The sequence below is a fragment of the Amblyomma americanum genome, chromosome 9, assembly GCF_052857255.1.
Source record: "Amblyomma americanum isolate KBUSLIRL-KWMA chromosome 9, ASM5285725v1, whole genome shotgun sequence".
In the NCBI taxonomy this organism is placed as follows: Eukaryota; Metazoa; Arthropoda; class Arachnida; order Ixodida; family Ixodidae; genus Amblyomma; species Amblyomma americanum.
The window spans coordinates 43408446-43480534 of NC_135505.1; the positions used below are offsets into that span (position 1 = coordinate 43408446).

Sequence of the window (72089 nt, forward strand, 5' to 3'; positions counted from 1 at the left end):
GGTGGCAATGTTTTTTCTTAATTTATTTTTCTAACTTCTAGCGCCAAACTGTATATTCCTGTGCTTTTTGCTCGTCAATTTCGCTCTTTTCTGTAACAGCCTTTCACGAGGCTAACAGTGTGATCTAAATAAAATAAGCGATTCACCATGAGCGAATTGCCGGAATTTTTGCTTCTCACAGTTGTCTGCTTTTTTTCTGTCCAGATCGGTGTGACGCAGTTGCGCGTATCCGATGTATAAGCTTCACTATAAGAAAATGAGGAAAATATACATTACTCGAAACAGAAGAACCAGAAGAGAATGTTTTTTATTTATTTTTATTGTGACAGTGTGCCTGCGGGCATAAAGTAATATTTACGAATAATACTTTCTCGGAGGCAGCCCTCGAAGGACTCTCGAAGGGAGCCCATTAACGTCCAGTAACAGTACTTATCTTCTTTCTTTTTGCAAAAGTGGTCCTGTTTTGCAGCCGGTCACCTCTTGCAACAGGTCACCTCAAGTTCATACGTACAGCACTGCGAGACTGTTACCGTAGCTGTATACTAAGTCCTCAACGTTTCACTGATCGCTGGAAACGCATAGTTGCCCGCGGACATAAAAGATACTCGATTTCTTCCGACAATATGCACGGAAATATTTAGAGAAACTGAAAATCATTTGCGTCAAGCCTCTGGGCAAAAAGAATCGTAATAGTGAAAGTTTGAAATACAAATTAAGTAATGAGAATTAGTTAACCAGCCTTCTTGTAAGCACGTCTCAGCTGCATTGTGATGCACAGCACCGCGGACAATGTCGTGCAAAGAAGAAAGCCAAGCGCTGTTGTCACTCAGAAAGCCTTCTTTTTGCCAAAGTGTTGTTAGTCTTGGGTGAAAAACCCTGCACGAATTCAGAAAGGCGCCTGCGAATTGCATCTGCCGCTGCTGACTTGTGATACTCTAACTAAATGCATCGCAGAGCTTTTTCAGGATGAACTTTTTCAAGAGCTTTTTCGAGTCAGGATATACTTTTTGCTTAATACACACGGTGATTTCTGTGTATATTAGCGCGCCATGGCGTAAAGTTCTTGCCCAGAGTCTCTGTATACTTAGCGGTACGGCGAATTCGATGAGGTAGCAAGTAAAACTTGCACTTCAGGTGGTTCTGGAGATGCCATTGTGCGTGAGTCTTGCAAGTGTCACTGCATTTTGAAATAACAGCTTTCCGAGACTGCATGCCAGAAACCACATCGGTCAGAATCTTGTGCGCGTGTTCAAAAGGGACTTATCGGAACAATGCAATATTAATCTTCGTCACGTGGCTCACACAGCCGGGCTTAAGAGACTCGTACCCTTTATAGAAAGCTATCGCCAACCGAGTGGCACGCAGCGAGAAGCTCGTGAAGAACTTCAGACAAGAAAACACGGCCGCGGTGACTGAGAAGTTCGCGAGGAGCGCCGTGACGCAGGACAAAGTGATGAAGAAGGAAGAAGGCTACATCGCGAGCAGTAGCCGCAGGTAGGGCAGCGGTCGCAGCATACCGAGTGAGGTGGTCCACGGCGACTATGATCCAGCGATTCTAAGCGGTCGCGAAGGGAAGTGGCCCATATAGGTCGATGCCCACACGATCAAAAGGGCGAGCCGGACACGGTATTGGCTGTAACGGGGCAGTCGAAGGGCCAGGTGTCGACTTCCGCTGCTGACAGGCCGTGCAGGAGCGAACGTAGCAACGAACGAAGTTGTACATGCCCCGCCAATAGTACCTCTGGCGTAGTCGCTCGTACGTTTTCAGCGAGCCAGCGTGAGCGCTCTGAGGATCGGCATGGTGGTGTTCACAAATCTCAGTGCGGAGATGTCGGGGAATCACGAGAAGCCACTTGCGGCCATCTGGACGATAGTTGCGCCGGTACAGAAGATCGTCGCGAAGGGCAAAATGGGAAGCCTGGCGACGAAGTGCTCGAGGGAAGGAGGCCGTAGAGGGTGCACGAAGTACGTCGAGCAAAGATGAAATCCATGGATCTTGGCGTTGTTGATGGGGCATGTCCATGGTAGTGAGCGCTGCGAGTAGGGATGCAGATATTGGCGAAGAGGGCGCAGGAGAGGGCAGTGGGGAGCGGGACAAGGCGTCGGCGTCGGAGTGCTTGCGGCCCGATCGGTAAACTACGGTGATATCAAATTCCTGAAGACGGAGGGCCCAGCGGCCTAGGCGCGCTGAGGGATCTTTGAGTGAAGCCAACCAGCAGAAAGCGTGATGGTCGGTGACGACGGTAAACGGGCGGCGATATAAGTATGGGCGGAATTTTGTTAGACCCCACACTACGGCGATACACTCCTTTTCCGTCACGGTGTAGTTCGACTCAGCCTTGGTGAGGGCACGGCTGGCGTACGCAACGACGTATTCAGGAAATTCGGGCTTGCGCTGGGCAAGGACAGCCCCGAGGCCGATTCCGCTTGCGTCGGTGTGCACTTCAGTAGGGGCACTGGGGTCGTAGTGTCGAAGGATAGGTGGTGAGGTGAGAAAACGACGGAGCGCAGCAAAAGCGTCGTCGCAGGCCGAGTCCCACGTAGACAGGTCGGCGGGACCATTAAGAAGTTTCGTCAGGGGCGCGACGATGGAGGCGAAATTGGGTACAAATCGCCGAAAATAGGAGCAGAGACCAACAAATCGGCGCACTTGTTTTGTAGAAGTCGGTTTAGGGAAGTCAGCGACAGCACGGAGTTTGTCAGGATCGGGCAGGACGCAGTCTTTGGAGACTAGGTGGCCGAGTATTGTCAGCTGCCGGGCACCAGTGACATTTTTTCAGATTAAGTTGAAGGCCAGCATTGGTGAGGCAGCTCATTATTTGGCGCAAGCGCTGGAGATGCGTCGGAAAATCGGGCGAAAACACGACAACATCATCTAAATAGCAGAGACAAACAGTCCACTTCAGGCCGCGCAAGATGTCCATCATTCGTTCAAACGTTGCGGGAGCGTTACAGAGGCCGAATGGCATCACGTTGAACTCATAGAGTCCGTCAGGGGTGACGAACGCCGTTTTAGGACGGTCGCACTCAGTCATCGGGACTTGCCAATAGCCGGACCGGAGATCCAGGGAGGAGAAGAACTCGGCGCCTTGCAAGCAGTCAAGGGCGTCGTCAATACGTGGTAGCGGGTAGTCGTCTTTGCGCGTAATTTTGTTGAGCCGGCGATAGTCCACGCAAAATCGTATCGAGCCATCCTTCTTTTTAACCGGGACGACTGGGGACGATCAAGGGCTGGCGGAAGGTTGAATAATGCCGCGTTGTAGCATGTCGTCAACTGGCTCAGTTATGACGTGGCGCTCTGGAGGCGACACACGGTAGGGGTGCTGACGGAGAGGAGCATGGGTTCCGGTGTCAATGTGGTGCTCGACAGTGGTCGCACGGCCCAAAGAAGTCGACTGGTGGTCAAACGATGAGCGAAACTAGTTGAGCAGAGCAAGAAGCTGCTCGCAGTGAGCAGTGTCGAGAGCGCGGTCAATGCAGCGGTCGAAAATGTCCGATGACAAAGCTAGGGTAGCACCACGTAAGGTGAGGACAGTGACTTCGGCACTGGAGGAGGTTACATCAGTGTCGAAGGAAGAGATCAAAGCAGCGGTTTCAAAATGGCCGAGGCACTCGCCACTGAGCAGGGAGAGCGGGAGAATGAGGTGTTAGAGACGAGGACGGCGGCAGCACCGTGGTGAATGTCGATGACGGCGAAGGGAAGACATAGGTGTCGGCGAGAGGCAAGTACAGGGGAAGGCATGAAGAGAACAGTGGCGTCAAAAACAGAGGCGGCGCAAACAGGGACAAGCACGGCACTGTCAGGGGTAATGTCAATGTCCTCGGCGACAACAAGCTTAGCAGCACAACGAATCGAGGCTCGTCGAGGAGCGCATCGCAGAGTGGAGAGAAGACGACGTGCGCACGGGCACAGTCAATGACGGCACTGTGCAGGGAGAGAAAATCCCATCCAAGGATGACGTCATGGGAGCTGGCACGGAGGACTAAAAATTCGACAACATACAAAACATCGGCGATGACGACGCGTGCTGTGCAAGCGGCAGAGGGATGAACGGTATCGGCGCTGGCGGTACGCAGTGAGAGTCCAGAAGATGGGGTTGTAACTTTGCGAAGCGAGCGGCAGAAGTTTTCGTGAATAACAGAAACGGTGGCCCCAGTGTCCACAAGCGCAAGTGTCTTGACTCCGTCGACAAAAACGTCCAGAAGGTTCGGCGGGGAAAGGCGAGGACTTAAGCAGGGCGATGGGTGCGCAGTTCGTGCCCCCGGAACTGCGGCTGCTAGTTTTCCGAATCGGCGCGGACGTTGCGACGCCTCATGGGCGACAATGAGCGGCGGCGAGGCGAAGGCGAGCGGTGGGAAACGTAGGGCTGGCGACCGTGCTCGCGGTCAGGAGAGGTCTCCTGAGGTTGTGGTCCGAAACGTGGGCGAAAGGTACGGTCTGCATCAGGGTAGTCTGGCAGAGGGTGGACAGGCGCATGCAGAGTACGTCGACAGAGGCGCGCAACGTGGCCCGGAAGACCGCAGGCGTAGCATATCGGTCGATTGTCAGCCGTGCGCCAAGGGTTGTAGGTAGGGGGCGTGAAGCGGGTCCGTGGAGCAGCAGGCGCAGGCACCACTTGAGGAACGTACGTATAAGCCTGCGGTCGCGGTGGACGCGCGACAGCCTCGGCGGCATACGTGAGAGGCACGGGAGTGGGGGCAGGCGGCACTTCAACTGGAGGACCGTAGCTCAACGGAGCAGCAACAGGCGGTGGCGGGGTTGGGGGAAGGCCGACCTGGGGATCCAAGGGGGCTGGTTGTGGAAGAGGAGGGAGGGCGTCAGCGACCGCTTGCGTGATGGCGTGCCGGATCTCAGCGCTGAGGGGGGTCGGTGTCTGATGTTGGCGAGATAGGAGCGAGAGCTGCCGGCCGACCTCGTCCCGCACAAAGTCTTTGATGGTAGCAAGTAGATCTGGATTTATGGCCAGGCCGGAGGTGGAGTCAGCATTCGGAGGAGGCCGACGAGCGCAAAGACGTTGCTTGCGCAACTCGTCTAAACTCTGGCAAAGGGTATACACCGAGGTAACGGTGGTGGGACTCTTCGCTAACAACAGCTGAAAAGCATCGTCATCGATACCCTTCATGATGTGTTTGATCTTGTCAGCCTCGGACATAGCCGGATCAACACGCTTGCAGAGGTCTACTACGTCTTCAATGTAGCTGGTGAAAGTCTCATCCGTGTACTGAGCTCGGACGCGCAGGAATTGCTCAGCGCGCAGTTTCCGCACTGCAGGACGGCCGAAAACCTCCGCAAGGGTGCTCTTTAGAACGGCCCAAGTAGGAATGTCGGGCTCATGGTTGCGGAACCAGAGGTTCGCGACATCGCTGAGGTAGAAGATGACGTTGGTAAGCTTGACGCGGTCGTCCCAGTTGTTGTGGGGGCTCACCCGTTCGTATGATTCCAGCCAATCTTCCACGTCCTGGTCGCTATGGCCGCTGAAGACAGCGGGGTCGCGCTGCCGGACGGCACCGGAGCAGAGGACTGGCTGCGACGTGGCGGCGGGCTGTTGACTGGCCTTGGTAGTGGACATCGGGATGGTGCGGCTGCGAAGGTCCACGGTGATGGTGAAAAGGAGAACACAGCAACCTCCACCAAATGTAGAGCGGTTTATTGGCACGATGGAAGCGCCGGCTACGAAGACCTTGGCACAGGCAATCTACGAGGCAGAGAGCCGAGAGACCAGACACAAGCGGCAGTGTGCCATCCAGCACGAGCATCCAACAGTTGTTGTTGTTGTTAGCCTATCAAAAGATGGCACATACCCACACTGGGGGATCGGCCAAGGCGGCGCGAGCGCTTCGTCGTCGTTGGCTTCGGGGCTGGCTCATCTTCTTCATTCCAATATATATATATATATATATATATATATATATATATATATATATATATATATATATATATATATATATGTTACGAACGTAGGTTGCGTTGGCTCCGCAGAATAAAGATTGAAGAGAAGTGGGCACTTCTACAAAGACACTTTTATTTATCAACGTTTCGACCGCGGTGCTCGACCACGATTGCATGAAAATAGGTCCACGGCATCGCTCGGAGTGCCTCTTTCGAGTGCAATTGGCGGCTACGTTCTCCAGTTGTATCTGAGTACAGTGGCTTTTGGTTAATTTGGACCGCAACACTTTCTACGAAAATTCCCAAATAATTGGTTTAAAATTGTGAAAATATTTTTAGTAATCCATAGCCTTGCAACGAATGCAAATTACAAAATTATTTTGAAATCCACATGGCATGTATTCGACATAGAAGAAACTTACACTTTCAGTCATGTTTTCCGCGCCTGGCAGCCGCTGGCCTAAAACCTTTTTTTCTGAATAAACTCACTCATATATAAGGATTTATTTCACGCGCAATAACATCGCAAAATTCTCGTACCCTTTGAAAAAATTCATTAAGTTGTCTGACGTTGGGGCGTCCTCCACTTTAGACACGCCATCCGATCATAGTTTACACGTTTATGAATTAGGTTTTCTTGCAGAATCTGAAATGTTTTAAGGCACGAATTTGCAGAAATATTAAAACTTGGCATTACGTATGTATCTATTCACAGGATAAATTTGAGCTCCAAGCGTAATTTTGTTTCTGAGAAACTCCTGCTTCTCTTCGTCTTAATGTGTGCCTGATAATTTTTTACGGTGTTTTGTAAAGAGCCAGACAGAAAAACAAACAAACAAAAACGCTGAGCAGGAAAACCGTGCAGGCATGTATTCTTGCAGAAACAGGTAACAACGGTCGAAGATATATCTCGCGTCTCCAACATCGCTGTCGTTCTTTCTGGTTTCTTCTGTAAGTCAGCATCACCAAAGAGTACACCTTCGTGCCCGGTTCATCTTGGAATTGGCCGAGCAGTTGAATACGGTGCTGAAAGCTTGCATGTTAGACATTGGCACGTTGACTCTAGAGTAAAAAAAAATACATTCCTTTCAGAGCGGCCAGATACCATCACGAGCACTGGGATATATGGATACTTAGTGTTTAGCCTATTTACTATGTTGGTGACCGTTGCTTTGTGGCTGAGAAAGTGTCTCTTGACATGGCTTATTGATAATGGCTACCGCTTTCTTCCCGCTCTGTCTTAACTACTGTCTAGCTTTTCTTTATCAATCCTTTTCTGTTTGCCTATTTCTAATTTCTGGGAACATTCTTCTTTCACTCTCACCTTCCTCCCTTCCCTTAGGACGCGGTTCCGGTGCCCACCAATATATGTGAGATACTGTGCTATTTCCTTAGTAGAAGTAGTGGCAGTAGCAGTAGTAGTAGTCGTAGTAGTATTAGTAGTAGTAGTAGTAGTAGTAGTAGTAGTAGCAGGAATATTAGCATGAGCAGCAGCAGCAGCAGTAGCAGTAGTAGAAGAAGTAGCAGTAGTAGTAGTAGTAGTAGTATTAGTAGTAGTAGTAGTAGTAGTAGTAGTAGTAGTATTAGTAGTAGTTGTAGTAGTAGCAGCAGCAGCAGTAGCAGTAGTAGTCAGCGTAAGTAACCATTCAGAGGGTGCTTGCGATAGAAAGAGGAGGGTATCGTGGGAGCAAACAATTAAATTATCGGTGCGTTGTTGCTACCCGTGGTTACCGTGGAACGAGGATGATATTTGAGAGTGGGCTCTACTCTAAAAAGTATTCTTGCATGTGTAATCACACAGTTATGCTATTCAGGGCGTAGTTATCCGCTCGTTGTATTTTTATTTTTTTAGTGCTCAGGAATTCTTGGCGAGTGTTTCGACGTGATTGTGCCCCATGTACGTCACAGCTACAGTAGAAAGGATCCGACTGGCTGTAGTAACTCGTGTTTGTGTGCTTATCAGCGATTGCGATGCTCAAGTCGCGAATGGTTACACGGTTGTAATGAGGCTAATTCTGATGTAGGATGAACAGTCCATGTTGATTAACACACAACCACCGCCTCACAACCACCGCTTCGCGGGAAACTGCAGCACTGCGCGGCTAACTAGAATGCCATTCGTTTACGTGATTGTCACCTTGCACCAACACAAGTAAAAATGGCTGATGAAAGCCCATTGGTTCTGCCATGTAATTGCCATGCATAACGAGCAGCAGCCTGAACCTCCGACATATGTAAAGATTTGGTATGTCACAGACTTATTAGGAAACATGCGAGGCACGAAAAAAAAACAGTGATGACTTTTCACAAATTTGAAAAATTCGCGCAACTGTTAATATGTTGGTATGCCTTACACATAACAATAAGAGTTTTGACAACGTCGAACGTTGAAAATCGTCTGGGTGATTGTACGCGGCCAGTGTTAGCAATTCCTTTCCCCCCTCCTATTAGAAGCTGCAAAAGTTCCAAGCAGCGATATTCGCACGTTTGCTCACCGGCTGCGGCGAAGGGAAAGAAGACGTTTGCGACTACGTTTAACGGGGATCCTCGCTTGCATACAGAAATATGCACGCAAGTGTGGAGTACTCACGAGATAGGTGCCGTTACTCCGCATATAGCCAGAATAACTGTGCATGTAGGCAGAGTAACGGTTAACTTTCAAACCCCGCTCCCCGAACAAATAGTTTCTATCCTCACTAAAGTCAGCTCCAGGATATGACATATATCTCACACTGTAAAACATCTTAAGAGTTATTTCACAACGCCCAGACGGGAGTAAAGCTCGTCGCAGATTTTCCATCTGCTGCCCCCAACCCATTTTCGATGGAAATAAAAACAATTGATGACGATACTGACGGACATTTAATAACCCGGCGTGAGCTGCTACTCTAACCAACAAAACGTATGACAGCATTTTCTGCCGTTTTCTGTCGCGTGACACACCACTGTGTCGTGGGAGAAGAGATCTTGTCGTGCGTTGCGTAGTGCGACAGAGCCTCGTGTCGTGTATTCTTCAACAGGGTGAGTTGTTGGGCTAGTTGGTGTTCGGATTTTACAGGCATATTTTTAGCGCAAAGGACGGGCTCATCTTGTCTGTATCTCGTCCCGTCCTTTGCGCTAAAAATATGCCTGTAAAATCGTGTATTCTGTCGCACGACAAAGGTGGCAGTAGTGGGTATGCTGATTGATATGGAAATTAAAAAAACTTTCGTTTCTCATGCGCAATAATACTTTGAAGTGGCGCAGTCAGTTCTTACCTGTACTGGGCAGGGCTGTGTTCGTCGTACTGGATCAGCTGTCTGAGATACCCTGGCCGGATGTTACTGCACCATACCTGCGCGGATAGCGACGCCCATCGTCCATATGCATCCTCTATACATCAGAGAGAGAGGATTCAATCATGCGAAAGGGCACTGATCTTAAAGGCGACAGCCCGGGAATGCATATACCATTGCGTTTGAGAGGAAGAACAGCTTTTTTCCCGACAGGTGTTCCAGACCAGGTAAGCGAGTGTCAATGTTTCCACATTCGTCTTTTAGCAGTCTGTTGTACGCCTGAAAAATTAGGCAATTGTTTATATATTCCATCGCCTTGTACATGTCCAGCTGACTTCACTCACTGGCTAGTGAACGCACACTCGCACGCCGACACTCCCCCCCCCCCCCCACACACACACAGAAAGCACACACGATATCTCTGCGATGCGATGCGGGTTGTAGGTTTGAATTTAAAACATTAGTTCTGGAGATATGAAGCCAGCAGTCCCCGAAATGAAAGAAAACATAAGGAAATGCTTCTCTTCTTTCAATTTGCGGCGTTAATATATGGCCAAATAATTGCGCAATTATTTAATGACTGAAAGATAATTGATTCCAAAGAAGAAGAAAACGACCTTATGCTGTTGGTGGGATCCTGACCCTCGACCTCTTCTCGTACTGTTCTCTATAGTGTGCAAACGAGTTCTACCCTCAGTCTTTCCAGACCATTGACAGAAATATACAAATTATTGCGATTATTTGTGCTTCAACCATCACTAAGGTTAAAGGAAGAAGAGTTATGGCATAATGAACAGAAAGTAAAAACGAGTGTCAGCATCGTATATTGTTTGTTTTTTTTTCTAAATAAATTTACGCAATACGACGCGGGTGGACTCAGTGAAACTTACCTTGAAGGCCATTCGAAGACCGCCGTTGTCGGCAATATTTTCGCCCAATGTGTTTTTGCCATTAAGCTGCATGAAGTGAGAGAAAATGCATCGTTGACTTCGGGTGGGCATTGACTGGAAGAATTAACCTAGGTGCGCAAAGAGAACTGTGGCAGAAGCCCCTACTCCCTAGCGTCCTACTTAGAAGTTGTTCCTACGTTGTTCGGTGCACACCATATAAGAAAGTCTATAGAATCTGCCTCCTGTAATAATTCCACGTAGGCCAGAAAATGCAGTTTATATATCCTGTCTAATCTTGAACTACAAGATATTGTAGGACTCAACGTGTTTACGTAAAAACAATTTATATAGTTATATGATTGGGTCAATGCGAAAAGACAAACATAACTAAGCCTTAGAGAAGACGCACGCGTGCCATGTTTACTCGTCTATACACATCACTAAATTTCCAGACACCACAAGAACGGTTGAGGTGTTCTATGTAGTATTTCTAGAATGCATTTTTTCTTTACCTAAGGCTTCTGCATCGCGAAAACAAAGCATGAGGAACAGGCCCATCCATTCACACGGAAGCAGTTTCCACAGAATGCACGTGCAGTGTATAGGTCATGAACGTGTAGGGACAGCAAACGTTGCGAACCCTCACCGTCATGTTGGTTGCTTGATCGGTGATGTTTCCGTACTGGTATTCGAAGCATTTAGCCTTCTTCTCAAAATGAGTGCGGGTAGAGTTTGTCCACCACTCTTGAAGTGCACCCTCAGCGTCGAACTGGCTCCCTGCAAGGGCGGGTGTCAGATAAGTGACGTTAACGAAGCTCAAATGATCATAACTGATTTTACTCGAATACATAAGGGATAACTTTGCTCTGTTCGTCAAATGGTTAGGGTAACCTCCAAAGATAGAGTGTATTTGTAACAAGAGAGTAATTATTCATTGGCACCCACGCAAGCTCAGCCATTTGGCTAGAAAGGAAAACTATACAGCTTTCTCAGATCCTTCGCAGTTAAACAAAAATTGTCCTGGTCCGGCGTTCGAACCCAGGGCCACCGCTTCACAGGAGCAGCCGCACTACCAACTGAGCTAACGGGGACGGTTTGATGTGTGTTTTGCTTATAATCACATGCCATGTTTTGGTCGAACCCTTCGTTAAACACCTTTAGCCTACCGTGTACCATGTTACCGTTACCGAATTGCCGACAGCCCGCCAGCCGCTGCAGAGCACGCGCCGATTGGTTCCGATCCTGCAAGCGCGCGAGAGGAGCCTTCCAGCTGCCGGGTTCCTGGCGCCATCTGGCGCCGTCAAGGCAATTTACGCGTGCGCGAGGCTCCGGTACCGGTAAGGGTAACACGCTACGCGGTATGCTAAAGGTGTCTATTAACAGCACTGAATCCGCGTAGACACAGCATGGCATGGTTGCAGCAAAACTAATTGTAAAAAAGTTTCTCAGGTTTTCATATTAAACGTCATAATACGCCTTGATGATGAAATTAGAGCAAAGGGATAACTGCACTTAACATACCCTATTGATAATGGATTCCCTAGAGCAGTTTTTTTTTTATCTTCGAGTTCCAGTGGACAAGCGATTGGTGTGACGTACTCGGCGGTGGATTTTCATCAAATAAGAGAAGCACCTAAGAAATCTCTCATTGGACTTTTTCATACCACTCACCCGAGTCGTCGAAGCCATGTGTCATTTCGTGGCCAACCACCATTCCAATGGCTCCAAAGTTGAGTGAGCTGTGGGCGAAATAAAGGCAGTGCTCACATAAGCGTTACTATTTACTGACGTCTATCCTCGGGACGCGCTGTCCATGATTTTAAAAGTGTTTTATTGAGAAAGCACTACATGGCTTATCGGAAACCAACGTCGGCGCTGAACAGCAGCAGTAGTACCAAAAATCTTAAAACACGTCACTGCACTCTAAACAAAAATGAGTATATAAGGTGGAAGCTCTCCCTAGCGCACATCCTTTTATAAAGAGGAGTAGGGTTGAGGACAGCGTACTCTTTTTTCACTCCCTTTTAACTCTCTTTCCCTCTCTTGTGCTTAGAGTGCGCGATGTTCTACCGCAGTGTCTGTGCTCGGTGCGCGATGCCACAAACGTGAACAAATGCGGGAGGACCCTCAAAGCATTTAATACGAGCGCTAGCTAAAGTCTCTGGAGAAAAACTGTTTTTCTTCTTGCAGTTTTGCACTTTCCCAGCGAACTACTGCGCTGAAATGTACGATTGCCAACTCCAAATGAGAAAATTTTGTCGTTGCCGCAGTCACTGTGCTGTTGAGGGGGATCAACTAAGTCTCTAGATTTCTGTAGGACAACGCTTCTTTTTGTTATAGAGCGAAAGCTGAATCTAAAGGTTATTGAGACTTGAAAGAATCCCGTGGCTTACCGCGGCAGTCCGTGCTGGTAGAAGACGCCTTGAAGGATTCCTGCCGGGTACACTGCAAGGTGCACGATGCGAATGTCTTATTTCTCCAGTTAATTGTGCGCCGCGTGTGGGCCTTGCCTTCCACAGTTACTAGCAGCTAGTTTCGGCTCTTATATGAAGACTAAAAAACACAGGGACACATTAGTTCTATTATGTGTTGACACTGCGACGGTATTCGAAGCTGTTGGTGACTTTGACGCGAGTGATTAGTGGGGCAGTTAAGAGGCCAAGGTTGCTCTTGCCGAGGTCTTAACGTACACCACATGCCACCTGCGGCGTTTGGAAGGTGGAGTCTACGCGCAGACAAACCTGGTCTGGTGACGTCACTTCCAGTCAAATGCCGTCACTTACCTCCAGCTAGCAGCCATTCTCCGATCTGGCGAGATTACTTCCTAGCAGGTGACGTAACGTCCCTCCAGTCAATGGGAATTCAAAGTAAATGTCAAAGTATTTATTCAGACAACGCATGGTACATTCGCCTAGGGCGTAGACCAAAAGGCTAATGGATGACTGACAAAGAGTCTGCGCCCTTCTTGCTTGCATTCCAGAGCACAAGACATTCAGCGCATAAAATAAACTGAAAACGAGATGGAAATACAGAGTGGTTTGTTAACATTCTCCCTACTTCGTTTCTCCGTTCTGCTTGGTGACGTCATTGATAACGCGACTGCCGGCGAGCCAATCAGTAATTTTCTGGATAGCCCTATCGTGCTTCGCCTCTCTCTCGCATCTGGCGGCATCGACATAATCAGCTCACACGTCAGACATCTACACGCTAGCGCATTTCACCTACCCATGCTGTCGAATATTGAACAGATAAACCGTAGTCGGACAGCTGTACAGCCAAAACGGCAACATATTGTGATCGGTACTGTTGCCGTGTTTGGCAACCGCGTTTGCCGTGTGGTTTTTAATTAGTGCATTTGTCGTATTTAATGTGCGACAATTCTAGTACTCTCTATCACGGTGCTCTCTATTATGGCTACCGACAACTAGAATTCAATGCCCGATGTACTCTGTGTGTATGTTTCGATTTCTAATTAGTGGCTTGTCTATACACTCATTTTATGTACGAATATGTGTACCTCTATAGCGGCTATTTAGTTCTTCTAGCATCCTTACTATGTGTTTAGGTCATCTATTTTATACATTCTCGATCGAGATCAGTAAAAGCTCTTTCGTGCCCGTCAGCCACTGAAAACTGGCCCCCTACACTCGGCGCCTCGGCGAAGGTGGTAAAACAGGTACGAAGTACTGAGAGGCATTTGGAAAGGAATAATGGTGCCGGAGCTTACTTTTGGGAATGCGCTTTAATGCTTATGGGGACCAGTTCAGTCGGGACTGGAAATAAATTAGCGAGCTGCTGACAGATTAAGATCAGGTGGTTTCGGCAAAAACCACAAACGAGGAATTACAGGGGAATATGGGCTGGACATCGTTCGAAGCACGGGAAGCTCAGAGTGAAGTATTCTGTGAGGAATACCTTAACAAATTAGACGATAACAGGTGGGCACCTGAGGTATTTAAATACTTGCGTAGAAAAAGCGTTCATTCAGAGTGGCGGAAAAGAACTAAGAAACTCAGCAGAAAGTATGAAGAGAACCAGGATGGAGATATAGAGAGCTTTAAACGACAGGGATAAAACGCAGATGTTCAGAAATGGATGAACCCAATGGAAAAAAAAGCAGGCTCTAAACCCTCATAGAAAACGGAAAAGGCAAATTAGAAGGGGATCGTTCAATGACAACTCAGTAGGCAGCGCCCTACCCTTTCAAGCGAGATGAGGGTGTCTTAGAACATGAAGCTAGAAAAATAAATTTAACCAAGAAGACACATATGCTGGGAGCGGTACATTCTTAGAAATAATTGAACACATGCATTTTACTAGAATGTGGCAATATCCATCCAGACATCGATACAGGCACAGTCACCCTCCCTGAGACCCTAGGCCTTAGAGTCAATGTATGTAATCTGACGGAATCTGTAGCAGACGTTCGCATAAAAGCGATTGGAAGATTGTTGTCCGAAAAAGCAGGCAGGTGAAGTAGGGATGCATGTTCAGTATTAAAAACTGGTCAAACGTGAAGATAATAAATTTTTCATGTAACAAAAAATGGCGAATTTATAGGTAATGCCGTTAAACCTGACAGGTTGGTGACAAAAATATAAAGAAAAAGAAATACCGAGCATGGTGGCACCACTAGCCCCCCCACCCCCCCGTTTCAAAGGGGGCATTCCTAATCGCAATTCATCGAAGCGCTAACAGCTATCTAGCAGGTATTGCTGCAAAACGTTACGTGTTTACCCATTTCGTTGTTGGTTGGGTTGTAAAAGGCGTTCACGACAGCAGGACCGACAATCCAACTGCAATGAGAAAAAAAGTAAAGCTTTCTGGGATGCATTGTAAAAAAAAGTGGAGCCGTTAGGCATAACTTTCCAAGTGTTATTTATCACCACCAGCCTGATTACGCCCACTGCTGGGCAAAGGCCTCTTCCATGTCTTCCCAATTAACCCTGTCATTTGCCAGCTGCACCCACCTTACTTCTGCAAACTTCTTAATAGGACCCATCCACATAATTTTCTGCCGCCCCATGCTACGCTTGCTTCACTTGGAATCCACTCCGTTACCCTAATGGACCAGCGGTTATCTTGGCTTCGCATTACATGCCCTGCCCAAGCCCATTTCTTCCTCTCGAATTCGAGTAGGATGTTATTAACACACGTTTGTTCCCTCACCCACTCTGTCCGCTTCCGATCTCTTAACGTTCACTTATCAGTTTTCCTTCTATGGCACGCTGCGTTGTCCTTAGCTTAAGCTGAACCCTTTTCGCTAGCCTGCACGTACGTTTCTGCCCCGTAGGTGAGTGTTGGTTAGATATTGCTGTTGTATACTTTTCTATTGGGGGATATTGGCAAACTGCCACTCATGATCTGAGAGCACCTGCTATATGCGCTCCGCCCCATTTTTATTCTAGATGTTAAAGCCGCCAGATCCAATGGGGCCCTGGCATAGGGGCTCCACCTGCTGAAGAGAGCGAAGATATCGCAAGATAAAGACGACCTCTGAACACTGAAGTGTATAGAAACTACAGCAATAAAGTTTTTCCTATCCTATCCTATCTAGTCATTCACTGTGCTGTGTCTATTGATGTGTTCCTCAGCGTCATCTGGTGGCTCTGTACTCTGTTATCAAAGCTGCACGTGGCGTGCTTCTCTTTGCGTCTCCGAATTCTTTACGCGAAGCAATACTTCGGCAGCTCACGGCGGTACGCTGCTCGTTGTCATGATCTCCGCTTGTGGCGCTGTTATCGCTATCGACCTCGGACACACGCTGAAGCCGCATTGCCATCGCTCAGATTATCAATGCGTGATAGTTTACGAATGGCACCTCTTTGTTTCGCTGAAAAAAACTGTTTACAGTAGCGAAATTCAAAGGAAGAACTGTTCCTTGTCTGATTAGAAGTTCTCGGCGACGTTTTATAAAATAGCGGCTCACTTCTTGAGAGACAATAGTTTTTCCCCATACAAAAAATCCTATGGGCGTCTATGGAAAAAGCTGTCCGTCTATGGCCTTTTATGAACGTCTATAAGCACCCATAGAGGTGCTTATTGCCAGCTATTGAAAAATCTATGGCACTAAAGCTATAGCTTTGGAACCATTCAATTGTCTTAAGCTCTCCATAGAAAAATATATCAGCCTGTGTAGACAGCTATAGACAGAAATAGGAAAGGTCTATAGCTATTTGGGCCAAAATTCTATAGCCGGCCATAGGAGATTTTTTGTATGGGTCTACTCGTCCTGTGGGTCGCATTGTGCTCCAGGGGCAAGGAAATCAGAAAAGAGGCTGCCAGACGAGCAGGCGCACGAAATGGAAATGCTATACAAAATTGTTATCGCAGAATACCGGGCCACCATGCGGAGCCCGGATGCTGTTTACTTGTCTCTTGCGTGTTCCGGATACTTCTCTCTCCGACAGTATTTGAGTTAGGGCTATCCTTATTACCTGCCCGTTAACCCGTCTTTCATTCTACTCTGCGCCGATTAATGATTAGATATGTAGTCATTTTTATAGAAAAGGCGTCACATTAAGCAAAAAGGCTTGATTATTCTTTTGATTTGCTGTTTTTGAGTGAACCGGTAGTGTTTTCACTGTGGGCAGCCCAAAAAATCTTGCGCCAGGAGAGCAACCACTTACGCGGCTTTGTCGTACGGCTGTCGCAGCTTGAGCATTTCCCGCGTCCATTGGTTATTCTGTATCCAAAGCAATATTTGCGCGAAGGAACAATTTTGACATAGCTGAGGTACCTGCAGAAAAAAGAAGTGTATAGGTCTTGAACAGCTAGGCCATTACGTAATCGTTCTATACGGGATGTTTCGCCTAATTAAGACTTTACACAATTTTTAAAAATTGGCTTTTTGAGTTGGAAGAGCGCTTTTTTGGCATAGCATTGTCAGCTGTGTAGCGCGTCAGAATACAGCAAAGATGGGCGGACTAGCAGGCTGGTAAATAATACTGAATAGTTAATTTTTTAACTATTATTGGTAGCCTCTCTTTTTATTGAGAGGCGTATAGCCCACCATACGTAATATCCACATCAGTTATCAAGATTTCAAAAACGCGGTCACCCTCGGCGCTGTGGCCCAATAAATTTCGGCTATTTCGAAGAGTTACGTGCACTAGAGAGGTTTCGTTTCCTGCAAGCTTCTCAAAAGCGCATGCATTTCGACTCCGGGATCTGGCGCCGACATGGCAGCCAGACGCTTACATCTTGTTCTTCTTCACGTGCTGCAAATGATGGCGATTTTCGATGCTGCCGCGATGTCGACGTGCCTGCCAATGAACGGAGCCGCTTCTACCGAGCAAGTCTGTTCTGCTGACCTGGCTTTTTTGGGTGACGCTTCGCCGTTGGACTTCACAGCGCTACCGGCGCTCGAACGCTTCATCGACTGGCAACCCTGGAACCTTCCGCACAAGCATGACCTACATAAGCAGCTGTTGTACCCAGCCACTCCGGGATCTGGCGCCGACATGGCAGCCAGACGCTTACATCTTGTTCTTCTTCAGGTTTGTTACTCTTACCTTTCTGTTAATGGCAAACCGTTTAGGAAGTCGACGCCAGACCCCAACTTTGCTGTGTGCATGTTTTTACGCCTTCTGTACGACGTGTGCGCGAGCTGTTCAGGATACATAGGTTTGGTTCAAAGAAAGCTTTTGCTTGCGGGAGACGTAGAGCAAAACCCTGGGCCTCTGTCTGCTGAGCAGGAAAAGCAGATGTTCGATACTATCATGACAATACCTGTGATACAGCAGCAACAGACCGAAATATTGGACGAACTACGTTCCATTCGGCTTGAGCAAAAGAATCTCGAAGAAAAACTAACAAAACTCGCAGAAAAAGTCAAGAGCGTTGAAGATAATGTGTCACTGGTGCTCCCGCTAAAGCCTGAAGTAGAAAGATTATCTCAAAATTCCCAGAAACTTGCTGTCGCGTGCACGGCCCTCGAGTCATCGCATGATGACCTGGAGAACCAATCACGAAGAAACAACTTAATATTCTACGGCATCCATGACAAAGAAACCGAATCGTGGGAACAGTCTGAGACTAAAATTATCTCTTTTTGCGCTGAAAAGTTAAAACTTTCCGTTGACGCCGCTGCCATTGAAAGAGCGCACAGACTAGGAAGATATGCGCCCGACAAGCACAGACCCCTGATCGTTAAATTTTTGTCCTTTAAAGAAAAGAATCGTGTTCTTTCAAATGCTGCCAAACTAAAAGATACTGACTGGGCGATAAGCGAGGACTATTCGGCCAAAGTACGGCAACAAAGAAAAAAGCTCATGCAGTTTGGTAAGGCACGCGGCGGAAAGTTGAAACTCCGGTTTAATAAGCTAAACCTGGACAACAAAACCTATATGTACAACATTGAAACAGACGATATCACTTGTGTAAACCAATAGCCATCACCGAGGCTTTTAGCTAGCCCACAAACTGCTATTAAAAATGAACTTGTCTGTATTGTTGTTAATTGCCGCAGTCTAAAAAACAAAACTGACCAATTCCTCTCACTCTTACAAATGACGAGCGCACATGTGGTAATTGGAACCGAGTCATGGCTGGACAGCAACATAAGTGATGGTGAAATATTTCCTCCATCCTATACCACGTATAGGAAGGATCGCAATGTGCGCGGTGGTGGTGTGTTCATCCTCGTTCATAGCAGTTTGAGAAGCGTGCCTGTTAACTTAGACAACGATTCCTCTGAAGCTGTCTGGTGCAGGGTACGGCTGGGCGATGGTACTTCTTTGGCAATTGGCTCTTTTTATAGGACGCCCGGTTCAACCTGCGCACAGCCATTTTTAGAACTTAGCAACACATTATTAGCCTTAGACGCAACACATATTATCCTTGCCGGTGATTTTAATATGCCCAGCGTAGAATGGTCTTGTTTTAAACCAGTAATTCGCACTGCATCCCTCTTGTATACCGCTTTCCGTGAAGTAATTGATGCTCACTCATTATTTCAGTTTGTTCAAACCCCTACCAGACTCGGCCTTACCAGTGCTAATGTGCTAGACTTGTTTTTCTGCAATGACCCTAGCCTAGTCTCGTCTGTCATAACGCTGCCAGGCATAAGCGACCATGATGTAGTTTTAGCAAAAGTATCCTGTAATGCTATGAAGACCCACCACACCCAACCACGCAAAGTGTCTTTTTATGAAAAGGGGATTATGCTTCGCTATCACAGGAACTCGACGCATTTTTTCCTGAGTTTCTTTCACATCAGCCATCCCTGAATATTGATTCCTTCTGGAACTTGTTTAAAACTAAAATTTTGTCACTGACGCAGACTTTCATCCCATCCCGCTTGATTTCAGCCAAGCGTCGTGACGATATGCATTGGATGAATAGACAGTTGCGGGCAATGATCAACCGGCGGAAACGGCTCTTTCGCAGATATTGTGATACGCCGGCACTAACTTTGTACTCCGAGATGAAAAAGCAAACTAAGAACTTATCGAAAGAAATCCGTAAAGCGAAAAGAGCATACTTCAGCACACTAGGCCAACAACTAAATACAAACCCAAAGGCAGTCTGGAAATATGTTAAAAATAAGAGAAACAGCAGGGTCTCTGCGCCTGATATACTAGACGCAACTGATTTTGGAAGGGATTCAAAAGGTAAAGCGAGAAGTTTCAATCTTTATTTCCAATCGGTGTTTTCCGATCCCATTAATACACATACTGACTTTCAATCTTCCAGCACCCTGACCAGAATGAATGACGTAGAAATTTCTGAACGGGGGATCATGCTTTTATTACAGAAAATTAAAGTTACATCAGCACCAGGGCCTGACAACATTTCCAATTACGTTTTGAAAAATTGTGCAGCTTCAGTTGCCCCGTATCTCGTTGCATTATTTCAGAAATCGTTAGAGAATTCTTCTTTGCCCCTTGACTGGAGAAGTGCCAATGTCGTTCCGATTCATAAGAGTGGTGATAAAACTAAAACATGTAACTATAGGCCCATATCGCGGACGAGCGTGTCGTGCAAAACACTGGAACATGTCATTTATACTCAGTTAATTAGCCATCTACAAAACAATAGTTTTTTCTGTTCGACACAACATGGATTTAGGTCCGGCTTCTCATGTGAAACACAGCTCGTGGAATTCACACATGACATTTCTGTTTCCTTAAACTCCGCCGGTCAGGTAGATTGTATATTTTTAGATTTTCGAAAAGCGTTCGATTTAGTTGCTCACAACCTATTGTTACAGAAGCTTTCAAAATTAAATATTCCTACCTCACTCTTATCCTGGATTTAGGCGTATCTTGCGGAAAAGAGACAGTGCGTGGTTATCGACGGTGTCAGCTCGGAAAGTGTGGGTGTAACTTCAGGTGTTCCGCAGGGGTCGGTTTTGGGCCCTCTTCTATTTCTCATTTTTATAAATGACCTCACTAGTAACATTTCAAGTATAATCAGACTTTATGCTGATGACTGTTGTATCTACCGCAATATTTCTTCTGAAGCAGATGCAATTTCACTACAGCATGACCTCAACTCTGTATTCTCTTGGTGCAACAACTGGAATATGGCGCTAAACATCTCCAAATGTAATCTGGTCCGGTTTACAAAAAAGAAACAATTCCTCCAAACAGACTATTTCCTTGGTAGCACTGAATTATCCGCCGTTTCAACTTATAAGTACTTGGGAGTCTTTTTTTCTACTGACCTATCATGGAATACACACGTAAATTACATATCTGCTAAAGCCAGTCGCACATTAAACTTTCTCAGACGTAACTTTAAGGACGCTCCCCTTACGCTGAAGGAGACATTATACATGTCTACTGTACGTCCGATACTTGAGTATGCTTCCGCGGTTTGGGACCCGCATACAAAACTGAATATTGAGGAGCTGGAGCGCGTCCAGAAACGGGCTGCTAGGTTTGTGTCCGCCGATTACAATTTCCAAAAAAGTTCTTCTGGTTTGCGCGAGAAGTTGGGATGGCCGTTACTTGAAAACAGGCGCAAATATTTGAGACTCTCTTTCTTTTATAATGTGCTTAATAATAAAACTGGAATTCCAAAAGAGAAATACATTAGTGAACCCAGCTACATTTCCGCCCGCACTGACCACCCACTCAAGGTGTGCGAGTACAATTGCCGTATAAACGTATTTAAATATAGTTTTTTCCCACGAACAGTGCATGATTGGAACTGTCTCCCTTCGCGGGTCGCTACCGCTCCTCCTACATCGTTTCTGACAGATTTGCAAAGCCACCTGTCAATATAAGTGCAATAATTCTTGTCCGAGTGTATTATGTTTTAAGCAGTGCTGTATTTTAAAATGTATCTTTTTTTGTGTGTGTATGTGTGTGTTTAGGGTATGTTTGCCTTTCTACAATGGTTTTTATTTTGTTTGTTTGTTTGTTTTTGCTTCCGTGTGCATGGGTTTATTGTATTTTCTGTGTAGACCGCATCATTTGCCTATTATGTACTAGATGTTTGTTCTTATTTATGATGTTTCCCCCCTACAATAATGCCCCAATGAGGGCGCTGTAGGTACTGTGTATAAATAAATAAAATAAATAGATGTAGCTAAATTTTGTTCGTACACAGCTGCGATGGTAACCGCGTTCTCGGAATTCTAAAAACTGGTGTCGATATTAGGGTGGGCTACACGCCTCAGTAATTAGCCGGTAGCCTAACAGTAATCACTTTTATAGCGAAAGCTCCAATTCACGACCAAAGCTGCAAAAACCGGGCCATCGCTGAACCCTTTGACCTTGATTTTGAATAAATAAATAGATATTACCGCTCCTAGAATTCGAACCCGCGTCGGCGAGAACAGACCGGCTTCGCTGGCCCCTCATTGCACGAGAGCACTACGCCATGGCCGCAGCCGACCACACCTGGTGTTAAGCTGAAACACTCTACCGCGCTGTGCATTGCACATCGTCGTCTTCATCAGCTCCCATCTGCGGCGCGAACAGATCAGCTCAGCTTAACCTGGGTCTAATGTCATCGCCAGATATGCCGACGACCCAGCAAAGAAAACCGTGAGCCAGTCAGGCTAAACACGCGCTTTCCCATGTCTACTCTGTTTAACAACGTTCAAACCGTAACATATTTATTCTTTATTTTAATATTCTTTCTTCCCCTCTGACACTGTCTAACCCCCGTATTCACAAACTGGCCTTACTTTTACCTTACTTTATCTCGAAGGGCAACTTTCAGAAAGGTTACTGAAAGTGAAAGGTAAGGGAAAGGCCACGCTGTGTTTCAGAAATCCACCTTTCGGCAGCCTTAAGAAAGCGCCCTTACCCACAAAAGTAAGAGGTATGGTAACGAGGCTAAAGAAGTATTATTTCTTGCCGCATCAGTGGATGTACTGATAACTTGTTTTGTGTACTATAGAGAGCAGTTAAACATGTACTGTAGCTTTCATAATCATTCAGTAGACGAAATTAACTAGCCTGACTCAAATTTTTACGCATGTTTCCTCTTTGTCTAGCAACAATGTTAAGCAGCCGTCACTACAGAATATTTTGTTGAGTCGCCGTCAGTTTTTGTTTATTTTCGTGCGCCTCGATCGAGGTGTGCTGTGCTTGTTCGCGTTTTTTTTTTTTTGCGCTGAGCGTGAGAAATGGCCTTTTCTGAGGGTTGTAGGCCAATACGGAGATGCAGGTGGAAGTGAAAGCTTCGATAGAAGGAAATTTTATCCCGTAACCGCTTTGCTGCTGCTGCTGCTCCCTTGTGCTCCTCGCTCTCTGCAAGATCCACTGCTGAAGGCGTCGCGGAAATCCGGCATATCTTTATTTTATTATGGCACGGGTTTACAGTGAAGGGGTTGTGAGAGTAGTATTGTTAATATAGCGCTGGCATGTTCCGAAGCGCCCTCAGCTGCGGCATCAATGCGAAACTAGCTAGGCTTAGCGACGAGCAGGGCAGCTAGGAACCAGTGTAGTCCGTCGCCCGGAGCGCCCGTAGGCGGCGTCACTGCTGGAAGATGGGCTCTTCCGTAGGCATGCTGTCATTACTCGAATATTGCAGAGAGATTTTCCGATAGCATGGCGGTTTTGTTTTTCTGGTGCGAACGAGAAGTGCACCCAGCCGGCTGGCCGGCTGGCTAGCTGAATCCCGTGCGCCGGCGTCAAAAATTGAGCTGAAGGTTGTTCTTGACGTAAGTAATAAAACATGGGAGAGAAAAATGTCAACAATATATCATTTTTGTGAAGTACTAGCCAATACTGAGTTGCCGGTAAAAGTGACAACTGTGATACGAGCAAATTTCTTGCAAAAACTGCCTCGAAGCCTCCGCTGGCCCGCCGTTGCGGTCCGGCTCGCTTGCCGTCCGCCAGCTCGGGTGCCGAAGGCGTAGAGCAAATCGACCATATTTTTAGTTTATTTTGAAATGATGCTGCTGGCAGCACAGTAATATCAATAGTGCGCCATTATTACAGCGCAGGCAGTTTCCGAAGCGCTTTGCGCTGCTGCATCGATGCGAAACATGCTATAGGCCTAACGACGACCAGGCCAGCCGGGCGCAGTTCGTAGCGCGGCGTGCCCGCGGGTGGTGGTGTAGCCGAAAGCTCGCTACTTGCTCAGGCATGCTTTGTCACTGCTCGACGATAGTAGGCAGTGTTTTTGATAACATAGCTGTTTCGCCTTTTCTGGTGCGAACTTCAAAGCGTGACACCGGCCGTGGCCAGCGCTTGAGCCGAGCCGCGCATCGATGGTTGCCGATTGGAGTTTCCCTGCTTGCAGTGGGGCGGCAGTTCGCAAGCGGCGACTAGCGCGGCGCACTGAAAGTTTTCAAACATCTCTCTCCTTCTTTAGTTCTTGCATATCTTCGGTTTAGGGAAACTTGACAAGTGCCGGAAACAATGTTGCTACGATTACGGCGGATACAGCCGATACCACCGACAAGGATACATCGACAGGGTAGCCGGCGACAACTTGGAAGGGTCCCGCACCGTAAAAGCGAAGGGCGGTGTTGCAAATGGGTTGCAAGCCCCAAGGGTAGCGTTGGCCTGGCGGCCTGGGGCACAGCTGGAAACATCCGAAGGTCCCGGCAAAGGATGAGTCGACTGGCAACAGAACAACTTGTTTATTCTGGCATCGCAAAAGAGCAGCCGGTCAGGGCGACCACGTTACTCGAAGGAAGAAATCGAAGTCTCTCTTTGGCGTCCGGGGCAGCTGCTTTTATACCCACGGAGTCGAGGGCAAGAAGGAACGGCTCGGGATGAGTCGCACTAGACGGCGACGCACGGACATGTTGAGACGTGAAGTGACGCGTCCGCCGGGCCGGCGCCGGTCAGACCTCCTCGCCTCCCAGTTGGGGAGCTCCTCTCCCCTGCTGCCGCGCTTTGACAAGCGTGGGCACCAACATGCACACACACACACACGCACACACGACGACACGTGGCATTGAAACCTGCCTGGACGCGCTTGGCGGGAGGCGTTGCGGCAGCGATGAACGGGTCCAAATGACCGCCACTTTGAACGAAGCCCCGGCGTCCGTTGCATCCGCGCCGGCTATACCGCGCGTCGTGGGCGAAACGTAACAGACCGCCCCGCCGGGAGAAGGAGATCCCGATGGTCAGGGGACTGCATCCGCTGTCCGGAGGGATGTCGCTCGATGATGCTCGTAATCGAAACCGGTCGTCCCTCGACGTTGCTTGAGCGCAGCGCACAGAGAAGGCCTCGTTCTCAGGTTCAGGATCACACAGGACACTGCAAAGTGACTTCGGGAGAGTTGCCATTTTTGTGCTCGTTCCCAGCAAGCGTTAGAACTACGCCGAAACGCAACCGCTCAGTCAGCAAGCACGAGACAACCCTCACTAAGCTCTGCCAGGCTCTTTCCCCTTTTTTACTACTGCCTAGTTCCTTACAGTAGTCAAGCAGCACTCAGAACGCGTCCACAAATCGGAAAATTGCACTAGAAAGCACATAATCACTTTGAAACACTAAACAAAAGCAATATGTTAAAAATCCTGCCTCAGGAAGAAAACATCAGTAACAAACAACTTTGAGGCGGATTCCTACGTTAGGGGCTTCGACTTAAGCCATCGGCGTTACCGTTGAGACTCCCCTTTTTGTAACGCACCTCAAAGGAATATTGTTGCAAAGCGAGGCTCCAGCGCAGGAGGCAGCCATTTTTGGGAGAGATGGTCTGCAGCCATTGGAGAGGGCAGTGATCCGTCTCAATGATAAACCTCGAGCCGGCTAGGTAGCATGACAATTTCTGAACGGCCCACACGAGACACGCACACTCTTCCTCGGTGGCGCTGTACGCCTGCTCACGACAGGTCAGCTTACGACTAGCATAAAGGACGGGGTGTTCCACTTCTCCATTTTCCCGTTGGCACAGTACAACGCCCATGCCTCGCTCACTAGCATCGCACTGAACAACGAACCCTTTTGTGTAGTCTGGCGATCGTAGCACAGGCTGGCTTGTTAGGGCGCTCTTTTGGGCGCTAAAAGCTCTTTCCTTTGTCTCGCCCCAGACGACTGTTTGGGGCTCTGTTTTTCTTAGAGCATCCGTCAGGGGAGCCGCGATATCGGAGTACCTGGGGATGTACCTCTGATAGTAGCCGGCGACACCTAAGAACGACCGAATATCGGTCTTCGTGCGCGGTTGCGGGAAGTCTCGCACAGCGGCCACCTTTATTTCAGAGGGGCGGCGACGACCCTGTCCAATCACGTGACCGAGGTAGACAACCTCGGCCTGTGCTAATTGGCACTTGGGAGCCTTGACTGTCAAGCCCGCTTTGCGCAGGAGGGTTAGCACTGCCCGCAAGTGTGCCATATGCTCAGACCAGGATGCGGAGAATATCGCTACGTCGTCTAAATACGGTAAAGCGAATTGTTCCTGTCCCCGCAACACTTTGTCCATGAGGCTTGAAAAGCAGTATGGCGCGTACTTCAAACCAAAACTCAAAACTTTAGGACGGAATGTTCCCATTGGTGAAATGAACGCCGCATACCTACTAGCCTCTTCTGTAAGTGGAACCTGCCAATAACCCCTGACAAGATCTAGGGTGGAAATAAACTGAGCGCTACTAACTTTCTCAAGGCGCTCCTCGATGTTAGGGATCGGATAAATTTGATCCTTAGTGATGGAATTGAGCCTGCGGTAGTCGACGCAAGGACGAGGTTCCTTGCCCGGTACCTCAACTAAAATCAAAGGGGAGGTATAATCACTCTCACCCGCCTCAATAACACCGAGCTGTAGCATTTTCTTTACCTCAGCCTCCATAATATCGCGCTGGCGGGGTGACACCCGGTACGCCTTGGATCGTACTGGCTCTGGGGAGGTAAGTTCTATATCATGAGTAAGGACAGAAGTCCTACCAGGCCTCTCAGAGAACTGACCTTGAAACTCTTGTAAGAGTTGGTGTAGTTCGGTTTTCTGCTCAGGCGACAGCGGTGCTTTACTGAGTAAGTCACTAATGACCTGATCAGTGTCTTCCCTGTTTGTCACTGAGCCTAGTCCCGGAAGCTCGGCCGGAAGCTCTTCTAACTTTCCCGTGTCGGGCATTTCCGCTCCAGTACCTGGTGCCTTCAACGCTACAGGCTCAATTTTATTCAGTTCGGACGTGCTCCGAATATCAGCTTGCTGCGCCTCCGACCCTTTCTCATTGTTCGACAACGTCGGCCCCGCAACTACCGCCTTTGCAGCGAGCTCCCGAACTCTCGATCTGGTTAAGGCCTGAACGCTAGCCTCACCAAACAAAAGCCCTTTCTCGCGCAGGAGGTGATCGGACCTGTTCTAAAATAGGTACGGGTACTGGGGGGGCAGCATAGATGACACTACGGCCTCCGTCTCAAGTGCTCCGAAAGGTCCTTCAATAAGCACTTTTGCTACGGGCAGACACACGCTATGAGTTTCCACGGCTTGCTTGATCCATGCGCACTCGCCCGTGAACATATCGGGTTCTACGTAAGAGGGGTGAACTACATCCATTTTAGTTGCGGAATCACGAAGCACTCGGCACTCTTTCCCGTTCACGAGGAAGTCTCGCATGTAAGGCTCGAGAACCTTCATGTTCTCGTCAGTGCTGGATAATGACAAAAACACGACTTTTGTTTTTGTTTCTGGACACTGCGCCGAAAAGTGACCCGGCTTCTGGCACGTATAACGCACGCGCGCTTGCCTCGTCTCGAACCGCTTTCTGCGTTCGGCTTCGGCTGCCGCCGTCTCCTTACGTTCGGTCGGACTGCTTTCACTCGCATCCGCACTACGTGTGTCCCCCCTTGCTCTCATGGGTGTGAACTTCGGCCTCTCAGACTTGGAGCCAAATTCACCCTTTTGACCTACCTTAGCTCCGCGAGCCCGACGCGTCACAAACTCCTCGGATAGCTCGGCGGCTTTAGCCACTGCACTAACGTCTGGCCTATCCAAGACCCAGTAGCGCACGTTCTCAGGTAACCGACTATAAAACTGTTCTAGCCCGAAACACTGCAGAATTTTCTCGTGGTCACCAAACGCTTTCTCTTCTTTGAGCCACTCCTGCATGTTTGACATAAGCCTGTAGGCAAACTCTGTATATGACTCACTTCGGCCTTTTTCATTTTCCCGAAACTTCCGACGGAACGCCTCCGCTGACAGCCTGTACTTTTATAGCAGACTCGATTTCACTTGGTTGAAATCCTCTGCCTCCTCTCTCTTTAAGCGAGCGACTACGTCGGCCGCCTCGCCGGGTAACAAAGTGAGCAAGCGCTGTGGCCACGTTTCCCGAGAGAACCCCTGCTTCTCGCACGTTCGCTCAAAGTTAACCAGGAACAAACCAATGTCCTCTCCAACCTTAAACGGCCGCATCAGATCAGTCATTTTGAACGATACTCGTTCTCCTGCACCGTGTGCCTGACTTCCATTACGAGCGCGTTCCATCTCTACCTCGAGACGCTTCATTTCCAAAGCGTGTTGACGGTCGCGCTCTTCTTTCTCTTTATCTTTTTGTTCTTTACGTTCGCGCTCGTCTTTCTCTTCTTGCTCTTTACGTTCGCGCTCGTCTTTCTCTTTTTGCTCTTTACGTTCGCGCTCATCTTTCTCTTTTTGCTCTTTACGTTCGCGCTCCTCTTTTTGCTCTTTACGTTCGCGCTCGTCTTTCTCTTTTTGCTCCCTCTCCTCAATGGTCTCAAGGCGGAATTCCGACAGCTCGTCATCCTCAGCCTCCAACTCAAGAATAGCCCTTAGCAGTTCTGGTTTTCTGAGTTTGTCTGAGACATCCAGACCCAACTCTCTTGCAAGCTCCAGCAATTTCGGTTTGCGCAACGATTTCAAATCCATGGCTGCTCCGAATGCTGCTTTCTCTACTGCCTACTATTGTCTTGCCGCAAACTAACCCGGCAGCAACGACAACCACAATTACCAGCTCTGTTTCTGACACTAACAAAAGCCTGGCAAAACTCAGAAGAAGAAAGTCCCGCACTCACCAAACCTCGCAGCAAAGAATTCAGCGCAGTCGTTCCGCTGCAGGCAACCAGTCATCACACAGGGCTCGTTGCACTGCTCCCGGATGGTCGTTGTACTGCTCAGCATACAGTTGACCGCATATCTTCGCTGCTGGCCTCCGTTGTCGCGATCTCACCGCTGGCAACCAGTTGTTGCAAATGGGTTGCAAGCCCCAAGGGTAGCGTTGGCCTGGCGGCCTGGGGCACAGCTGGAAACATCCGAAGGTCCCGGCAAATGATGAGTCGACTGGCAACAGAACAACTTGTTTATTCTGGCATCGCAAAAGAGCAGCCGGTCAGGGCGACCACGTTACTCGAAGGAAGAAATCGAAGTCTCTCTTTGGCGTCCGGGGCAGCTGCTTTTATACCCACGGAGTCGAGGGCAAGAAGGAACGGCTCGGGATGAGTCGCACTAGACGGCGACGCACGGACATGTTGAGACGTGAAGTGACGCGTCCGCCGGGCCGGCGCCGGTCAGACCTCCTCGCCTCCCAGTTGGGGAGCTCCTCTCCCCGGCTGCCGCGTTTTGACAAGCGTGGGCACCAACATGCACACACACACACACGCACACACGACGACACGTGGCATTGAAACCTGCCTGGACGCGCATGGCGGGAGGCGTTGCGGCAGCGATGAACGGGTCCAAATGACCGCCACTTTGAACGAAGCCCCGGCGTCCGTTGCATCCGCGCCGGCTATACCGCGCGTCGTAGGTGAAACGTAACAGCGGTAAGCAGTCGCAGCAGCAGCGGCACGGGGCAACCTCTCCGTTAGGGCAGCGGTGCAGCGGCAGCCGAGACAAGAGTTCAGCACGGCAGGCTTCGAAAAGCGGTACATCGCGTGAAGCTCATCGTCGAAAAGCTACATCGGGCACTGGCGATCCCTCAGCATTCGCCATGCCGGCTTCGCACGATGGGGCACCTGATTGATTTCTTCCATTAACTCCGTGAACAAGGAAAATCGGAAAAGCGGTCGTAGATCGTACTCGGTTGCCATGTTGAATTGACGAAAGGAGCTGCTAAGGGTAGGCCAGGGGCTACCTTTGCGAACGCGCCCTTTCCAAGGCCGAAAGGGCATCTAAAGGTGCAGTTTAAGGGTGAGAATGGTTTCTGAAACCCGGAAAGGAGCCTTAAAGGTAAGAACCTCGAAAGGGAAGGTAAAGGTCGGTTTTTGAATACGAGGGTAGGCCTTCGTGATCGCATGCTGGTCCGCAACCCTGTGAGCAATCCCAAGAGCCCATAGTTGCATTACTACGTCGCAACAAGCTCTGGCTGTCGCCGCTGTTTCTAAATGTATTTCATGGGACGGCAGCATTATCTATAAAATCAGAGCTGAACTCAAAGCGAAATTTTCGCAAGACTATTGTAATAACTCTGCTACCGCACAGTCTCACATCTCCGGGCTGAAGCTAATCCGGTATACCCTGAACGTAAAAGGCTTCCATGGATGAGACTTCCTGGTTTTGTTTGTAATGAAGACGGACACTAGCACCAACCAGAGATTTAGAACAAAAGAAATCTCCAAGTTCACTCATCCCTGATGCAAGATCTGGGTTGCTCCCGAAACGCTGGGATTTCTTTTAGTGCGAAAACGTTACTCCACTAAGCAGTGCTGGAAAAATCGATGGCCATCTGAATTCTCGACCTTTGATCTTTGATCCTTTGTCCTTGACCCTTCAGATGAAATTACTTGGATGTGATGTGACCAGGGGAAGATCACGTTGTACGAAAGTTAAAGATAAATTGCATGGAGGACAATATAAGGCAATTGCTAGGAAAGAGTAGAGTGCTTTGGCACGTCATACTCGGTTTAACAGCGTTAAAACTCATTTTTTTTCAGCCTTTGGTTGCTTCTGTAGTCTCCTAAATAACATTCTAGCCGTCATGCTTTTATTTATGTATTCGTGCGACCATAACTTTCAAATAGTTTTGTGGTTAAGCCATCGCTTATCGCGCTTGATTTAAGCCACAAGCTTGAACAAAGCCTACTAGTCCAGCTGCGGCCGTTAAGCAATGGCTCAAGGAACGATCGAGGCGATGGAAAGATGGCGACCGGTAATCGTTGAAATGAAAACGAACTGCTGTAAAACTACGTATCTGACTTGAAACGCTACCAAATGCTGCCAGAGTCGGCGATATGGGGTGTATAGACCGCATACTCACGTAGTGGTAAAGATGCTCCAGATAACTGTTGTTGTACAGCCATTCTGGGTATCCAATTTTTGTTCCCATTTTCATCAGCTGCAAAATGAAAAAGGCAATGCAAATATGAGCTCCAAAGTACCAGCTGCATGTTTGTTATAATTCGTTGCAGAACGTGCCGTTAAAGTATTATATAAGCTGTAGTATGGAGCTTTTCCCTAGCCAGATTTTAGGTAAATTATTAGTAAAATTTTGCTCAGAGGTTCCTTAGCGGTAACATGTGTCGTGGTTTTAGCGCAATATAATATGGCTTCTGTTGACTTTGCAATTACGCAAATAGTCTTATGACTTTCTATACACTTCTTACAGACTCTATTGCCTTCATATAGATTTTTCATTTTGTCTTTTCCTTGTTTATAAACTGTCCATAGACAAGTCTACTATAAGAGTAAGGCCGTAAATCTGCAGGCAGTCTACAGACCGTGTATATAATTTTTATTTTCTATAGGCAAGTCTATGGAGCTTGTCTAAGAACCTTTACAGACTTCATTGACAAAAGTCTGTGGACAATGTGAAGAAATTTTTGTGTACAGTAATCGATATAGGCCAGGGAAAACAGAACAAATAGCATTTATCTGAATCTGGCAAACAGGTTGGCACAGCACCTTATCCTCAGCTGCATTTCTCGTTTGATTGTCCATCCAGTTAGCCGTTTGCAGCGTCTCGTTAAAGACTTCTGTGAGGCGCCTGGCAAGGTCCTCGACCTGAAATGGGAAAGTATAAGTGCCTCGCATGGCAGTACTCGGCGTACTGAGCAGTTACCTGGAAAAACGACTGCTATTCGTCATGGGCGTTGTATAAGAGTTTTCTGTGCCTAAGTAATACAAATATATAGGTTGCTATTTGCAAGCATATATACACACTTCAAATTTTATTTTGCATGTACCGTCTTTGCGCAAATTAAGCCGGCAAAAAAATTTGTTTCTTCGGCGTGTAGCGGAGCCCTTGTGCATTTTTACGCTCAAAATGTGTGTAAGGTATGAAGAACTGGTATCCTGACCTTCCTAGACGTTTCTGTCTTTAAACGTGTCTTAAGGGCTCCACTCTATGACAGACACGACTCCCCTATGCTTTGTTAGTTTAGGCAAAGACCGTACATTTGCACATGCAACATAAAAATTTGAGGATTTGAGGCTCCCATACTCAATGTGCATCTTCATTTGTAGGCTCAACTACCCCCCCCCCTCACACACACACACACACACACACACACACACACACACACACACACACACACACACACACACACACACACACACACACACACACACACACACACACACATCCCTCCCCCTCCCTATCTCCCTTTTAGAACCTGAAAATACTTGAATGACCCCCTCCTCTTTATGACTCTTTTGAGTTGAATGTTTTACCAACAAATTGCGCGATGAACTATCGTTCAAGAGTATTTCCAGTTACCTCTTGTTTGGCTTCTCTGCTGAATTTGCGCTGTACATAGAGACGACCGACAATCTCGGGCATAGCGTCGTTCACGATGCCAACGCACTTTTCCCACCTTGGACTGTCGGTGACGACCCCCGCAATAACCTTCTTAAGCTCGAAGGAAGCATTTCGAAATTGCTCAGATGTTTGCGCTGCCCATGTCATCATGACTCTCAGGCCGGCGTAGTTGTACAGCGTCTTTCTGGAAAGACAATTTAAAAAGGGCCGCTGTGTTTACGGCGGAGAATATCTGAAGCGTCCTTGTAGCGCTCAATCCTTTCAAGCTTTATATTTATGGTAGTGTTTAAGCGTCGGGGCATAATACTTTATGAGATTTATTGGTAATTTTATTTTAATGCAAACGCGTTACTAGTCCCATTACGAGAAAAACCGATTGCGTGTGTTTGTTAGTGTGTGTGTCTACTCACAGATGGGAGTAAAAAAGGGAGTAGCTGTCTTCTGGCGCACTCCCTTTCATTAAATTATGTTCGCTAAAAGGGGAGTTTACTCTCTTTTTACTCCTCTCTGTAAAGATTGTAGTTTTATGTTCGTAAATGCTAGAGCTGTGGGGAAAAAGGGAGAGTGGGAGAGTATTTGGCTGGGACGGAGTTTTTAGGCCAGATGACGAAAGCAAGTGCACGTCGCGTTTTGAGAGAAAATTTGGTTTTTCACTCTCTTTCCTTAGGAAGAGAGTTACTGAGATGGAGTTAAAAGTCTAGAGGACAGTTCAGACAACCAACCATTTTATGATTTTGTTGTTGTCGACTATAGTTATGTACCAGGCAGCGGCAATGCTTGCCGACGGCTTGAGATGCCACGGACGGCCAATTCTTCAAAAAAAAAAAACAGCGCGCGACTACATGACTCACCGAACAATAAACTTTGCCTCCAGATAAAGAGCGAAGATTTTACGACCTGTGAGTGATATCAGAGGTTTTTAAAAAAACGAGCTTTATATGTACAACACTGGGTTGCCCTCTTCTGCATCATGAGAGTGGCTATTCAGCACGACCAATAATGCGTTTTTAAAAGGGCGGCAAAATTTTCTGCACCCACGTTCCAGGTCTTATGGTCAGCGTCGACGCAGACGGTAAGCATGTCAGGAATTTTGTTTATTATATTGCATTTAATAATTCAATTATGAATACTGCGAACCCTCGCTTGAGGGTCATTTCATGAAGGAGAAATGAAGAAAAAGAACAACGCATATATAAAAGAGAGTGCACAAGCCTCTTTGAGCACATACAATACAAGAGAGCGTAAAACCACAACAGAATTTACACCGCTGTACAGCCACCTGCTCTGCGACAAGAAATATTAGGCAGGGATTTACGCGCAGATCCACAGGAATCCCATTCCTAGACAGAGTCACCAAGTGCATTCGCGGATGCCGCTACACCGTCAGACTCGTCAAAATCAGCGGGCAGTTTATTCCAGTGCTCAATAGCACCTGGAAATAATGAGCGGCGATAGACGTTAACTCAGGTTAGAAAGGGGTCTAATGATTTGGCCTAATCGCTTTGTGATCATTAAAACGGTAGCTCAATCTACTTCGAGGCTGCAGAATATCTTTCTTAAATAGTGTTATTTTCACTATGCACGATTTGGTACAATATTTTTAATCTTTGATTTTTACGTCTTCTTTCTTACGGTCGTGTTAAGTTTTGCGTTTGGTTGCTGGTCTGCGGATGGTACTCAGTCGTTCTTCGACGGTATATGTGACAGCAGTGCAAAATGGCGTGGGTCAATCCAGCCGTAAACTCTGTACCCTGTCCGTCCTCGGCGCAGTCGGACGTGTTCAACGAAACATTTTGGAACTTTGGCTGCAGTACCGTCCGTCAAAGATTGTGCTTCTGCGTGATGGGCCAGGCAGGCTGTCGGTCGCCACTACTGTCCTTTTTTTGCAGAAGTAAACAATCGGAACAGGTCGAGTAGGCCCACACCGATCTGATAAAAAGGCATTGGTGCAATGTGGCCCAGTTATCGTGCAGAGTAGGTAACTGGGGTTTTTGTTGCTGACTATCTCGGCAGGCCCCCATGTAATATGTTACCTGCACGGCGAGTCGTAGCCACTAATATATCTTTTGAATTCGAGACAGGGCGCGCGTAAAATTGAGGTGGATTAGGCGGATTAGGTTTTTCTGACCACATTTTTTTTCCAGTTTTAAAAATTGTTTCGAATAGTCTCTCAATGTTATCAGAAAATATTTATACAGATTTTCAACTTTGTAATCTTGTGACTTTGTATCAGGGGCAGATTCCAATTGTAGTCAATGTGCGGACGAAAAATACCACCCTCGTCGCCATCCTTATTATCGCCAAGAAAAAAAAGCAATTTTATTTTGTACTTACGAGTCGGCAGATTCAAGAAAACGATTTAGTTCGTCGTAGTATTTCAAGGCGTACAATTCAACTGTCTCGTTCTCATACAGAGTGATATTTGCTTCCAAAAATTCTTCCCTGAGTAAACTGAAAAGCGGCACCTGTCAAAATAATATTTTAAAAAAAGGAGAGAATTCGTAACGTTTTAGCCGCCATTGGCACTGCACTCGTGACGCGACAGGCGCCTTCGCATGCTGCATAATTTTTCGTTACAGGCGCACATAGGAGGTAGGTTGCAGCATTTAAGTGCACAGAGTGCAGTGGAGGCTACACTTTCCATGACATGAGGTGAACACGAAACTTCTTACATAGCTTAGGACAAACATGACGAGCGCGCGAAATCTGAATCCCCAGTTCTCAAGAGATGTGTCAGTTGGCCGGTTTTACGACTCAGTCAGGCCGCCGCGGCGGCCCAGTGCATATGGCGCTCGGCTGCTGACCCGAAAGACGCGGGTTCGATCCCGGCTGTGGTGGTCAAATTTCGATCGTGGCGAAATTTAAGAGTCTCGTGTACTGTAAGATCTCAGTGCACGTTAAAAAACCCCAGTTGGTCGAAATTTCCGGAGCCCTTCACTACGGCGTCCCTCATAACCTGAGTCGCTTTGGGACGTTAAACCCCCATAAACCATAAACCTTACGACTCAGTCATTGTTACTCCTCTGGCTTGCGAGGCATGAATTGTTTACTCGGGAAAGGTCGTGACCTTGAACGCGCAGTTCTACGACTTTGCGGGCTGAACAAGTAGACGCATGCTGCATATACCATTAGAATGTCCTCAGTCAATATCAGATGAAGAACGGCTGATAGCGACGGACATTTGGATCGCCGATGACAGCCAAGTATGAGTTCAATTCATAGCCACCGCGCTCTTTTGTGCTCACAAGTTTACACGCACAAAAGAGTACAGAACGAACGCTCATCGTGGCACTGTGCACGTTGCTGGGTGCTTGCTGGCGTGCGTTCATTCAGTGAAATTCCTAGCAACACCCCGCCGCTCAAACAAACATTCAGGGTGTTGCACGTAACTTGAACCAAACATAGTGAAGCCAATGACATTGTTTTCCACCGCCAGGCACTGCTCAAATTGTTTTAATAATTCCGGTTAATTAGTCAATTAGCTGATATCATTTATAAAGAATGTTTCATATTCACTTTAAGGTCAATGGAGTTTCGGTAAATTTTAGGAAAGGGGGGGGGGGTTAAAAAAACAACTCATCCAGTTTTTCCCACCAACGTATCTCCTACGTGGTTTCTGTTGTCCGCAATTTCAAGAAAGCATATAAATATGAAAAATAAACCATGACAGTGCGCTCTTACGCTGCCGTACGTATGCCAGCAGTAAAGGTGTAGCCTTCTTACCAAACATGCTCTCACTTGCGACTCGCTTGCTCGGTGGCGCAGTACACTCCAAATATAAAAGGAGTAAAAATGGAATAATCTGTCCTCTAGCCCACTTGCTTTCAAGGGGCATGATATGCTGCCCACGTCACGGGAGAGATTTCCATGACTACAATACGGAGTACTTACAATTGGCTAGACAATCAGAGTTTTAGAAGTTACGAAGATTTGAACAGAGGTCTTAATCTCCTCTATTTGCTAACCTCAAGGCCTAAGGTGCCGCGTTTAAAAGCCTCCTCCCCCTCCCATTGCGAACTGCATCAAGCAACTATGCTTTGCAGTGGGAACATTCTTCTTTTTCCGAGGGTAAGCATTCCGTACGTTTAATGATCCAAATCTACTCCGGAACTTGGGCAGCATGCCCTGCTTAGAAAAGAGAGCGCGTTAGTGAAACTGCTTACTTCTTTTTTACTCCAATGTTTACTTATTCCTGTTTAGAGTGCAGAAACTGACCTCTAACACCGATCAGCCATTCGCACCTTTCAGTGTATCCATCAACTGTAATAAGGGAGTAATTGCTGATTGGCATCCGCCCAAGCGCAGCCGTATGGCTACAGGTAAGAGCTTTCCTTTGAAGCTCAGCTTTCCTTTGTAGCTGTATGGCTGCGCTTGAGTGGATGCCAGTGAGTAATTCCCCCTTCATTACAATTGTGCTCCAACTTAGGGGATTCCCCTAAACATTTTACCAACACTGTTCCCACTTCGAGTTATTGATCCCTACCATAAACTTGCCGACCCGGTTAGCTCACTTGGTAAAGCGACTGCTCCGGTGAAGCGGTGGTCCCGGGTTTTAGCCCCGGACCGGGACGAATTTTTCCTTAACTACGAAGTTTCTGAGAAAGCTGTATAGCTTTCCTTTGTAGCCGTGTTTCTGCGCTTGGGTGGATGCGAGTAATTACTCCCGGATTACAAATATACTCCACCTTCAGGGATTCCACTAAAAACATATGATCCATCAACTGAGGTGTCATAATTGCTCACGTGAGTGAAATTCTTCTGCAGCTCCCCGATGGTGGTTCTGTTGTAAATTTTCATGAGGTCTCGTCTTTCTTCGGGAGGCGCCGTCAGCTGGAACCAATATATGTGAAATCAGGTAAGGAAATCATGTCTGCTCGGTGGCTATAGGAGGCTACACTATTACCCAAGAGAATTCTTAGGTATTGTAACATGTCTGGTGCGTACAAAATTAAATTACCCTAGGGTGGGGCACATGCGCACAGCGCAACATATAGCTTTAGCGCTGACAAAGGAGCATACGCATATTGTCACGTGACCGTTTACGCGTTCACATATGTTAGCATTACTTTATTAGCGTCGGATATTCCTGCCGTGTGTTTTGCCACACCCATTCGTTTCGGACTCATGGAATGGGTATTTTCGACTTCTCATACCTGTTGGCTGTGGTTCTTGTCTTGATCATAGAGATGCGGAAATAAAGGCGGGCACTAAAAAGATCCCCGCATCCTCTGGAGCCTGAAATTTCAGAGTTCCAAAGCGTTTGCTTCAAAGACGTTCATCAGAACAAAAGCCGACGCGGGAGTGTATAAATGTAAGGATTTGGTCTAACTAGCTTTGAGTCGCAACCTCTCAGCTATATCGGAAAGTCGCGGAATCGTTTCAGGACGAAGCTGTGCTCGTGTTATTGTGAACAAAAAAAAAATAGGGAGGGGGTGGGGGCGTTCGGTTCTCACATTGGCCAACTGCCCTTCGAAGTTCACAAGCGTGTCAGAAATGTTCTTTAGTTCCTCTTCAGTGAGGTTGGGTCTCATAAAAGTCAGTGCGCTTTCGATGAGTTTCTTATAGGCATCGATTATTGACTTGCTGTATTCTTCATCTGGATGTATGAGCTCGTTTCTTCCCACTGCATCGAAATCTAACTGATCGATCTGAAAAGAGAGAAATCGTACGTTAGTAAAAAATAATTTCTTTTTTTCAATACGAAAACGTTAGAAACCTGATCGGGGAAAAAATGAGACGTTGGTCGCATAGTTCTCAGACCGAAAGTGACGTCACAGCAACGACATCGATTGCACCAGTCCGGAAATGATAGCTATACGTTTCGATGTATCTTCATTTCGTCCGTGTGGCCACCTCCAGACACTTTCGAGGAAACATTTAACAACAAGCTAGATGACCCGAAGTGATGTCTGGTTGTGGGCAGGTAGACGCATAGGGGACCGCAGACGTAGTCATGAAAGAACGACACCAATCTGAATGTAAAAGCATCAACAACTTCTAATGCGATCACATTGCCAACACCTAATCTAATTTAGTTCTCTCAGATCATGAATTGCAGTTTATTAATATTCCCCTAGATAAAAGTGTACAAGAGCTGTATATTGCCTGTACTCACCTATGGGGCAGAAATTGAAGGCTAACGAAAATGGTTCAGCTTAAGTTAAGGGCAATGGAAAAAAAATGGAAAGAAAAATGATGGCTGTAACGTTAAGAGACCGGAAGCGGGGGTGAGGGAAAAACCGCGTGTTAATGACATCCCAGTCGAAACAAAAAGGAAAAAATGGGCTTCGGCAGGGCATGTAATGCAAAGGCAAGGTAACTGCTGCTCCTTAAGGGTAACGGAGTGGATTCCAAGAGAAAGTAAGCATAGCAGGGGGCGGCAGAAAGTTAGGTGGGCGGATGAGATTAAGAAGTATGCGGACATACGGTGGGCGCAGCTGGCAAAGGACCGAGTTAATTGGAGAGACATGGGAAAGGCCTTTGCCCTGCAGTGGGCGTAGTCATGATGAGGATGATGATGACTGTAATCTGGTGTCCCAGCACACATTTTGTTTCGTGAACTGTCGGGGTTACAACTTTTGGAACTATGAGGGAAAAGCTGGAGATTAAGCGCAGCTTAATGCACAGCTAGGTAGACGGCTTTGCTGTCGGCAGGTATCAATGTTGCATCAGGAAAACTCGGATATTCTAGAAGTGAAAGTGGAATTGATTCCGAAGTACTTTTAACTGCGGATTAAACTGGCAATAATGAGACATGAGGACAGCTAGGCTCCCCGTAAGAGCTTCAACGCATGTCAGTGATGGCTTCTAGTAACATAAAATTTGGAAAAACTGGGACCTTTCATAAGTTGTCGTTTTTTAAGTTCGACCCGCAAACATTTGACGACAACCTGTCGCTTTTATAGAGAGTTTGTTTCAGAAAAAAAACATAAATAAAAAGAGCTGTTATAGGTCGTTGCCCTCAATTTTTGCGGTAACCTGCTCACCCCAATGACGTTAGAATTGAGATTCTTGATATCTCTGTCAACACGAACGGAAAGGAGAGTGAAGATTCCAGTGTTGTTCAGCACTTCGGTGCAATTTTCGAACATCGCCTCGGTGTCGTCGGTTATCGGCCAGTGGGCGAGGCCAGACAAGTTCATTATTTCCCTCATCACATCGGGCTGGTCTCCTAACTCAGGAACAGCTGAAAAAGAAAAAAAAAACATGCATGCACACACGTGCACACAGGTACATTAATAGTTGTACGCAATGCACATAGAGTGGCAGACAAGTTAACTTGCAACAACCAAGCGATGACCTGAAAGTACTGGTGGCGCCGTTTAGCGGCACACAAATGATGAAAAGCTCGTTTGAATGAGCATAGCGGGGATTGGTTGAGCCTATGGGCGCTCCCTTGTTGCGTCTAGTTGTATACCGTATTTACTCGAATAATGAATAAGCTCGCATAATGTACACATCCCCTACTTCGGCTGCTAAAAAGTTGTCCCCCCTCCCTCCCCCCACCTCCACCACGTGGTCTGGTCGAAAGAAATAAGCTCGACTTTAGTGCCGGTGTTTGTCTAGGTATTAAATAAATAAAAAATAAGTGGCCAGCACAGACAAGCACAGCGATAGCCTTTAACAGAATTTCGGGACAGCACCCATCTGTGAGCTGCAAAGGCTAATGGCTTATAGGGCTTCAACTGAAGGTGACTCAAACATTCTAACGTTACGAATAGCGCGCTCAAATCACAGATGATGCGAGTGCGGTATTTTTTAATGTTCGCAGCCTTGCGCCACGTGGTGGAAGCCAAGGAAACAAGAAACGCTTGTCCCGAACTGCTGGTAATGAGTGCCGCTGGAGCTAATGCTCTTCTTCGTAATCACAAAAAATAAATAATTTAAATAAATAAAGGATACTTGAGTTTGTGATCTCGTGGATGCGACAGTGTTGTGACTGAAGAACAACTGGTCTTTTAATCTTGTCTTCAGTAATTCTGGGAACTCTATAGATTTGCATATTACAGATTTAAAAACGTAACCGATAACGATCGAGAAATGAATGGAGGGAGGCCATAAGGAAATTAAATAACGTGGCCACTGTAGGAGATGCACATGAGTAACTGAAGATCGTTGTGAAAGTCTTTAGCCTTATAATGGACTCGGCCGATGAATACGTGTCTGGACCCTCTTTGCAATAGCTGCTATGTCGCGGCAGTATTCCCCCGCAACCACCGTCACCACCACTGTCACTATCACCAACACCACCATTATCAACCACATCATCATCGTCAGCCTGACTACGTCTACTGCAGGGCAAAGGCCACTAAAAACTCTTTTGCGTAACAATGTCAATTCGTTTCTTTTTTTTTTGCTGACGGGAAAAGTCGCCGCGGGTACATAAGCTACTAACTGTTAAAATGAAATTTAAAGCAGGAAATTACTGGAAGAAGAGAAAAGCGAGAGGGTCAATAAGGAGACTATAGGACAAAGTGCCCGTCCAATTCATCCGCCTATTTTTTATGTCATCATTTTTAGTGGCATTCTCCTTTTTTTCGGAAGTAATGGACTAATTAGCTTAACAGCACACTTGTAGAAAACATTGTCTTGCTAGCTTGTGTTTGATACGACGGAAAGCTCACATACCCATGCAGGCGTGGTAAGCAACAGCAGCTTTGTCTGTGACGTTCTGGCACTCGTAAATCAGGCTCATGTTTTCCAGTATACCTAAGCGGGTGGCGGAAAACAAATAGTGATGACGTTATCAGACGAATGAACAAGTGATAAAGTTCCCATGCTTAGGCTGAAGAAGCTTGCAATGACACCCCATGCATAAGCATGGGCAAATAGGGCAAGGTGATGACACCGCATCTCACACCAAGGTATTCCGCACCCAGATATTCCAAACCCAGATATTCCGTCGTACCCAGATATTAAAAACAAGGAGGATCATTTGCAACGAGAAGCTGTTTACAAACGCAGTTTTTTAGAATATCGTAAGATTGCGTAACAACCGTGAAATGAGCTGTAGATCACCCCGCGGGACGCTTGTACTTTCCTGTTACTCACTGCCATTGGTTTTTAAGGCTATCTTCACTATTCGGTACGAGCGCAAGAAAAACTTAAGTAGCATTCTGCTTCTACGCACAGAAAGATTCGACAATTCCGATAAATATGTTCATAACAATGTCTTACAATGTTCCACGGTTTCTTCACAAGTAAAATTGGTGCTCAAGAAAGCCGGACTTGTTTCAGAAAACAGTCACGAGCGGAAGGTCGCGACGAGCTTCTCTTTAATTCATTAAGTCCTGTTTTATTTCTAAAGAATCAATAGAGTCCTGGATTCAGATCGTTGCAGCCTAACGGCGTCGAAAAGCGCTCAGTCAAGTGAAATCGCTCACTACAACTCAAGTGAGCGCGCAGAGAACAGGACACCATTATAATGGATCAAATAGCACCTACGAGAAATTAATGGGGGAGTAATTACTCATTGGCATCTAGCCAAGCACGGACACAAAGGACAGCTATGCGGTTTCATAGAAACTTCGTAGTGAAAGGAAAATTCATCCTGGCCCGGGGTTCAAACCCGGGACCACAGCACTGGAGCAGTCGCTCTACCAACTGAGCTTACCGAGACTGCAAGCTTATAATAGGGCGAGAGCGAACTGACCAATAATTCGAAGTGGGAACAGTGCAGATCAAATGTTTAGGGGAAGCACCCAGGGTGGAGACAAATTTCAAAACCTCTGTGCATCTGCAGATTGACCCTGCTCTTGATGGTGCTGAAAAGCAGTGGAGATCGTGTGCCCAGTGCAGTTTGTACTAGGTCACTGGATAGTTCAGTATAGTTTTATAGCGCACAAGGCACAAGTGCGCATTTGTAGAGAATATGGACCGCTGATTATCATGTTTTCAGCAAGAGGGCAACGAGAAGAGTAAATAAAGCCTCAGAACGCTATATTGTTTCGTATTTTCCTAAGAATATCGTCGCAGGTGTACCAATCTTTAGTTTTTCTTGAAAAACAAAGCGGACGGATAAAACATGGCTTACTTTTAAGCGTGTCCTGCAGTTGGTCAGTCAGGAGATCGAAAGTGCCCGTCGAGAACTTGCTCTCTGATATGTTGTGCCTTTTTCTCCACCCGCCGCACGCGTAAGAGTAGAAATCCTCGCACGGGTTGATGCTTTCTTCTATGGACTCGTTGATCAGTTCGGCTGGATTAAGGAAGAAGTCAATCTATCAACGAACCAATAAATAAATAAATCAAAAGCGTCTGTTTCACATTCCTAAACATATTTCTCTTCGCTCTGGTTTCGTTTCAGGCCTATAAACAATATATGCAGTTGTCACGGTTTGTTCAGTGCAACCCCAATGCAAGAGTGTCAGATTCGATTTCACACTTATTTATGAACCGTGTGGTGGTGTCGGAATAGCTCATGTAGATGCATTGGGTGTATGTGCGTATTATGTGTAAATGGTATACGCATTATGAGATGTGCCCAAATTATAGGTTCATGTATGTAAGATTTTGTGCAGTTGGAATGCATTTGCGGTCTACTCACATCAATCTGTTTGCTGGTGGTGGTGATGGTGAAGACATCATAGAGAGAGGTGTTGGGGTCTTGACCTGAAGGGTCGCGCCCTTACAACCACTAGATGGGATGCCTATCAGGCACTCCATTGGCAGTTGCCGCAGCCCGGGCGCGCGACGTTAAGGCCCTTTGGGCCTCGAGGGTGCAGCAGCCGGACAGGGCCGCCTCCCAGTCCTCTCGGGTTTGTGTGTGGGATAGGGGGCAGGGATGGGTGCTGCTGTACAGGCCCACACCACGTGGTAGATTTCAGACACCTACCCACAGTGTTAGCGCCGCCCGTCGAATAGAGGATCTAAATGCTTTAGTGTTGCCGGGCACAGCTTCGTGTTAGTGAGCATGCGCAGGGGTACCCGCTCGTTGGCCTTCCCCAGCCCTTTGCACGGGGTGGGCATAGTTTGCTGTGTAGATCTGAAATAATCACATATTTTCTTAAAAGTGTAAAACGGATTTAAATCGGAGTCCTGGTCAGCGTCGGGTCCCGTAGAGAAAAGCCAGGAGAGAGAGCGCACGCGGGCGGCGGCATCGGCTGCCTCGTTTCCGCGGAGGCCTTGGTGACCAGGGGCCCAAACGAGAGATCGGTGCACAGGATCCGAGTCTCGGCCACAACTTTCGTAGATGCGATAAGCCAAGGGAGTAGCCCACCCTTTCTCGACGATTCGAGAAGCCCGGCGCGAGTCGGTGATTATGTATTTGGAGGAAGAGCCGGAGGCTGCCACGGATATGGTAACCTTTTCTGCGTGAATGGCTGACTGGGCCTTGAAAGTAAGGCTGCCTACTGTTTTGCCCTCGTGGACGACCGCGGCCGTGTACCATCACCTGGGGTACAGGCCGGCGGCATGCACGTAGAAGACTCCTGGTTTGAACCCAAAATGACGGTGCAAGGCTGCCGCCCGCGCCAGGCGCCAGCCATTATTGTCCTCTTTGGACACGTTGGTGGCCTGAGGCTGCACGTGGAGGACGCATCTCCAGTGTACGGGAAGGCGACATCTCTCCTCTGTGAATTGGGTGTGCTGGATGTCGAGACAGGCTAGAAGGCGGCGACCCGGCACTGTTTTTGTGAGACGAGTGTATTGGTTGTTGAGGTCCGCCTCCTGAAGCTCCCTGAAAGTGTTTACCATCCCTAGGGCCAAGACGTGGCTGGTCGAGGTAGAGACCAGGAGATCCAGCTCTCGTTTCATAATTTTGCGGAGGGTGATCTCAAGGGCATCCTCTTGCTGTTTCCGCAGGTGCAGGTAGGGAGCCAAATGCATGATTCTACTGGACACGATTGCGTTCGCCAGCCGCAAGGCGTCTTTGCATTGTAACCCAACGCGCTTGTTGGAAACCCGACGGCCCATGCGGCCCACCTGGTCCTCCACCTACCGGAGCTTGGCGAGTGTTGTGCCGCAGCGTCGCTGTTTGTGTATGAAGACTCAGAGGACTCTGATTTCCTTGGTTTTGTGAATGGGACCGCTTTGCAAGGAGAGAAGTATTTGTGTCGAGCATGTGCGCGAGGGGTGCAGATGCATGAATTCCGATTTCTGCAGGGAGCATTGCAGACTACAGTCTCGGGCATAGCGGTCCACTATGCTGGCGGCCGTTTTCAGGCTGGTCTTCATGTCCCCTAGGCGTCCTAACTTAGTCCAGAGGGTGATGTCGTCAGCGTACAGCGCGTGCTGGACCCCTTCGACTGCACCCAGCAGGGCAGTAGACACATCATGGGTATGTTGAATAGCAGAGGGGACAGCACCGCGCCTTGTGGTGTCCCCCTCGTGCCGAGCATTAAAGGTCCATGCTCTTGGTCCTGCATTCGGATTTAGGACAGTCTTTCTGTGAGACAATGTTTCACCTAATTGAAGGTATTGGTCGCAGAGATTAAATTAATATGCATCGGAGGGCTGCAATCAAGAAATAATAATAATAGTCACACTAATATTTCACCTTGGGGGAAAGGAAATGACGCAGTATCTGTCTCACATATCATTGGACACCTGAACAGCGCCTAAGACAAGCGATAAAGAGGGAGTGAAAGAAGAAAGGAAGAAAGAGGTGCCGCAGTGGAGGGTTCCAGAATAATTTCGACGACCTGGGGAGCTTTAACTACTTTTCCGGAGTACCCGGCTTCGAACCAGACCGCGGCGGCGGAGTTTTTATGGAGAGAAAACGCTAAGGCGGCAGTGTGCTGTAAGATGTTAATAATAATAATTAATATTTGATTTTGGGGGAAAGGAAATGACGCAGTATCTGTCTCATATTATGTTGGACACATGAACCGTGCCCTAAGGGAAGGAAGGGATAAAGGAGGGAGTGAAAGAAGACAGGAAGAGAGAGGTGCCGTAGTGGAGGGCTCCGGAATAATTTCGACCTCCTGGGGATCTTTAACGTGCACTGACATCCTACATCACACGGGCGCCTTAGCGTTTTGCTTCCATAAAAACGCAGCCGTGCATTTACACAGCCCATATTTAGCACTTTTCTCGTGGATATAAGTTGTCATTCGGCTGGCTCGATTGAGGTTTCCGAGCAGAACTCAGCCAAGGGAAACCGAAGAGCTGCCTTTCAACAAGGTAGTGGGTGGGGCTGGTGGATGCATGACCAAGCGTGAGAAGGGAGTACGCATCAGGTGAATGGACGTAACACTATGCCGTCTTGGGTTCCATCTCCTGATCCCTCACTTTCTGCAGCTCTCTTTTCCCCGGTTATATTTTCGAGATTAGCGCTAGAATAGCATGTGAAGAAATTGTGGGGACTGAGTTTCTTCTTCATTCTGCGCTAAGGTGAGGTAGGAGCAAGACTGACAGCTCATTGTAACTCTAAGGGCTGCGAAAAGGATTATGCGGTGTTCGAATTAAACGGAGCCTTCTTAATTCATTTAATTTTGACAGCACCAGGTCATTATAGCCCGAATAATTCGAGAATAATAAATGAAAAAGAGTTAACAAGAGTTCCCTCTCGTGTCATGCGTACTGTGTCCATGCAATTTTAACACGCCCATGAATTCTAAGCATTTGGTGCGGTTTTCACAGGTATCAATACCCAAGTGGTGGCCTAGTGGTTTGAGCATCGGCTTCGCGTGCGGGAAGTGCGGTGTTCGACAATCCATCATCATCAACAGATATCAATGAGCGCAGTTCTGAGTAATAATCGCAGAATGTTAACTATGAGCTACAAAGCCAGAGCTTAAAGAGGCACTGAAGGCAAACTGAACTCGCGCCTGGCATCGGTAGATTAGCATGTCCCAAGAAAAAGGGTTCATTTGAATCAAAACGGAATGTTTACAATCTAGAAAAGGTGACAAAGTATAACACGGGTGTAACCACCATCTATAGTTTTCTCAAGCGAATTGCGGTGCCGCAAAACAGTATTTTTAGTTCGCTGATCCGTGAGGCTTGGTTACCCGCCCATTCATTTTGAAACGGTGATTACGGGGCCCGTTTGGATCTCGACGCCGCGAGTTTGTTTCGAGCGAAGGAACACAATTTGAAATCAAACGAATTTTTTTTCAGCGGTAAAGGCTAATTTTGCGGTAAACGTCAACATGAGCAGAAATAGGCTTATGTAGAGACACCTTTTACTACGAAAAAAATATTGAATGGAGTGTTATTCACTGCCTTATTAAGTGCAATGAACATTTAAATAAAGTAGTAAAGCGTGAAATAAAAAATAGCACCGAATACTTTACCTCGCTGCTTGCAAACCTCAGTGTTGCATACTTTGTAGTCTCCTAGAAAAAGGTGTAAGAAAGAAAACTTCCGATCAGATATAATAAATTAGATGGAACTGTCAGTCTTTACCAACGCTTTTAAAAATAAGGCCCTTAAATATTTCACTTTAATAATTAATAGGGGTGGGGTGAGGGCTCTATAAGAATATCAATATTTGCGTCCAAGTGCAAGGGCGGCCCGACGATTTTTTTAAATGCAGCCTTGCAACTTTTTCCCGCTCCCTAAAGTGATAATAGTGTCACCTGATCCATTAGTGTCAGTCATTTAATGCACCCGAATTTTCACAAAAATCGATATCGGTGAAAAGGAAGCTGGGCTTTTGCAATGAGTTCAACAAAATATAAGCCTATACGCACGATGAGCCGCCACTGCGTTAGTACCCTGACCTATGCCACTGAGTCCCAAATTACGTCCTTCGCCGTTAGAAAGCCAGGGGATGAGTTCGAGCACCGGTGATGAAAAAGTGTGCTTTCCTAAAGCAGACTATGTCACGGTAGAACATCGCTAACTGTGCCTCAGGCATACCTATGTCACTTCTGCATATTTTCCTCTATACAAGACCGGTACCCAATAGGTCTGGCTTGGCTTTCCCCAAACAGCATTCTGTCACAATGATTTTGAGGCACACATTGTTCGGTGCGGTGTCTGCGGGCATCCGCAAAAACGGGAGCCGCCATCCTTCTCTCCTCGGCAGCAGTTTCGTCGCTTGCGGGGAGCGTCTGGTGCTAGTATACACGCTTGTCTTTGTATAAAGGTCCCAAAAAGTTCACTGTCTTCTCCACAAAGAAAAATAGCAACAGCCGTGCCGGCCTGCAATTCACCCCCCTCCCCCCCAACGCCTCCTTTGCATCTATAATGCACTCATTCCTAGCCCCACGTGACTCCATATGATCCATTGCGATAAAGCAAGAGCTGTCAAATGGAGCTGAAACGGACGACGAAGAACTGATGACGTAGTCAACGGGTGCCATAAACCCAAGAGAAAGGTTCCCATACAAGTTGCACAGCACAAGATTTCGGCCTCTTACTAAAACACTCACAGCTGGAGTTGACGTCAGATATAGCTCTACATGTTCAGTTGCTAGAGCACATATGTTGATGAAATCTGATAATGTAAGCTGCTGAAAACTGTCGCTATCTCAGCTTTGCTTAAACGCATTGAGGTAGGTGTGCAATAGGAATCGTCTTTCTCAAGGGAAGCATGCAACTGCGATGCTGATCTTCCAGCCACAGCATAGGCAAGGAGAAAAGTCATCATCAGCATAACTTGGTCTGAAAATTTGGTGAAGTGAAAAAAATATATACAGTAGCTTGCCTTTTGTTTCCTTGATCTTCGTTGGCGCCGAAGTTGCCAAGGTTGCCCAAGTTGATAGGAACGCTATTATAGCGAGATTTGTGGCCGGCATAACTTCTAAGAATAATATGGACGAAAAATAAACGAAAGAATAACTCGAAGGCGGAGAGGAACTGCAGAAGTGCGGCTACATGTAGGTCGTCATTTTACTGGTTAGAGTGTCACAGCACTGTTGTGCTTCCATGAGGTAACCATTTGTAGGGCAGCGGGACACATGTGTCCCACTTAACTCAAATGGCAGAAAATGGAGAGCGGTACACCTACGCGCCCTATTTACCCTATCTTTGTACGCTAAACACAACAGACTTATAAAAAAGCCATTCAGTGCGTTTTTATCTTTCGCTAATAGGCCCCCTAGGTGTTATTAAAGAAAGGTGCATGTTTCTATTAAGAAAGGTGCATCTTGGCAGAAAAAAAAGAACTTTTCGAGAAATTGTTGAGCTTTTGTGCTTTTTTCACCAGTAAACTGCCTCATAATACTTCTTGAAGTAATTCTCAGTTCTAATAAAAATCGCCTTATACGTCCAAAAAAGTTTGATTGGAGACCATTGGAACTACTGTGTACTTCTTTTTTCTAAAAAACAAACGCTGTAAACGGCTTGAAAGTGATGCCACTCAATAACTAGATTCACTCGGAGTGCAGTTTACCTTTTGCATCAAAGTGAGAGATGCACAGAGGTTGCCATTTATAAACGATTAACGACGCCTTTTCGGAATTCGCGGGCTACTGAAATGGCTATTTGTATATATGCCTATATTTTGAAAGGATATTCGTGCACAAGGGTTAGATGCAGATGTAATACACTCAAAGACAAGTGAGAGGAAGCAGATAGTAATGTAAGACCGAGCATGGCATAATGGCGGCACTTCATTGTTCTTATCTTCATTTTCAGTGGCAACACAAAGTTCCGCCTCCATACATCTGGTGTTGCGGTCTCTATTCTGTGCCTGCTCTGCGTTGAACCCGAAATGATCGATCATTTTTGTTGTCTTGCCGCTTCTTTTCTTTACGGAGGCGCCTGCCAAAACACCTGTTACAACAGCTCGGTCTAAGTTTGTTTGGCTGGGGTTGTTCTCTCTATTGGTGCTTCTACTCTTAGGCACAGCAACAGGGATATGCTCTCCGCCATTCGAAGTTTTCTTTTAGGCACAAAACTTCTACCACCATAAAATTCTTCGGAATTTCATGTTCTGGCTACTCATGTTCAAAATTATACTGAAATCAAGACATCCTAAACAGTGCAAGTATAGCCACGTTCCCATTTTCAGTCACCAATCTCACAGCCACCGATTTCCTCTTTTCTTAAGTAACCGGATTTTCACACCTTTTATTTTATCTGAAAAACATTTTCGACCATTTGAAAGTCACTGACTGTATCTTGGGCTGACCCCCGATGCGGTTACGCGCCATTGCCTTCTTGAGGACAACATCAACAAGAACATTAGGCGCGTCCATCATTGTTCGGTATACAATGGCTAGGAAATGAAGAGGAGCCACCTCGGCGACATCTGGCGACGGCAAATAAAGCGGGTCATAGTAAACCTTGAGGGGGCGCCTGCTGGATGGTGGGATAAGGACCATGATAATCTGTGCGGAATTTCGACGGCAATCCTGCCGTTTAGGATGGGATTCAGAGCCAGGGTAGTCATTAAGTAGAGGACCACTTTAGCGTCAGTTTGGTAGTGTGGATGCTTTGGGTGGCCTCGGGATTCGGAGGTAAAAGAATGGGACAGCTTACGACATTTTTAGCTTGCTTTACCACTTCTGGTTGGATAGTGTCCGTATTGCAGGGTGGCTTATTGCTATACAGTAGGAAGAAAGAGTAAAATCTATCGTTTGACTGCGTGACAGTGGCCTACGCGAACGTCGCGACAGGTAACCTACGATGGTACCTCACCTTGGTACGATGAACAATGCGACATCCGACGAGGAGTGCTTCTACGATGTGGGAAAGAAAGACACGTTCACTGTCACTAAGCGACTCAGTGGGCGCGCCGTGTCGATGCACAAAACGATGCAGCAGGAAGTTCGCAACTTCGCGGGAAGTACCAACAGAAAAGGGCGCCTGTTTCGGCACACCGCCTCAGATGGTCGATGCCAGCGATCATCGAGCGGCTCCTGGAGACCATGCAGGTGTGTGGCTTGTAGAGGTTAGCGCCAAAAAGACCGAAGGGGCATGCAGAGCACGGGAGTGGCTACAAGGGGTCGGTCAGACGTCGCGCGGGAGAGTTAGAGTTGACAGGCGAGACAGGATGGGACGTATTTGTGAGAATACTCGTACATAGCGCGTCAGCAGTAAAGCTGAGATATCCTTATGTTTGTTTTCAGAACTGTAGCATGTGCAGACTGAGGATCGGCATGGAATGAAGCACGAATGTCAAACTGTAAATGGCGAGCAATCTCTAGGAGCCACCGTCGTGCATCGGGAATGCAGGTTGACCTTAGAGATGACCGTCCTGGTGGGCTAAATTTCGGAGCTTGACGGCGAAGTGCGCGAGACTGTTCAACTGCTTGTGATGGGGACACAAAGTTGATGACGGACGCAAGGCATCGGTCTTTCCGCTGCTGCATAGGCGTGCCAGTGACGGTAAGGGGTTAGAGAACGAAATTTGCGGCCGAGGATCTTGCAGCGTCGCTGGGAAGCATAGCGCGAGACAGAGTCCCGATGCTCGTGTGCTTGCGGCCAGGTTGGTAGATCACACGGATGTCAAACTCTTTAATGCAGAGAGCCCGTCGGGCGAGGCGACCGGACGGCTCTTTAAGAGACGACAGCCAGCAAAGCCCGTTATGGCCCGTGACGACGTCATATATGGCCGAATTATCATTAGTGTCCAAACGACAGCTAAACACTCCACCGCAGAGGAGTCGTTACATTAAGCTTTGGTTAGCGCACGACAGGCGTATGGAACGACGTATTCTTCAGAACCACGTTTAAGCTGAGCAAATGCAACTTCGATGCCGACGCCATTGACGTCCGTTTATACCACGCCCTAGGCGCTGCTAGGTCGTAGCGCCGGAGTACTGGCAGCGAAGTCAAAAGTTGGTGCACTCAGCCAACGCTTCCTCGCATTCGGCGGACAGGTCACGTGGTTCTGCCAGGCACCTTCGTCACGGGCGCAGTGATACACGCAGAATTGCGGAAGAAGACTTAAATTGTGAATACTAAGTTGATAAGTTTCGATGTAGCTCGACCGTAGTCTGTTTTGGAAACTGCGCAACAGCACGGAGCTTGGCAGGTCCATGAGAATAGCCTTGCTTAGAGACGATGTGGCCAAAGATTGTCAGCTGCCTGGCTCCGAAGTGGCACTTTTCGGATTGAGCTACAGGCGGGCGTCGGTCAGGAAAGCCGAAAATACCTGTAGCCGAGCAAGTTGGGTGGGGAAGTCGTTGGAAAAGCCGACAACGATGCCATCTAGGTAGCAGAAGAACGTGCGCCACTTGGGCTTGCAAAATATGTTTTCCAGCATTCATTGGAAAGTGTCTAACGCTTCGCACAGGCCGAATGACATTACAGTAAACCTGCAAAGATCTTCGGATGTAACGAATGTCTTCTATCGGTCAGAAGTACCAATCGACACATGCGCCGACGCGGTACATGACTCAGTGGCTATGGCGCTCGGCTGCTGGCCCAAAAGACGCGGGTTTGATTCTGGACGTGGCGGTCGAATTTCGATGGAGGCGACATTCTAGAGGCACGTGTACTGTGCACGTTAAAGAACACCAGGTGGCCGGAATTTCCGGAGCCCCTCACTACGGCTTCCCTCATAGTCGGAGTCACTTTGGTACGTTTAACAGCCATAAACCACGAACCATCAACAATCGGCACATGCCCGCAGCCAGGAACTCAGCGAACACAAAGTACTCTGTGCATTGGACACAATCAAAAGTTCGTCGATTTGGGGAAGAGGGTGATTGTCCCTATGGGTCACGTTGTTGAGGCGGCGCTAATGGACCTATAATCTGATAAAACCACCTTTCTTCTTTCCGGTGTCAACGGAGATTACCAAGTGCTCTGCGGCGGACGTGCGATGCTACGGTTCATAACGTTCTCAACTTGCTCCCTGATCACGTGACACTCGGTCGTAGCGACAAAATATGGCCGCTGTCGAAAAGCGTTATGAAAAGCGGCCTCATTGAGACAAGGGACAGCTGACGTGTGGCCTAAAAGCATCGGGGCAGCTGATCACAGTGGGTCGATGGAACGTTGTCATCAAACAACGTATCAGGCACGGAATCCGAATGCAGAGGGTTCACTGTGGGACTGTAGGCAGTCTCGCGAACTGAACTTGGAGGTGGGAGAGCAAGTAGGCATCTTGAATAGAGTCCAGCGATCCGCCACGCCGAAGGGTCAATGGAAATGAGGACGGGCTGTAAATCAGCCACTTCGTAGGACAGCATGCGACAACGGTACGTTCTTGCGGAGCACTAAGGAAGCAGACGACGTAAATAAAACGGTGACTGCAGACGTGGCAAGACACGAGGAAGAAACAAGCGTTCAAGATTCCAGCGCAACTTAGGCTTGCTCAGCGACGGTTAGCTCCTGCATCCAGGCAGAATGGGTTTTAAGCGGCAAGTTCGCCAAGCAGTGCAAATTCCACCTCAGCGCAGGTGCAATCAATCACGGATTACGTTGCGACGAGAATTTCTACCGCAGAAGTACACCACGAGAACACGACCCGACCGTGAACTGAAGTGTGTATACAATATCGTCAAATGACGGCCCACGCTGCGACTTCAGTCAGAGGCACAGTTCGCTCTTGACTGGCAGTGCGGAGCGACAGACCGGAAATGACGCTGTTACTGCGCGCAGTGAGCGGCATAGCTTTTCACGAGTCATGCAAACAACTGAAGCCGTGTCGACAACCGCGTACATCTGCGGTCCCTTGACAGTGACTTCCATGACGCTGTGAGGAGAAAGGTGACACCTAGAGCTCATCGATCGAAGACCAAGGAATTCGTGCCTACGGAACGGCAGAACTTAGTTTTTCACGTCAACGAAGCTAAGGAAACGCCGCATGGGTGAGAGCGAACAGCGACAAGGGAGAGGGGAACGACAAGTCGCATACGATCGCTGGGTGGTTGCCAACACAATCTGAGGCGAGGACAGACGATGGACCGTCCCTAATCAGGGTGAGAAAGTGATTGCTTGCTCTGATAAAGGACGGTCTGCTGTCAGAGACCGTTGGATGAAAAAAAAATAATCGCACAAGTTGTGACCATCTCATTCCGGTCCAATAAGCAGCTCAGACAGCTTCTGTTATATATGTCACGACCCCCTCCCCGTTGGGAGAGGAGGATGTGATTTGTTAAAAATGGCGGGATGGCCGCTGAAGGGTTTAACCTGTTGCCCTGTAAAGCTTTGATAAAGAGATACTCGAGCTGAGCACAAAGGAATACGTGGAAGAGAAGGGTGGAAAGATAGCGCGGGAGCGCGTTGAAAAATGGCAGCTCCGGAGGTTGCTGGAGTTAAATATATTATAATGACACCTTTACTAAGGTTTTTCTCTCATTCTTCATTGAATCCGTCATTTTTAGCAGGCATGTAACATTTCATTCTAGCGCAAGCAAATTTAAAAATTGACGTCTTCCTGGCTTCAATTCAGATTATTTGAGGGGAACAATTCCCGTAATCCGCACAATAACCCCGCTTTCCGCCTCACTGGCAAAATTTTGAGGTTTTAATAGATGTTGCTCTTCGTGGCTATTTCTTAATAAATTAACAATGGAAGGAAGAGATGTTGCTAGCCGCGGCATCTGCAATCTAAACCTGAAGCACCTGATCTGCGGCTAGCGGAAATAAAAGGACAGGGAGAGGGAAATAAGGAATTGAGCAATAGTAAGAAAGCATAGGAGTAGACGGTAATATGAACTAGGTAGAAATTGAGAATGGGATACAAATTCGGTGTTTTCCTAGTAACGTTCGTAACCAGATTGCTGCGTGATGCGAAGCATCGTCACTGGCCGCCAACTGCGTTTCGGCTTCGGTTTGCTGTTTATGCTGTTCTGAAATGATTTGGGGTGGTAGTGAGACGAGTCCTAGGGAATTTGGTGCCAGTGTAAACTCAAAATGTTCGAAGTGCGCCCCCTAGTTACCGTTAAACTGTAAGTTAATCTTCAAGGCTTTCGTCAACAGCGTACACGACCAGAGTGGCGAACATGGGGCGTCCTTATTATTGCAAGTGTCACGTGGAACTTGATCGAGGGCAGGTACAGATAAGTGCACGAGAACACTGGTATGCTGCCTTTGTCATCAAGACCACCACAACCGAGTCCCTCGCTGTACTATGAGCAGAACGAATAAGCGAACTGAGAGGCTCGTTAAGATTTGTTGCGAATGAAACTGGAAGTCTTTGAGGCCATGAAAGGCAAAGAGGAATGCTGCTTTCTATAGTTTTTTGATCACGGCTTTTCGTGATTAGAGCTAAATATATGGGGAATATTTTAAGAAACAACCGAATTTAGAACAAATTTAAAACACAAATATATATATGCAGTCTCTGGAACAACGCCACGAGCGTGCGCGCGCGCGCGCACGCACGCACGCACGCACGCACGCGCGCACACACACACACACACGCACACACACACACACACACACACACACACACACACACACACACACACACACACACACACGCACACGCACACGCACACACGCACGCGCACGCACACGCACGCACACGCACACGCACGCACACGCACACACGCACACACGCACACGCGCACACGCACACACACACACACACGCACGCACGCATGCACGCGCACGCACGTACACACGCACACACACACACACACACACGCACGCACGCACATCGTATGCAGTGCGCTTTCATTGCAGATTTAAGAAACATTGTACAGCGCCGCGGACAGGGCGGAAGGGAACACAATTATGTGCTTGTGCCTGTGTTCATCTCTTTCGTCCTGTCTATGAGCGCTGTTCAGTGGGCTTCCGTCAAAATGCACCAGCCTACCGAGCCCTCTCCTTAGATTAAAAAATACCCAGACTTGCGGGACTGATACAGCAACCTCGCCACTATGGCGTCCCTAATTGCCCTGGAGCTAATTTGCGACGTTTAACCCCTAAAAATAATACAGCCGGGCAGACAACTTTTATTGCGGGAGTGGCAAAAAGGCAATACAGTATCTAAACACTGACTACGTTCAAGCATAAAGTCGTGAAATGAACACTCTTTAAACAAAGCAGTCACCCTTAACAGCAACTCATGAAGCACATTCCAATTTAGGAAGACACACTCACACGCACGGATGAGCGCTGCACTCAGGGCTGGTTTACTGCAACAAGACAGGCTTCATGTAAACCCTGCGTCGTGAATGCGCGCACAGAATGCACTGAGAAAGACACGTGCCAAAGGCAAACCTAGAGCCGACATGCACCATAAGAGAGACAACTCGTGGCAAAGGTCGAATGCCAGTGTGTAGAAGAAAATGGAAGCATCGCTTACGCCGTCATTTCTCCATAATAACTGCTGCAATAATTGTGTAAGCCTAGCTTTATTTTGTTGTACAGAACGGAATTCGACCTTTTCTCTACCACAACATCTTAGTCTGCATGCCAGCTCTAGGTTCGCCTTTGGCACGTGTCTTCATTAGTGTATTGTCTGCGCGCATTCACGACGAAGTGTTTATCTGCAGCATGTCCTGTTGCCATTACAAAAACTTTTAGGCAAACTATAGACTGGCTATAGAATTCTGTCCACAAATTATATAGAATCTCTACAGACAAATCCCACAGAACTGTCTATAGGCCTTAGAAATGCTGTAGACAGTCTATATCAACCCGCCGCAGTGGCTAGGTGGTCAGGACGCTTGGCTACTGATCCTGATCTCCCTGGCTCGAACCCTACCGCGGCGGCCGCTTTTCGAAGAAGGCGAAACGCTAAGGTGCCCGTGTGCTTTGCTATGTCAGCGCACGTTAAAGATCCCCAGGTGGTCGATATTATTCCGGAGCCCACTACTGTGGCGCCTCTTTCTTCCTTTCTTCTTTCACTCCCTCCTTTATCCCTTCCCTTACAGCGCGGTTCAGGTGTCCGCCGATATGTGAGACAGATACTGCGCCAATTCCTTCCTCCAAAATCCAATTTTAATTTTCATATACAGTCATACACAATCTATCGATTTATGGCCACACACTTTTAGTAGGCATGCGTCTATAGACAGTCTATAGACAACGCATAGACAAAACGAAATGTCTTTAGGAAAGCAACGCGTCTATAAGAAGTCCATGCACTGTCTATAGACCATTTTTATAAGGAACGTAGTGAACCAGGCGTGAGTGCAGCGTTCTACCGTGTGTGTGCGAGCGTTTCTTCCTAATGTGAATGTGTGATTGCTCTGTTTGTTTTCTGGAGCGTTTCTTTCAAATTTTTAATCTTGAACATCATCGGTGCATGTTTATTATGTTGTGTTTTAGCCACTCTCGCATTAAAAGGTGCACCTGCCCAGCTGAATTGTTTGTGGGTTTAATGTCCTATCCTCCAATGTAAAGAATCATTTGTGCTCAAACACGCAACCGCGGGTAATGAAAACTCTCGTTGAATACTTCAACAGCGCTGTTAGAGAAGGTTTTAGGGGAGGGGGTGTTAACGTCCAAAGCGACTCAGGTTATGAGAGACGCCGCAGTGAAGGGCTCCAGAAATTAAGACCACCTTGGGTTCTTTAACGTGTACTTACATGTGAGATGTGTGATTGCGCCGAAACTATAGAACACCTTATTTGTAACTGCCCGCGGTTTCAGCGTGAGCGTGCACTCCTGGCTGCAACACTCGGCCGTTTAGATCTTCAGCCCCTTACTGAAGCAGATTCTGGGTGCTTGGAGTAAGCCTTCATCGCAGAGGACAGCTTTGAATGCATTTTTGAAGTTCTTGGAGGACTCAAGACTGAGTGCAAGATTGTGAACAATCAGTGTGTGCCCTATCTACCCTGCAAGTAACGGCCAACGGACACGTGGAAAAGTGATCATATCCCTTTGTTCTCTCCCTTTTCTATCTCTCTCTCCGTTCCCCTTCCCACGTGTAGGGTAGCATACCGGGCGCTGCCTAGTTAACCTCCCTGCCTTTTCTTTTGTCTTTCTCTCTCTCGCGTGCGCTCTCTACATCGCAGAATACACGGCCTCCAGAATTTCGCCTCCATCGAATTTCGACCTCCGCGGCAGGGATAAGTCAAATTTCGATGGAGGCGAAATTCTAGAGGCCGGTGTATGACGGATGTATTGCAAGATTGGGAAGGGGAGCCTAGTGTAGAGATGTGGATCAGTAGCGAACGCCGGGAGATCTTTTCTCTTACAGGGGTGCTTCAGCTACATTCTGCCAGGAATATGCTCTGAAGAAAGCTAATAATAATAATAATTGGTTTTTGGGGAAAGGAAATGGCGCAGTATCTGTCTCATATATCGTTGGAAACCTAAACCGCGCCGTGAGGAAAGGGATAAAGGAGGGAGTGACAGAAGAAAGGAAGAATGAGGTGCCGTAGTGGAGGGCTCCGGAATAATTTCGACCACCTGAGGATCTTTAACGTGCACTGACATCGCACAGCACATGGGCGCCTTACCGTTTTTCCTCCATAAAAACGCAGCCGCCGCGGTCGGGTTCGAACCCGGGAACTCCGGATCAGTAGTCGAGCACCCTAACCACTGAGCCACCACGGCGGGTTGAAGAAAGCTGTAAATTTCATATTTGTATGTACGTTTAACCACCGCATGAATCGGTTGATTTTCGGAAAATGGCTAGCGCCACATTACTCTATCGGTGCCTTAAAATACGCTTAAAATACGCTTAAAGACGCTATTGTGGCCGTAGGGCAGTGCGGGCACTCGTGGGCGAACTTTGGTGAGCCTCTGTGCATTCCTCGAACACACGGGCTTGACGTCCCGTCTGTTCTCCGTCAGGTAGTTACACGCAGTGACCGAACGCTCTGCGAGTTCTACCTTGAACGATTAGTAACTGGACGCCCCACTCCAGTTGTAACCAACACAGTGCTGTGCGCGTGTGTGATTTAATTCCTCTAAAATGAACTAATCACGCGCACAACCTGGACCCATTTCTTATTGTGTAAATAGTTTGTACATATTACTTCTCCCCCTGTCCTCTATTCCCGTCCCCTCACCTCTTTCATTTCTTTTCTCCATTCTGCCTGCTGCCCTTTATTTCCGCTGCTGCCCCAGCTCAGGTGCTTCAGTATCGATGGCAGATGCCGGGGCTAGCAAAAATCTTTTCCTTACTTTTTACTATTATTTTTAATAAAACCACTACCACCACCTACCAAATTATCTCCAGGGTTTTCGCGTCGTTTAAAACCGGATTTCATTCTATATCTTCGCATACAACGATCAATATAACAGTTGTATGTATCAGCGAAGCTATATTAAATATATACTGTCTTTAATGAAACCTTTAATGTCGTTTCGAAGAAATCAATAGATTTAAGAAATAAAAACTGTCGACTACTGCGTGTGTCAGTACGGCTATCTATGGAAACCGCCAGCCGCTCGACTGGTCGGGGCCTGTTAGCGCGCGGCGCCTTTTCTTTCTTTCTATCTTTCTTCTCCTTTTCTTTAACTCTCCTACTTTCGGCACGCGGCAGCGAGCGTACATGGCTCGGCATATTGGTTTTGGGGGAAAGGAAATAGCGCTGTATCTGTCTCATATTATCGTTGGACACCTGAACCGCGCCGTAAGAGAAGGGATAAAGGAGGGAGTGAAAGAAGAATCGAAGAAAGATGTGCCGTAGTGGAGGGCTCCGGAATAGTTTCGACCACCTGGGGATCTTTAACGTGCACTGACATCGCACAGTACACGGACGCCTTAGCGTTCTGCCACCATAAAAACGCAGCCGCCGCGGTCGGCTGCGTTTTTATGGAGGCAAAACGCTAAGGCGCCCGTGTGCTGTGCGAGGTCAGTGCACGTTGAGCCAGTAGGCAGGCCCGTGCACTTTCCTTCCTATCTTCCTGGCAGCAGCAGTATAGTAGTTAGTGTAATGTACTCGTTATGGTGGACGCGAAAGAGACGCAACGACAGAACGAAGCGAGGAAGAGGCAACGCGCTCAAGAGACGCCAGAAGAACGCGCCGCACGACTCAAAAAGCGTCGTAACGAAGAGGCGGCGAGAAGTCGTGCCACGTCCTGGAGTGACTCTAACTGCGGAGGAGACCGCTTTGAGTTTTAGAGAGCGGCGAAATAAAACGCTGCGTAGACGACGTGCCAAGGAAACGATGCTTTCGCAATTCAACTAGGGTTAACCGCAGCTAAACCACAGAAAATGTTTTTCTTTCGCTTCCATCTTCCCTTCCCGTACGGTGCGGTTGGGGTGCCCACCGAGATGTGGGACGATGACTGCACCAGTTCCTTTCCTCAAAAATTAGCTGCGGTTTAACTACTGCTGAGCCTGCTTAGAGTGCCAAAGCTGCGATGCATTTAGCAAGTAGACGTGGCTTGGCGTCTGTAACGTAGAGAAAATTGAAAATTGGTTTTGAGGAAAAAAATTCGCAGTGACTGCCCCACATATTTCGGTGGACACCCGAAACGCGACGGAGGTAGTGAAAAAAATAAGTGGTGTCGTAGTGGTCGTCTCGGGGTGTTTGGCGGTGAAAACATTTATTAAGAATGGACAGAAGGTATTTTCGGATCAGACCCAAAGGGATCGATCCTTGACCAGTGAGGGACCAGTAAGGGACCACCCTGGAAGATTTTTTTTTCCTCATAAAAGTTGCTTCCATTCATTCATCTTTAAAAGTAGTGGTAATAGGAGTTTAATATGATATAAAAACAAATAGGAAGATAAAAGATTTTTGCTAACCCCGGCATCTGCCATCATAATGGCGGCGTCACCTGAGCTGGGGTAGCGGACATAAAGGATAGCAGTCAGTTTGAAGATGTGAAGTGGTAGAGGTGAGGGGACAATAAGAAAGGATAGAGGGAGAGATGATAAATACACTATTTAGATATCAATACATTTCTACAAGTTGCGCGCGTGCGTAGTTAATAAAAGAAAAGAAAAATACATGTGCACAACACTTTCCACGCAACGTCTGAGGTGGGGTGCCCAGCTGATAAATGTATCCTTTTTTTTAATTGGTTTTGGGGCAAAGGAAATGGCGCAGTATCTGTCTCATATATCGTTGGACACCTGAACCGCGCCGTGAGGGAAGGGATAAGAGAGGGAGTGAAAGAAGAAAAGAAGAATGAGGTGCCGTAGTGGAGGGCTCCGGAATAATTTCGACCACCTGGGGATCTTTAACGTGCACTGACATGCACAGCACACGGGCGCCTTAGCGTTTTTCCTCCATAAAAACGCAGCCGCCGCGTTTTTATGGAGGAAAAAAATTGGTTTTTTGGGTGAAGGAAATGGCGCAGTGTCTGTCTCACATATCGGCCGACACCTGAAGCACGCCATAAGACAAGGGATAAAGGAAGGACCAATCCTTACAAGCACAAGGTGGAGGTCCTTATTTCGGGAACCCAGTGGCGGGGGCCGCCGCTCGGGCGCGGCCGACTAAGGCTTGTTGGGCCTATATGTCATGACAGCCGAGCAAGATAATTTCGACCACCTGGTGATCTTTAAGGCGCACTGACATCGCAGAGCACACGGGCGCCTTTTGCGTTTTGCCTCCATCGAAACGCGGCTGCCAGTGTCGGGTACGAATCCGGGGGCTCCGGATCAGTAGCCGAGCGCCCTAACTATTGATCCACCGCGGCGGGCAATGTATTTATACGTTACAGCGTTCTAGACTCTGATGATTTTGAGGAAAGGAAGGCCGCAAAACTTGCTTCCTTGGCCAGCTGACGCCTCAACCGCGCTTTAAGTACGTGGCGGTGGTGAGAGAGAGAGATGTGGGCTTAGTGCATTAACACTGACAGTATTGTGGCAGAGACGCGGCACTGCAGCAATAGGCCGCATCGTTAATTGGGAGGCTAACCTCACGCGATCAACCATTTAACCACCGCCAGCCAGGGTGACAAGGTGAGCGCGTTGCATAGATGTGTGCGGAACGCACTCAATGTTACAGACACCAAGTCGCGTCTACTTGCCCGATACATGAGACCTTTCGCTCTCTAACCAGGTTCAGCAGTAAAACCACAGCTAATTTTTATATGGCTAAATTGCTCATCACAACCCAGTGCAGTAATTGAGCGAGTTGATGTTCTCTCCTCGGGAGGTGTTTAAAAGCCCCTTTAAAGTGTGACAGGTGTCCACTGTCCCAGGGGGCAAGTTATGCGCCTTTCCTTTGCTTTCGAAGCTCCCACTCTCTAGTGGTTTCGGCACAGCTGCGACTCGGCAACATCACGTGGTTCTCCTCGGTTCAAGGCCATATAAAACCCAAGCCGAACCAGATACGGACGGGAATAGTAAAACTTTCGCTTTAATAAAATGTAGGGGACACAAAAGATCCACCTGAAAGGTATGACGCGATTGCGTTAATTGGTTAATATATGTAGAAATGATCATTCTAGACTGTACATTCATACATTTCTGATAGTCCTCATTCCACTTATGGCGCAGTGGTGCAGCGGTGAAGCGATGCGCCACTGACCTGCGATGGCAGGTGCTGCCACCAGTGGGGCTTGTGCGACCAAGGTTGCACTTCCCGAGCAATTTCTCGCGAACAATCATTATAATTTAACTGTCACCCGGCAAGGAGGTCAGTTTGCTGACAATCTAGTGGACAGGTTGCGACGAGGCCATAAGGTCACGTGACCTGGGTGGCTTCGGGGATTTTTCGCTCACAACGCCGATGACATCATATTTTCTGCAGAACACTAGTCTTAACGCCATCGCATTAATACGAACAAGCTACCTTTCTCGCACATCAGTGTCCGGGCGGGCGACCACAACATGATGAAAAAAGGCCCTCACGAGTGAGCTACCCAGGAATGCCTTCGAATTATATTTCATACAGAACCTCGTGCTGTAGTTACGATGTTTCCATTAGTTATAAGTGAACTATCTGTGATGGGAGTGCGTTAAATGGAGCAACGGGTGAAGAACCATGTCCGAAATTTTCGGACAAAAACTTTGTAAATTGGAAAATTGTAAGACACTGTTGTGTAAAATTGAAATAGTTTCTCTTTCTTTAGATATGTTTCGAAATTTTTCTTTTAAATTGTTTCCGTAGGTCGCATTGAACAGTTAAGGATGCTATAGAAAACCAAAGAGGAACGCTTTTGACGGCCGGAAAACATTAATAAAAGAGAAAATACAAGACTTCCATTGGGTGATTTGCGAATATATTGATTGTTATAGCGAAATCTTCCATTATACAAAATATTGCGTTCATAAACAGCTTCCTGCCAAAAATGCTTTTGTCCAGAATTGCTAGGTATGAGCGGGACTGATGATGTGCATTCATTCTAGTTTTATTTCCTTGTGCTTCCATCTAATCTGTGTGATACTGTTCAATAAAGTTGCGTTCAATTTTGCTTCAAACTCGCTGGCTATACTATAGTCAGATACAACTCAAGAACGAAGTGAGGTATGCCTTTTAAAGGAGACCCTCCAGCCGATGACATCGACCGGTTCTCATGATGTCGCTGTTAATCGCCTTGAACCTGCGAGCAAGAGATCGCAGAAGCTGGATGTTGGCAGGTCATCAACCACGGGATAACAAAGTAATCACAATGTTATGATAATCGATCGACGCCTTTCACTGGAGGGCAATCTTTGAGTTGAAGCTACCTTTCTGGTCATGAGTTGCATTCGACTGTAGAGAAGGTGGGCCGCTTTCGCGACGTTCGACGTTGGATCTACTCTGATCCCACAGCGTCAGGGCGTATGCCATCTGCCACTCAGTTGCTCATTATCATGAATGATAGAAAAGATGGGCTACACGATGCAGTACTCGGAAGCGGTAGGGCTGATCAGTGCGTGAGTTGGTACCGGTTACTACCCATGGCGAAATAGTGGTAAAGCAAGAAGGACAAAAATGACGCAGTGCTGGTCGTATTTCTTGTCTCCTCGTTCATTTCGTGCTGTTACTCTAGGGCAGAAGCTTAAAAGTACTTCGAGAACACCGCAGTGAACATCGCAGTGAACATGGCAGCGAACACAAGATTCTACGGCGACTTCGTCAAGATCCGGAGTTGTACGTCTGTGAAACCAAACGAATTCGCATCATTCGAAGAGAGGATCCTGACGCGGCGACCTCGACATGGCGAGATGAAGAGACTCAAGGATCCTCTACCTTCATCAAGAGGCTCACTTTGAATGTTACGCGGTGCCCGAACGACTGCAATTACAGTTTATCAACCCTAGGCCATTTGGTTAATTGCTCCAAATGCTGTGGTTCTTTTCCAGCCCCCAGAAAAGACGACAGCTCTTTTAAAGCCGCGCACGCAATTTCAAAGACATTCGAAAAGCGTTCTCTATCGAGAAAGGGCTGATCAATACGTAAACAGAGAATCTTTGGAACAATAAAAGAGATATATCTCAGATATGGTATGCCGGCGGTACGTCGATTTGTCTCTGTCTGAGGCTGTCCACCGCATGTGGATGTAACGATAATAATCGAACACTTTTTGCGAGGCGGACGCCAGTAGTTACAATAGCACTTGCCCTATGCACTTATCATGTGTCGTTTGTCTCTCAGAAACTCCAATAACAAAACATTCAATTCGGGAACTTCAAATCGCTCAGCTTTCTCTTCCAATGTCATTACTATTCAGAAGAAACATGCCCTTTTATCTCACATGCTATATTTTTAAGCACGACTAAAAGTTCTCCGTGATATCAGCAGCGGTGGCTCAGTGCTTTTGGTACACTGCTGCTGCGTCCAAGGTCGGCGGATAGAATCCAAGCCGCGGGGGCCATATTTCGGCGGAGACGAAATGTAAATACGCCCGTGTACAGTGGGATGTCAGTGTAGCACGCCAACGAACCCCATACGCCCGAAATACGTTCGAGCCCTCCACTATGGCTTTCCTTGTAACCCGTGGTATAACTCCGGGGGGTGAAATCCCGTAAACCAAACCAGTTATTGCTGGAATACATGGTACATATAATAAAGTTTCCGATACGTGACAATGTAATGAGAATTAAAATGGCCACTAATGGTAAACTGATCTTTGCCTGTGTTGGCTGATTACCGGAATCTAACGATTAATACTTTATTTTAACTGAAAACGAAGGCTTAATAACCTCTAAGAGGAGACAAAAAGTTTAGGACGGGTGTCGCTATCCCCGACCGATTTCGCTGCTTAACTTCGCTGCCACGAAAGAAAACGTCGGATCGCAGAGGCTAGCCTGTACCGACGTCCTTTTCAATACGGCGATCACGGAGCATTTTGCGGCGTAAACGTTACAAATATGAATCAAATGGCGGGAAAATTACAAATGCAATTTTCTGAGAAAAAACGCCTGTTTCGCTGCCGGGCAAACATCAGCGTTGTCAGAAAGACGTACAGAATAGATTTTTGCTAACAACGAAAATTCGATCAAATTGTCTTCAGTGTCTTTTTAATATTTCTGTATTCACATTTCTGATCATCATAGCAGACCATGCCGGTTTCTGGCGTCTAATGCATAGTTACTTCTCGCTTGCTCTAGCCGGTCTTGTCGCAGAGAGATGTAAGGAGGAAATAAAAGGTGTAGCGCATTGAAGAAGGAGCTCATAGATGGCCGTTGCCGCACTCATCTAAATTGGTTAGATATTTTGGCAGTTATTTGCTTGCTTGTGTTCTTCGATAGAGGCAGCGCTGATGGACTGCCTGACTGGTTTCAAGTTCGGCATAGCCTGCAGACTATGGCCACTTGATTATGCCGCCAACAGGACCTGAAAGCGTTTCCTGCTTAAAATATTAATTAAAAAAAGTCGCTCGAATTTCTTGTTCTGCACGGGCGCGAACATCAAACAGTAACAGCTTTAGCGGAAACCTGCAGCGAACTATATAATTGCTGGCACTGTATTCGGCAGAAGGCCTTTTTCGCTATTCATTCGTTCGCTTAATTCTTCGCCATTGGCCAGATCCGCCTCCAATACCGGAACTGTCCAGTGAGGTTGGTTGTTTAGCTGTCAGTCTTGACGTCACAAGTCGCAACTGTAGGGATGGTAAAAGAGCCAAAATAATCTTTACAGTTTACTACCATTGAGAGGCCCTGTAACTAGAGCTGACCAATGTCCCACTAACTATAAATATCGGTAACGAACTGTTTAATACGTTGTCCTTTTAGTTTGGTACATACCGGGCTGTTTGCGCACATTAGAGGCTTTCGAAGTACAGTTATTGCCTAGCGTCGCTCTATTGATCGTTGCGGCAACTTGGTTAAGGTGGCAGGTAAAGCCTACGCTTTACACGGGGTGCGGGCCTCGTCAAGCATATTTTAAGGCCAGTGTGCTAAAAACGAGGACGAAGTTGTCCAAAGTTTTTGTAGTGTGAACCCTTGTCTTCATATATCGTTTCTTTTTTGTGCATGAAGTGAAATTGTACTCGCCATGAGTAATTTTTGCAGACTTGTGTATTTTGTTTCATTTTCATTTTTTTATCTTTTAATTAGCATAGACCTTTTTATGCCAGCACTGCGTCGCTCTCATCTGCACGGGGTGCGGGCCTTGTCAAGACTTTTTTAAGGCATTTTTCTTGCCCCCCCTCCCCCCCTCAACGTCCCTCCTGTCCAGAGGACGTTGGTTGCTGAAAATAATGTTTACATTGACTTTGAGGTTTGAAGGTGCCGTTGTGTGCGGGTCGCAAAAGCATTGGTAGGATTATGAAACAATCTTTTAGTGGCGTTGGTGTCGCGAATCACACAGCCCAAAAAGTAGTTCTTGTGTTCAGAGAAGACTCCCTATCCTAAACAGTACAATATCAATCTCTGTCACGTGGCCCACAAGCCGGGAATAAAAGACTCGTACCGGGTTAATGGAAGACGGGAACAGCTGATCTTTAGGGTTCGCGATGGTTAGAATCTTTCGTAGCATTTCTGGCGATCAGAAAATGAACTTGTAAACCACATAAATATACAGCATGAGTTAGTGAGTGTATTGTAATGCTGTGAGGAACCACTGGTTCGCGGCGTAATTAAGTGATACCCATAACTGAGGACGACGATACACTTATTATTCGTGTTCGATTCGAAAGCTCAAATTTTCCTGCATTTCGAATATTCGCAATGAAAAGAATGTTCGACATAAATTGAATACCCGGCAACGCATCCAATATCGTCAATTGTTTTGTTCGTGGGCAACATTCAGCGAGATTCACCGACATTGACGCAGCAACATGGCACCTTCATACAGTCAGCTGTCACCGTGGTTTTACGTTATTTGCTACTTTTTTCAAGGCATAGTTTTAGATCACTTCGTGCTAGATTTCTGAACTTTTTGCCTCTGATATGATTGCATTTCCTGTTATTGAGAAAACACATTCTCATCACTTAATAAGAGCCTTTTGGGATTATTACAAGACAGCTACTGTTTTCTCGTGAAGAAATATTGTTTAACACGTGCGCTATTCCGGATTCTAATCATGTCCTTTAATGTTAAGAATGATTACTGGGCTGTTCTTCCGTAGTGTTTACACGTTCCAGCATGCGAAAGCGTAAATGGCATCTTGAATTAATACGTCTGCGTTCATTATTCGATATTCAAAGATAGCAATGAAACAGATTTGCTTTGTGTCCCCATTAAACAACCCCATCTACTATCTAGCCATAGCCATAGTTATACTATCTAACTTAGCTATAGCGGCTAAGGACCTATAGTCAGGTACATTTTTTGTCTGCAGTGAAGCTCCCCCCCAGATTTAGGACCGGCGCACAGAATTCCTCCACGACAAAAAGTAATCCGTTGTTAAAACTTCTCTTGTCACCTAAACAAGAAGCTAATCACGAGAAAAAGTTTATAAGGTCTATGATTTTGATGCCTTAGTTGTTTAATACAGTCGAAATTTAAAAATTTCTGATGGCCCAGCTCTGTCAGGACAGGATATATGCTGCGAAAGCGAGGCGAATTCTACATCGGAAGAGTGCATTTTCATTCCACTAGATGCGCCTTTATAGACGGTTAAACCTTGAGTTGTTCAGGCGGAGTGGCAAGAGGAAGAAGAAGCCGTTCTGAACGGCTGTGTGTCGACATTTTCTGGCTGGAAACAGCGCATGGGCCGTTGCCCGAGGTCTCCCGACATCTGAAGTTGCCAGGGACCTGTATAAAGTTGTCCTCCCTCGACTACCTAGCGGTAATGTTCTCCTCAACACCGTCTTTCTGCATGCTGACCTTAAGAGTCGCCCATACCCTGCTCCCGGTTTCCGAGACGTGCTTGCGCAGATTGTAGACCTCCGTGAGATTCTTTGTATTGGCCCGTACCATATGAGCCACATTCGGATGGTTACCTGCGAGAGCAGTTCCTCAAAACAGAAGTTTATTGACAAAGGAGAGTTCCACGTCAAAGGTCTAAAATGTATCGTGTTTGACCCGGACACAGAAAACGTGAAGCTTTCGCTTCTTTGGCCACCGCGCTATATAGAGCACCGGAGGATTGTGGAAGCTTTGGAGCCTCTTGGAACTGTACAAACTATCGAGCATGAGAAGTGGCGGTGCCCGGAATGGAGCACATGGAAACAGCGAACCGTGAAATCTCGCTCACGCTCAAGGACGGAGTGTCAGCAAGTACAATACCTCACACGCTCAACTTTTTCTGGGTACAATATTTAGTTGTGATCCCGGGCAGCCCTTCGCTGTGTCTTCGTTGTATCCGTGCGGACCATGTACGGCGTCAGTGTCGTACGCCTCGATGCACCCAGCGCTGACGTTTTGGGCACAAAACAGACAATTGTGTTATGAGTTATGCTGACAGGTTACGCCTAGGCAACTGGGCACATGAGGATGAGGATGAAGTGGTGTCAGAGCACATTATGGATGTGTCGAATGTTGTGGAAGCGTTGAGTGGACAGAGAGAGTCATGAGCTCCAAACAGAAGATAGACCAAAGGCTTCTACACCAAATAACGGCAAGGGTCCACCTGCAAGTACGGACAAACAGGAATCACCGTCTCCAGACCCAAAGCTGCCGGACCCGGGTCTGTCCCGGTATGCTACTTTGAGTCCTGTGCTTGATGCTCAGGAGCCACCTGTCACCCAACGATCACGAGAGCAGAACGCCCCTGTTGTAGAGCCAGTGCAGGCGCTTCAGCAAGTGAATGTGCCACATGCTTTCTGTGCCGGCGATGCCCCTCCGTCGCCGGAGTGCAGCAATGTGTCGCCTAAAGTGTCATCTTAGATTGTGTTCGGTGCCCCGTCGGCTGTCAGCGTGGTAGCGATTGACGTGGCCCACTCGGCTTCGTGGGCCGAAGCCTTGGCTGTCTCAGAAGAGGCGATGGATAACAGCGCACCTTTGAAGCGTCCTGCAGATTATGAGGTGTGTGTCGATGGCAATGTGCAGAAAGCACGTGATGTGGCGGCGTTGGGAAGGGTCACCTCAAAACGCAGGGCGATGTCTGCCCAACATGCGTTCGATTTGCAGGCTGGCCGCCCCAGTACAGGGGATGGCCTTCAATAAGGCAAGCACCAAAAATGGCGGGGATCGCAGCATTTCAGGTCGATACCCTTAACATTAGGGGTTTGTATAATCTTGGAAGGCAACATCAGTTACCGCATCTTTTAAACAAATGGGGTGTAAGTGTGGCAGCCATTCAGAAAACCAAGCTGTCCTGTGATGAGGAGACTGATGCTGCTGTCGAGCCTTTTTTGTCAGAATTCAATGTGATCGTTAGTCACTCGAGAGTCTTGTCAGGTGGGTGCATGCTATTCCTGGCCATCACACTGGGTATTACTGTCGTGTCGCATCGCACTGACGATGACGGGCGACTTATCTGCTGCGACCTCGCAATTTTGGGGTGTACAGTGGCGAATTGTCTGTGTTTAAGCCCCTGTAAAGCAGTGATAGAAGGCTATTTTTCCTTTCATTAGTAGATCATTTGTCCACGGGTCGTAAAATTATGCTGTTGGGTGATTTCAGTTGTGTTTGCAGGGATGAAGACCGAGCCGCGTTAAGTAAGCGATATGACCCTAGTGTTGCTTTACTCAATGATTTGGCATGCTAATACAACCTGGTGGATGTTGGGCAAGATAAGGGACATAACATCTATTTCGCTCATTTTCAGTGCTCCTCTAGTGCTCGGCTTGACAGGATTTAAGTTTCACCAGACATGTTATACAGCGTTTTTGGTTACTGGGTGCGGACCATATTCTTCAGTGATCACTGCATGGTGTCTCTTCAGAGAGGGAGATACAGTCGGCGCATACTCCATCCTCGATGGGAGCTGTGGAAGCTGAATAGCTGCCTGCTCTCAGATGCAATCTTCAAACGTGCTCTGTCTAATTGCTTGAAGGACACGTGGTCACGCGGTGACCTCTCAGTTTTGCAAAAAATGGGACTTGTTTAAACAAGAAACAAACAACGTTGCTATTGAAGCCTCAGCAAGAATCGCGTTTTTGAAGAGACATCACCTTCGAGGGCTCGGTGGTCTTTATTTGAGCTACATGAGTTAGAGAGCAGTAGCCTAGGTGCCTATGTATAAGATATCACTACCGTAAGATAAGAGCTTCAGCGTTTTGGAACTGAAAGATACAAAGGGGCCCTGATAAGATCTAGGACCCGTAGATTTCTGGATGAGCAACTATCTCTTCGGGTCCTGAGTGATGAAAGGCAGACTGCTGTAGCTAAAGAAATATTGGAAATTCAGTATAGTGGATGCACATACAGCGAAGGACCTGGTATTATTGAGGCTTTCTTTGGCTATTATCGGCAGCTGTTTGGTGGTTGTGCGGGCACAAACGTGACGTCAGATTACAGTCACTTCTTCGAAGCCTTGTCCTGACTTGACGATGAGCAGTGTGTTGTAGTGGAGGGGCCTATGACCTTGGAGAAAACTAAACCTGCCTTTTCTGACCTGATGGCTCAGAAATCTTCTCAGCCAGTTGACATTACTAGGAGGTTCTGTAAAACATTTTCCACTTGCCTAGCGCCTGTCTTGATGGAGGTGTTCCAGGCTTTTTACGATGTTGGTTTCTTGCTCGCCCACTTTCTGTTCTGGGCTCTGTTCTGGGCCTACGATGATAATTTTAAAAAGCACAATTTTAAGTCGGATGAAAACAGTTCAGGGATATTGTCCAATTTCCCTCTGTAATGCAGATTACAAACTTTTTGCAAAGGTTCTTAGCAATCGTCTGCAGATAGTTGTCGCTCACTCAATAGTCATGCATCAGGTTTGTGGTATCAGAGGCCACAGCATCTAAACCCATATTTATATTGCACGTTCAGTAGTGGAGACAGTATCAGATGAGATGGGACAAGTAGCTTTAATTCAGAATGACCTTGACAAGGCCTTTGATAAAGTTCGTCACAATTTATTGTTTGCGGTCTTAGAGCATGCAAACATTGGAGATGTCTTGCTTAGGGGCATAAGACTGCTACAAGGAGTAATATGCAAGGCTAATTGTTTACCAAGAGCTAGCCAAACCTATTCCATTGAAATTATCTGTTCACCACGGCTGTCCTTTATCGCCTTTGTTGTTTGCCCTATATCTTGAACGCCTTTTCCTCAGTATTACTTACTGCACATCTATCCGTGGCTTCTCCTTGGCGCAGTGTGAAATTAAGATTTTAGCCTATGCAGATGATATCGACCTTGTTTTTTCTGACAAAAGGAGTGTGCTTGGGGCACTGCATTTGGCTGAACATTTTTGCGAGGTATCAGGTACGGCTCTTAATCTAAATAACTCCAAGGAGTTTTGGTTGGGCCATTACGGTACAGCGCCGTCATTATAGTGGCATAAGCTGGGAGTGCGGGCCCCTTCACTACATAGGGGTTCCTCTTCACCAAATTCGCAAAAGTGGCGCCTACTGGGATTCTCAGAGATTCTTCATCATGCGACAAACCTAGGCTTAGATGGGTAAGGAACCATCAGAGTTTGCTCAGGCTCAAGTCTGCAACATTTTTTTATTTGCAAAACTTGCCTATGTACTGCAGGTTCTCCACTGTGCGAGGAAGAAAGTGCAGCCGATGCACAGAATATTTGCTGCATTTGTATGGCACTCCCAACGGGAACCCATGCCTCGCGATTACCTATTTCTTTCTCTAGAGTCTGGTGGAATCGGCCTTATTCACTTATTCGTGCATCAACTTGTCTCGCGTTTTTTTCTTTTTCAAATCTTCGAACCACCCTTCTACTAACTGTGCTTATTAGGCACCTCAGTGCTCATTTGCCTTTCCTATTTGCACCGACATGACACAATCGTGAAGGGCCTTTATGGGGATTCCTCAGGGATGTTGCTGACAACTTTAATTTCCTCACTGTGCGCTTTTCTTTAAACTACCTGTATAGCCTCTTCAGAAGGCAGATGACTCAGACACTCTCAGAGCATTTGTTTCCGATACCGTTGTATCGGCAACCTTGTCTGGAGTTCCTTGACACCACTGTTTTAAAACGTGTTAGGAGAATGTGCATTTCTTCTGCCGCGAAAACATTCTTTTTAAGCTGCACACGTGAACGCTGCCTGTGGAGACATGGCTTCATGCTAAGGAGGTGCTTGAGCCATGGAGGGCGAATTGTCGCCTGTGCAATACACCAGAGACAATTGACCACTTTTTTGTTCTATGCATTGATGCTATCTTCTGCTGGGACATTTTACCACGAACAATAAAGAAGGGAATTGGCATCACACCCTACAGTATTCGTTTTTTGCCCGCGGAGAAAAACAGTGCTGTGCCATATGATCTATTCGTGTTGCTGAGACTATTTGGTCTCTGGAAGAGCCGCATGATAGACCACCACGCCGAATGACCACGATCATCGAAATCTTTGTTTAGTGAACAATGCGCTTTGGTGCGGGGAGTATATGCTGCCCTGCAAGAGCGGCCTAGCTGGCTCCCCTATCTGGATGCATGGGTGTGCCTCCCTGACTTCTGATGTTTTGGAAGGAAGGTTCATGCAAGGGTAATGTGGCGTGGCGTTCAGTAGCGTAAGCGTGCTTAGACTTTTTTTTTCGGCACTATTTCCATGCAATAAAGAAAAAAAAAGAGTTGTGGCGGAGTGGTAGTGTCTCACCCTCAGTCGCCAAAGGCCTTGATTCGATTCCGAGCCTCAGCGCAGGTTTTTTTTTTTTATTCAGGGAGTGTGCGGGGTGGTTTCAGTGGCTCGCATAGATGCCGCCACCGAATGCGTTGGTTAGCGGTTAAACCCAGGCTCTGGTAATTTGCGTTTATACTCCAGCGTAACGCTCGCGCTCGCGCTGCACGACGAAATCACGTCGGCCAAAGCGAGACCCTCCATACTCCAACTGCGCTTGACCGCCGACGCATTCGGCTTCTTCAGCCCGCTCTGACCTCACTGGCGTAG

The 72089-nt window shown here is 47.3% G+C and overlaps 1 protein-coding gene across 1 annotated transcript; it reads right to left on the reverse strand.

Annotated features, from left to right (window-relative positions):
• Positions 1–6852: 6852 nt before the first annotated feature.
• Positions 6853–39215, reverse strand: LOC144104698 (membrane metallo-endopeptidase-like 1). The gene is made up of 16 exons (XM_077637849.1): positions 39103–39215; positions 37570–37764; positions 36860–36946; positions 34451–34581; positions 32075–32300; positions 31261–31359; positions 30617–30694; positions 16685–16794; positions 14793–14851; positions 12449–12500; positions 11727–11794; positions 10702–10832; positions 10056–10121; positions 9340–9444; positions 9148–9224; positions 6853–6952 (listed from the first exon to the last, which is right to left on the reverse strand). Exons 1-16 carry the CDS (start codon positions 39205–39207, stop codon positions 6853–6855), a joined length of 1689 nt encoding a protein of 562 aa, XP_077493975.1. The 5' UTR covers positions 39208–39215.
• Between the last annotated feature and the right edge of the window lie 32874 nt (positions 39216–72089).

Bases quoted from the DNA above. Each gene is read 5' to 3' on its own strand.
- LOC144104698 (XM_077637849.1), bottom strand. From the start codon at position 39,207: ATGTTCGAAAATTGCACCGAAGTGCTGAACAACACTGGAATCTTCACT. The intron at 31,360-32,074 runs GTAACTGGAAAT...TTCCCATTTCAG, and splicing joins GCAGAGAAGCCAAACAAGAG to GTCGAGGACCTTGCCAGGCG. The intron at 11,795-12,448 runs GTAAGCCACGGG...TTTCGCCCACAG, and splicing joins TACCAGCACGGACTGCCGCG to CTCACTCAACTTTGGAGCCA.